A 72,089-nucleotide genomic window follows, 5' to 3' on the forward strand; every position below is an offset into this window, starting at 1 on the left:
AATCCACTCAATGAATTCAACCAAATATAATTTCTTAAATTAATAATGTTAACAATCATGTATCTATGTTATGCAATATATTAATTCCATAAAAAATTTAATCACTAGTTAATAGTCTGAAATCTAAAAATATCACAATACTAATTAGCCTACCAACCCGTAAGTAACGATACCTGCCTATTTCGGAACGTGGCCACTGCACAAACATTGTGCCCGCGATCTGCAAGTCACACGACAAAATATTCCACGGTCACCGATCTAACTTATCTGATATTCCACATTTCAGCCTTTACTTATTCAAATTTGCCTAAAATATCGGAGTGAAAGTCGTCAAATCATTCCGATATAGGGGGCGGCGCTGGTCCAATCGAAACAAATCAGTAACAGAGCGCAGAGGGCAAACTGCAGAGCCATGGCAGCTACAAAATTGCAAGCCTTATGGAATCACCCAGCTGGCCCCAAGACAAGTACTTTCTTATATCTTTCATCTCTTTTCTTAACATTTGATCTGCCAATCGTTGGTGCTATTATTTTCAGTTATCTGATCTTTGGGTTAAAACAAGTAAATTACTTTTACCTTCTTATGGTCCTGTTATGATTTTAGAACTCCTCAGAAAGCTTCTGCTTAAGTGGTAGATTCTGTAGTTTTCTGCATAAAATCCTTATATAAGAACTCTTCCGTACAGTTTTATGGAGTGAAATATACGAAGCGCAATTTGTTACATGACTCGGATCTGGATACCCTAACTTCAGAACATTTGGCTTAAAGTAGAGAGTTTCAATATTATGTTCTAAAAGCTACTTACAATGCTCAAATGTATATATCTTAGTAGATGGGGTAATAGTTCACAGATTTAATAGTTTCCAGAGATTTACTGTTGTTGGGTAAAGGTGCGTGGAGACGACTGTTCTAGTTTCATGTCCGTTTGGGCACTTAGAATTGGTCAGATTATTAGGTGTGTGTGGCTCTTCGGCTGTCATATCATTGGCCGATGGCCTGGCAGTTCCTAAATTGGATTTGAGCGTGGGCGTTCATCAAGGCAGTTGCTCTGTCTTAGCGGTCTCAAGATTGGTTAAGTGGCTGTCAAGCAAATAGTGTTTTACATGTTCACCGATCAGCGCAGAATGCTTCGCTTTTGAATTTTTCTGACCTCAGGGTCATTGTGTACAAACCTTGTATCCCCAGATAATTTATATTGATGCTTTGTTACATATTAAACTAAAAGAAATGCATTGGATCTCGGGTACTTTAAGTGAGCGTTCAAAAGTACAGGTTTTGGTTACAATTACGCTATATCATCATGGTAAAATTACATTGTCAGAATTGTATGTGAAACCGTAGGTTTCTGATTAAGCATGTTTTATTTGGAAGTGTATAGCACACTGACAAACGGACTGAATCTGATAAAAAGTTGAATCTTATCAGTGTTTTACTGGAAATATTTGAGAGGAATATCTCTAGGCATGGTATCTGTTGACAAAAAGTCTGCACCCTTGCTTGAGGTATGAACCTCAAGCGACCTTGTGTAACATGGAAACAACCTCCAAGTTTGGTACTTGTGCTCTGAGGTTGAGTCTCCGGAGAAGGCTGGCTTCCTTACTATCAGGGTGCACCTAAACTATAGCTTGAGAGGAAAAGGGAGAAGGAGAACAGAAATTAAAATGCAGAAAGGGAAAGGGGGGTGATGCACCGAGATAGAGCATGGTTACAACTATGTCCACAACTGCACAAAACATCAATGAAACACTCGAATACATAGCTCTTAACTCTAATCTACCTTCAAAGAACTCACATGTAGGTTTGGAATTGATTAAATGCTGAAAGGAAGGATATCTTCAGAATACAACCATTATCAGTAGATTAAACACAACATATAACTCCAAGAAGTAGGAAAAAAATGTTCAAAACAAGGCAAAATACATGCACAAATAATGAATGGTGAGAAGAGTTATGAAATAGAGCTATTTCATTAATGGAAGACAAAAGTTATAGAGCATAATGCTACTGCAAAATACAGGTAGAGAAGAACCCTTAAGAAATATTTACAACTTGCTTTTATAGAGTTCAGACATAACTCTGATGTTTACTTTGAGTTCAAACCCCAACCAAGTGGAGTTGAGTTGGAGAGGAGAGCAATAATTGAGAATCAGAAAGAAAATCTGATCATGAAGTGCAATTGCTGCTGGAAGTGATTGAGTGAGTGCACCCAGTCGCAAGAGATCAAATTACCGAAAATTTGATCATTTCATGCATTAAAGAGGCATGGAGGCAATGACATTGTGCAAACAAGGCCCAAGAAGTCGCTTAGCATTGAAGAATTGGCCCTGATGGCGTGCCATGGACAAATGGAACATAGGGAAGGATAACGCTACGTGTTATCCTCTTGCAAAATGCAAGGTTTATCATAGGGGGAATCTGATTTCCCCAAAAAAAAAAATGATGGCCGTTAATGAAGGTCTTCCTCTTGAAATAGATGGCCTAGATGCATCGTGAATCCTCCCAAATGAAGGATTAAGTTGCAACCGTTGATGTAGCCCTCGCCATGTGGTGCAATTTCGTACTTTAGAGCCTTGTGGAGATGCTGCAGAGTAAGGAAACACTGGAATGGTGATGCATGATAATATAATGCAATTTTGGGCTTCAGAGTGTTGAAGAAACAATACAGCGTGAGGAAGTGCCAGAATGGAGAGGTGTGGCAGCATCTTGCGCAATTTTTGGCTTCGGAGTCTTGTGGAGACACTGGTGTATGAAGAAATGCTAGAATGATGACGCGTGGTAGCATCTTGTATTTTCAAGAAGATGGGCAGATGTATCGCGAAAACATGAGAGCCACCAGATCTTGTAGCCAAAGTCGCTTGACCAAGAACAAACCGAGCTAACTCGGTGAGAGAAGAAATTGCAGCTCGAATAAACAAAAACTGAGTCAACTCGATCAATGAAAGGGCCGAGCTTACGCGAAATGTTAGCCGCCAACCTTAGCACGAAGATATCCCAAGACAAAGAATCCAATCCATTGAAGATCTCTTAGATTGAATATCAGTGATGGGCTGAATGAGGGGCAAAAATGGTCAGTAGTAACCAATACGCTTAGGTTGAACCAATGCATATATAATTGGGGAAACCCTTTTGGATAAAATACTCCACACTCCGAAACATTGAGTCAACATATTATTCAACAAGTTACAATACATTTTTAGGCTCTAGGCCTTTACATTTGGATTTGTATCTTGTTCTATCTCAGAGAAAAATCAGTAGCATAATTTTTGTGAAATGAACTCCTCAATTCTCCTCTCATAATTCAACTAAGATACTATAATTTATTTATAGAGCTCAACACAAAGAGGTAGGTGCCTATAGTTCTCAAGCCATGTTCAATGCCTAAGAGGTAAGTTGTGTCATAACGAACAACTTGCTCATTCCATGATACTTTTCTCGTAACAAGCTCCAAGGAAACAACACCTATCTCAAACATAATGGTTATCTTGCCAAGTACAATGTAAGTTGAACATAGAGATTACTATGTCTACAAATAGATACCTTCCTCACCTCACAACACTTGTCAAAATTGAACTCCACTGTAAATGTGAAATGCTAAAATACAACTCCTATACTAATAGACATTGTAATTGAAGACTCTATAGTGAACGTAGGAAATTGTCAAATCGATGACTATTTCTTCCCAAAACATAGCATCTTCCAAGTGGGTGCTGTTAATGTGAGTTTTGTTCTACTACAACATACATTACTGAATGCTTAGTATTTCAGATTGAAATACCAAATCTCCAACTCTTTTTTGAATAAGGATGCTCATATGCTAATCAATGTGTCTGAATTGTGTGAAGTTCCTTCTTAATTGTGGACTTTTACTCAATTCTAATGATGTGATGTGCTGGTTATCACAAAGGGACTTACGCTGTTTGATCAATGGATATCAACTTGACTTTGACTTTGCCCAATTACTTCCAGCCAAACAACTTCCAAAGAAAGGGTCTAGAAAGCTAATCTACTCCTACGAATGCAAGAAACTGTGGATGTCTTTGTGGCTCTACTAAACCTAGTTTAGTTATCAACATCAACAAAACTATGCAATCTCCTAAGGTAAATGTAAGATGTTCGAACTACCACCATTCCATTAACACCATCGGCCATTGCATATCAATGTGCATAAATAATCGAAGTTAAATTCATAAATTTCTCATTCAACCACACAAGAGAAACTTACAGTCATAAAGTAGCTAGTGGTTTGGTCTAAGCAAGCTCATCAAAGATGCATCCCAATATCTTCCATTCAACTAAACTCTACTTCTAATCAACGTGAAATAAAACTCTAATGGAAGATATGTAGAAATCAGGCAATTCTCCAAACCAACACAATTAATCCACCGTGAGGCCCAACAATGAATCAACAATTTGTTTGACAACATTATGGCAACAATTTCAACAAGTCTCCTACTCTACTCTAATACTAACCCCTTACAAAAGAGAAGGCCCTGATTTTTTATAGTTCAATTACAGTGAAGGGCCAAGTTCAATTCAAAATCAAGGGCCTAGATCTACCCATTACAAACTCTTGTTAGGGTTGCCACACTATCATCCAATCACATGAAGGCAACACCTTATGGGCCAATAAGAAAATTACAATGCATTTAAGAGCCAATGAGAAAATAGATAAGGTGGGGGTGCACTTGGCATAAGATGATTGAATATGTTGGACACATGTAACTGAAATTTCTGATTGGTTGAAGACAAGTGGGTGCCATCTCAGCATCCTTATCTCATAGACTTGATCGATTCTTTTCTAAGGAGAAAATATTCCTTGATACTCAACATTATTAAGCCTTAAGTTGTGATGGCATGTTTCCAAATTGCTTCATCTTCTTGAGTTTTCTTCATCCTTGCTCTTGGAAATCTTCTCATTGCCACAATCTTATTAAACTTGCTTGTACTCCGTGTAATTGATGTCTCTTTTGATGCTTTGATCTTCTTGAAGTGATGAAGTCTTCATGTAGTTGGATCTTTCAAAGTGAACTTCGATTTCCGGAGGAAATTCAAGTTAGTGATAATTTTCTTCCACTTGTAGATTTAGCTTTTTCCTTCATAACTTGTTCTTCTAATCCCATTTTGATAATCTGAACTTGAACCACCTTCTTATTTGAAGTTTTTGAGCCTGATCAGTGCAGCATCCACTTGTTTGCATTGTAATTTGAGGATTTGTGTACCATCCATGTTCTGATTTTCTAGGTTGCTCCAATGAGTTGCCTTGCAAGAAGAGAAAGTGCATTAGGCTTACAAATGATACGTATAATTAAAGAAAACCTGAAAGTTTACAGAATATATATGTCATGCAAAACTTTACCTTGTTGGGTGATGTCTGAAATCTGAATGCCTAGTATTGATTTCAAAGTGAGTTTTCTTCAAACTTTGACTTATACGGTCTGATTCTTCCTTGTTTTACCCAGCCTTGTTCTTTTCCCAGCATGTTTGAATTCTGATTTTTCCTCCCTTTTAAGCCCAGATTTCCTCTTAGCGATCTCCAAATTTTGTTTTTCCGAGTAAAATCAGAGATTTATCCTTTTGAAATCCTCTTCAAGATTGACTTTCCAATCATGTATTTGCGACCCCCCGCAATTGGGAAATCTCTGCCTTTATGATGAATTTGCTGCTCGTGGTGATTGAAATGGACTTTTCTTCTTTTATATAGGCACATGGGGTGAAAGGTTATGTCCCATAGTCTAGGCCGGGCTCCTTATTGTCAGGCCAATCAAAAAAAAAATAATTTTTTTTTTTTTTTTTTCAATGAAGCTGACTTACTTAACTAGTAAAATTCACATTCTAACTCATCATTTTATCCTTCAACATAAAATTGATTTGTATATTTTGCCTAGTAGTTTTGATTTCTCTTTTTACCCATGCAATCTGATTTCAAGCGATTATTGCTTGACCTCAATCCTTTTATCTTTTCTTGGGTGGAAATTTACTCCATGTTGATATTTTATCAGGACTATCTCTGAATTTAGCTTGAATTTCAAACTGCCCTTCTATCGTTTCATTATGTTTTTTTGGTAATGATTTGTATTTGTCGTTGACTAAAGCCCTTTCAATCCATTTCTTGCTCAAAATTTGATCTTTTCCAAATCTCATCAACCTCGCCTCCAAACTTCATTTTTCATCATTCTGATCTGATTAGAGGTTAAATTTTCCATTGACTATTCTTATACCTGGGCAGGATTTGAGAGTCGTCAAGGTTTGGTTAAGAAATCAAGGCGAAATTTCAAGGACTTGTGAGATTGTGAATCCTGAGAAGTGGTCCGATTCAAACCTCCTCTTGGGATTCTCTTTCATCCACTTAATCTTGTGAATCCCCAAGATTTGATTAATTTCACTTGGTCTTCTATCCTTAGCCCTCTGTTATGATAAACTTTTCCCATTTCCATCCAATTTCATTGAGTTTTGGCATGAATCTGCATTTGTAAAATCACCATTTCCACCTTGAATCATTCTATTACTTCTCATTTCAATATCCTTTCATCAATTTGCATCTGAATTTTGCCCCATTTGGCCATGTAGAATTCACCTAAACTGTGGCAGAGATTTAGGAGGGGTCAAGATTTAGAATCTTTATAGGAGGTTGGAATCTGACCTAGTGAAATATCCTTTTTTGGATATTTAACTAAAAACCCAGATATAAAAGTGCAGATTTAAATCCGAACAGTAAACCAATATTTGATACAAATTTCAGAACCTTAACCGACTTGTAACCTGCAGATTTGCATACAAGGAAACTCAGAAAACTGTGTTTTATTTCTCCAATATTCAGAAAGTACATATATAAACCAGGAGTTAACTTAGATAACCATCAAATGCGTTACTGTATTATACCACAGCAATACAATAACATGCAACTATCCAAATGATCCAATCTTATAAACAGTAAAAACAGTCAGATTGGCAATATAGATAAAACCTGTATGAAGGCTTGAATTGCGTCCAACCTCCAAAGCTTCTCCAAGGGTTTGCATCCTTGAAGAGATAACCAGTAACTGTTTCCAGCTTCCAGATTAATATTTGTTTTAAATATTATAATCTTCCTTCCATTCCATGTGGAGTCTGTTGTACCTTTATCACTTTTCCCAATGTGATGCACACTCTTTTAAGCAATGTGGGATAAAGCACCTTTTTTGTCCTTTAGTCACTTAAGTGAACATAGTACCTTTTAAAATAAAGTGACAAGTTAAATGAACTTTAATAGTGACTTAGTCAATAAACCATATAATCATTAGGCATTAAAATAGCTGACCAAATGAACTCAGATAATCACGTGCAATAGCTTGTTAGAAAGCTCTCAATGAGACGCTTCCAAACTAACACTGAGGTACCGAGAATACTGTCCTCTGTTTACTTACCAAAAATAGTAAGTATCTAGACAACCTGCCAAAATTGCTTTGATGGGTCTGAAATTGGAAATGTCTAGGTCAAACCTCGAATTGAACCTCATAAAGAACCTTTTCTCCTTCGACACCTAGGCGAAGTGAGTCGGCAACACAGAATTATGATGTCCCAGAAAAAGGGGACATTACACCTAGTGTCAGGATTGGGAATACTGGCAAGGGGTTGGATTCTTGCCTTGTGTCAGGATTATTTCCCACTTCACATGGTTCCATCTTCTCAATTCAAGTTTTTAATTCAAATTTCAAGGTTCACTCTTAGGGTTTTCAGTCTGATTTGCAGCTTCAATTTCATCAATATCTGATTTTCAATCCATCTCACTTTCAAATTTCAGTCCCTCATCTCCAAGACTTTGATTGATTTTCATCTCATGATTCCATCTTCTCAATTTAAGTTTTTAATATAAATTTTAAGGTTCACCCTTATGGTGCTCTGTCTGATTTGCAGCTTCAATTTCATCAATATCTTTACCCTATATCAGTGAGCCTTAAAATCCTAATTGAAACTCCTAGGATTAGGACACTTGGCACCCTAAACCAATCAAATTGCCTAGGGTGCATCACCCAACTACAATAACCCCATAATAGGGTTATTGTGAATTCATCTCACATTCAAATTTTGGTCCCTTACCTCCAAGGTTTCATTTGATTTCATCTTATATCTTCAATTTCCACCATTTTCATTAACATGGACTTGAAATCACTCATTGAAACCCTCTTAGGTCTAGGCGGAATTTGACCACTTGTAAGGATTTTATATGGAGAAAGGGGCAGAATTTTGGGGACCCTCGAGATTGAGAATCCGAAGAGGTGGTTGGGTTTTGACCTACTCTCAAGATTACTTGATTAATTCTCTCACTCATTTCCTTGGTCCTTTTCATGAGTTTGTACTTGACTCTTGCCTTTACGTTACTAGGAAATCATTTAAAGTTGGCGAGATTGGAAATCTTGACATGAGGTCAGATGCCAACCTCATGTCGAGATTTGGAGTCTTAAGCCATGGTTGGATTCTGATCCGCTCTCAGGATTCTTCATTTTGCAAGTTAACTCCAATCCTTTAATTCAATTTGTTGGGCACGAAGGGCAAAATGAATTATATAAAATATAACATTTAAGATATTATATAAATACAGCTAGGATGTTTGAGAGTGGTTTCAAGTTCATGGGAGTTATAATAAAGATTTTATATTTTGGGAGTTTAAAAAAAATCTAGACTCAGCCAAATTTCAGGAATCAACATGCCTTCATCATTGTTATCTCCCACGACCTTTCCTTACTTCCTAACATGGAATTGAAACTAGAACAATGATTTTCAAAAAGAGTCTGACTTGTTTCATCACAAATCCTTTGATTTCAACTTCATATCCTTGATTAACTTAGACCAACTCTCACTCATATCCCCGACTGACTTGACTACCTAGCGAGCTGAAGTTTCTTAAACTCGTCTTTTGGAGTTGGAGTCTTGAAAATTGCCACCAAAAGTACCTAAGACCACTTCTACTACTAAAGCAAAAAGAGGGGGTCCCCATTTGCAATGGGGCCTTTCGAAAACCAAGAGCTGAAGTTTCCTAAACTCGTCTTTTGGAGTTAGAGTCTTGAAAATTGCCACCAACTAAGAGTACCTAAGACCACTTCTACTACTAAAGCAAAAAGAGGGGATTCCCATTTGCAATGGGGCCATGTGAAAACCTCAGAACAGGTGCCAATTTCTGTAAAGAGCCCTGCTGGCTATAAGTCCAACCACACTCGAGGAAAATTTTAGTTTTTGTTTTGTGAAGTTTTGTAATTTTTTCGTGTTTTGGCAATATATGAGTTTTGGTTTTTGTAAATATAAACAATTGCAATGCTTTGAAATTCAAAACTATCTAGGCAAGCTTTGCACAACAACTCTTCTATTTGCAATTAATGATAGCGATATATTTACAATGACGAGCACATGCATATAAATACTAATTAATTTGTTAAAGTAAGAAACCTGGAACTGATCGCAGCAACCCAAAGTATAAGGCTAGATAAGCAGAGCTGCTGAAAACTCCAATTTGGTCACCTCCCAAGCAAAACGGTGCCACCAAAATGCAAACACAGGCCTTGGGAATGAGATCTCAGCCCAAGAAAATGCTGCCAGGTGATGTTGAAGCTGATGTTTAAGCTCTGCAACTATGATAGATATCAAACGCTGAAAATTCAGACTCAAACCCTGTACTGTTAACCGCAAATTCATCAACTGTGTATGGATGCTGTTCTTGCACAAATCACCAGCATCAAAACTCTGATTCACAGTGCTCTATTTCCTGGAAGAATTATCAATGCCTGCAGATCAATCACTTCAAACCCTTGCCACAAATTCACTTTCATCAACATAGAAGTTATGCAAACAATGATGATCCATTTTGACTTAGAGCTGCATTTTTATAGCAATTGGTCCAAAATGCTTCACGAATACACCAACTGCTAGTAGCTTGTAGATTACACTTTTCACTTAGAGATAACTATGCTTTTAGGTTGCACAATTGAATTTGAAATAATTAAAAGTAATCCTCGTAGGCGCCATAATGCACTCTATTATAATGTCTCTCAACTTAGGCTTATAATGTTATTTAATAAATAATATTAATTATAATCATAGCTCATAATAGCCCATAATTCATTGAGTAACCTACTCAAATGCAGAAGCAATGCCTGATCAGATATAGCGCCCAAGTGCCATGCCCAAGTAGTAAGTATATAACCAGAGACCCTCAAACCAAGTTGTTAGCTCACAAGGGTTGCAATGATGAGCTAACACTACCATGCCTTTGACACCTGCTAAAAAGGAGACATCATAACTTCTAGAAATTTAGAAATATGTCATCTCATCACCTACCATGTAAGACGCCACCTCACCAGGAAGTCCCATAAAGTGAATAACAACTTAGGAAGCTAATAAGTTGAAATAAATCAATTATGCAACAATTAATTTAACAACTCACCAAGTTACAAATCAGAGGTTGAGACACATTAATCCCAACATTTATCACTTGGTGGGAGGACACGTGGTAATATTATTGCATCAGCAGCTATTGATAAAGAGAACATCTGCAGACTGAATCCACAATAAACCCGTTAATTTCAACAAGGAGGCCATACAACAAAATATCATGGAACTCAATACAGCCACAGTCTTATAAATATATATTTTTTGATCACCCATCATGACTATTAGATAAACATACACACACACATGCACACACACACACAATGTTGATTATCATTGTTGATGACTAAATTGCCCATGATGTCAATTAGGTGAATATGTCCAATCTGTTACACGCACACGCGGACACACTCTATGTTGATTATCATCGTTGATGACAAAGATTGCCTATGATGTTGATAATGTGAATATGTCCAATTTGTTTGAATCCCATCTTGAAAGGAAATGCCTCAGGTGAAAGGCCTTGTTTGAGAGTAAAAACTGCAATTGTATCCTACACACAGATATCCTGTACATATAAGCTTTAAGTTGTCCATAAGCTGCCTTCATGAAGAGTTTTTATCAACATGACAAAAAAATCCTCTTTTTTAAGTTCTTGTACCTGCTATGAAGTTTTTTATAACATAGTTTTAATGGATTTTGCAGTTCACTTTTGGGCCCCCACTTTCAAATGGGGCATTACCGTGGCCAATATTGCTGATTTTGCAAAACCACCTGAAAAGCTTTCTTATCCTCAACAAATAGGTAGGTTTATATTATCGCTTTTATGCTCAGTCAGACTGGTTTCTTAATCAGATATACTCTGTTTTCTTTGCTACTACAGTTTTTGCAATCTTATGAGGTCTCATGAACAACTTAATTTTAAAATCTTACATGATTCATTTGCTGGCTATTGAACAGCTGTGACAGCCACTGGGCTTATCTGGTCACGCTACAGTTTGGTTGTTACACCGGTATCGTCCACACAATATTTTAGGCCCTACAGTTATGCTTTGAAAATGATTTTTGCTTTTGTTTATAACATGAAGGAGATTTAGGCTTATATAGTTTAGTTTATAATCTCCATTTCTTGTGTAAACAACTTTGCATTTGGAAGGATTTATTTTTCGTTCCTGTTCCTTTTCTAAAAGAATGGAATTCATGTTGCTGTAGGTTTACATAAGAGTTCATAAACAATGTCTGTTTTTGCTTTGCAGATTACATTTGCAATTGGTAATTGATCAAATAATAAGATAACATAACATGTTTATAATCATTTTAAAGACTCTCTGATGCTGTCATACTCTGAGAAATTTATTTTGCTATGAATATAAATGTAGTATTGCACCCCAAATGAAGAGATAATTTGTTTGCCTTCGAGTAATTTTGTCAAGCAGTTTGCTAATTGATCTGATTTATTTTTTCAATGTTTGCTTGCAAAGATTGATCTTTCTTATTGCAGGTTTGTATTCCAATTTATTGCAGTGCTATTTTTTACTAGAATATAATGAATATTCACATGCAATCAAGTTTTAAAATGCTCAATTATAACTATTGAAATCTGAATGCAATCTCTTTGAAATATTATTTCCTAATACAGAATTTCCAATACATGGTCTTGATTTTTGAACCAAACAACCATAGAGAAACTAAGATCCTTGCTGCTCCAGGTCTGGAACATCCCAAAATCATACAGCAAAGTTCATTGACTATCTTCAACAGGTCTGAAATTTTGTTTCAGTCACAACCAAACACTAACCAATGCATTCCATTCTTCTTTTAAACTGAAAATGACCCCTTAAAGTTCTGTACTATGTAAACTAGATACTAGAAATGTTCAGGATGATATGAAATTGTAAACTGAATACTTCTGTAGCTTTTCTATATGCTGATCAGCAACAGTAAGAAATACTATATACACGATCCCTCCCACTATAAATTAACCAAAAGCTGAAGATAATGCTCTACTCTCCAGTCTCAAACATCCAATATCAGAAATGCTCGACGCCTTTTAATGAACACTAACTTGACTATCACACAACCTTATTTTATGACATGGTGTCCAGATGTTACCTTGTCTGGCAACTCTTTAAATAAATTTAACAAGCACTGTAAACCTGCATATTATATATCAATCTCCATCTCCTCGCTATGGGAATTTATGCAAAGATACCCCGGGACCAGAACAATATAGGTGATGCCTTGAAGATATGGACAAAAATGAGGGTTTTGTCTTTGCCTTTAGACTACACAAATTTGCCTGTCAAATCCCTCAGAGGTTTCTAGTTAAAATATTAAACAATTTGATGATGAAATGTAATGGTGGATGCAAACCAAAGATGGATTTGGGTTTCCATTTAAAACCACCGGGAAACTTCAAGTGCTTTCGCTCTCAGATTTTTTGTAAATGAAAGCCAAAGCTCTTAAGCTTCTCAGAGAGAACATAAAGTAAACCATGTATATCTTGTTTGAACCTTGTTTTCAATTTAATTTGAACTTAGGGAAATAAATAAAATGACTTCATTAAATTTTCAAATAACATTTTAAGTCACTTTATTAAGTTAATAAAATAATATCACCCTTATGTTTTACTTTTGAGGGATAATATCAAATAATTGAATTAATTACTTCTATGACCTTTTTAAATATTTAAATTCCAAGGTCACATTAGAAGCAAACATTACAATAAATTATAAATTAATCAAGTAAAAATATAAAATAATTAAACACACGATTTTTTTGGTAATATATAAATATTTTAAAAAGTAAATTAATATTTTTTGATAGTTTAATTAATAATTTATAACTGTAAATAAATAAGTGAATGATAAATGTATATAATTTTAGAAATATATTATATAAACAAATTATCCAAGTTTCCAGTTCGGATTTCAGTATAGATGCGGGTTTGAAATTTGTTCAATTTTTTTTTTGGGTTGGGTTAGGATTCGTTTTGGGTTCGTCTATACTAGAATATATATATATATATACACACACACATACATATATATGTATGTATATGTGTATACACACATACATACATATATATATATATATACATACATATATATATATATATATATATATACATATACATATACATATATATATATATATATATATATATATATATATATATATATATATATATATATATATATATATATGTATATGCAGCAGCAACATAGCAAAATACACCATCACATATTGATATTTTGAATAAAGTTTAACAATGGAGGGAAGAAATTTTTCTTTTCATTTACAAATGCACAAATGACATAGAAAACAACCTTTTTGGTTTTTTAGTGCTCACTTTAAGGCTTTGCGAGTTAAACAGACCTAAGTTAGCCAAAAACTCTTTATGAAAAAGTCAATGAAAATGACTTTTTCAGTCAAATTTGCCCCAAAATTGTCTCAGATTTTTTCTGGATTACTTCTTCCGAGTCACAAGTCTTCCAAATTTGTTGAAAATTCTTACTGGGCCTTTCTGAGAGAATTTCGACTGAATTTACCTGGCTATGGCAGAATTTTGAGTGAATTTCATCTGAACAAGACTTTGCACTGTGCAGTGTACCGAACCTTGAATTCCAGCAGGGAGGAGTGCATGTGGTAACTTAGTAAAATATTGAAGACCTAGCAGCTTAGATAGAACACTGATGGTACATGTTTAGAAGTGGAGAGCAACAAAGTGTATGAATTTGTTAATGTTTCTCTTGCCCTATCCACACTCGGGTTACACCAGTTAAAATGGTTCCTTAAAATACTCCGTTCTTTTGGGCAACATATTCAATGCATTAATCTCACAACCCTCTCAAATTCGTTCAAAACACCATTCAACATGACCACAAGTGTCAAGGAGTGTACAATGAAGTTTACTTTAAGAGAAAAAGCATTTACAAAATAATGTCCTGTAGCTGGACCTCTGTCCTAAGCAGAAAAGTGTCGATTTAAGATGAGATTTGGCATTGTCAGCATGAACTTGAGCAATTCCTTATAGTCTTGGATACATGCTTCTTTATGAAAGTTCACATGTGTGAAATTTATGCTTCTGCTTCCAAAGGCTCTACCAACAGGTAACGAAGCTGCACCCTAATTGTAGTGGGTAGGTGAGCATTGTTCGAAAAATATCTCCACAAACCGCTTAGCATCTAAATTTTAAATACTAAGTGGAGATTCACATTAACCCAATGAGGAGAGATTAACAGATATCTGATCTGATTACTTTTTAGCAGCATTATTGCATAAAAGACAATACATGGATAAAAGAAGAATGAGTGAAGAAGAATAGAACAACTATAGAGAAAAGTGACACAGATACCTGGGGGAAATCCTTTCAGGAAACAAGCCTCCAAAGCATGCACACTAAATGTATAATTCAGTGAGAAAACTGTTAACAATACATTATCAGATTTTGGTGCTCAGTAAGGACCAAAAGGAGAGCAACAGTTGTCAACTATGGAGAAAATCTTGCAGCACAACCCTACATGACACAATGGTTCATTCCTTCATCGCAAGCTCTCAATTCATAGACTGTGGAGGCCTAATCACTAAAAGGCAATACTATAGTCCCAAATACGGTCTGAGAATACCATGGTAATAATTCTTATAATCCACTACCAAGAGAATAACCCCAAAACAGAATTTGACTCCCCACATGCGCATCTTTGTTTTGTATCCAAAAATTAGAAACAAAATGTATGTTTCAGATTGGCATGATTGCTGTAAAGGAGTAGCAGTCAGATCCATTTGTTTCATGACATTTGACATGCTTATTTAAAATGTTCTTTGAATGGACTGCTGTACCGGATCATTTCAGTTTTCTTACTATAGTACATTGTATGGGGAGAAATTCATTTCAGATCAATTATTAAAGTACAAAAACTCAGCTCTCCCAACTGTTTGAAAAAATGTCTACAAGTTTTTAAAGAAATTTTGATATGGACATTACAATGTATTGAGCATGCATGATTATTTGGGGTCTTTGCGAAAAACTAAAAAATATTTCATTTGTGATGTTCCATAATTTGAAAGGAAAAACCACTTCAGTATATTCAATATTGTGATGAACCGATATTTTGTCCTCCAACAACACATTTTGTCTCTTAGTAGCTCAAAAATAGAAGCCACCTCAATGGTTGAACAGATTACTAGTATCAATGCACATTTTTTGTATCCTAAAGCAGTTGGGGTTTGTCCAAATCTCACACTTAATCAAGGCGCTAAAATTCTTAGACTGCACTAGGGAGATTTCTCCATTCATGGTAGATTTGTATTTACACACTGCCTACAGTTCCATTTTTTGAGGCAAATGGAGTGCAACTTGAAGGGAAGAGAAATCCCATGGGTTCCTATTCAACTACCAATCTAGTTATGCACATGTTTAATACACAAGATTGAGATGAGGCGGGGGATGCCATTGGCAAACCCTCCTTTCCTAACGACATTCCATTTTGTGTTTGCACATTAAGGAAGCTATGGCTAAGGTAGCCAACATAGATATCGGCATACCTCTTGGGCACACAATTGAGAACCACCACTGTGGACAAACAATATTCCAAGGTGCATGTGTTGATGGAGTGATAACTCATTGTTGCATCATTTATCATGAGTGGACAGATAGATGGTAGACAACACCTTTATAGATTCATGGAAGTATAGGCATTACTTCCTTGGGGAAATTGACAGAGTGGGTGGTGGACCAAGTCAATAACAATTTTAAATTTACTTTAGCTCCAATCATGCGACTTCAATCAACAACAATGAAAAACACCGATGAACAAGAGGACACCAGGTTTACATGGAAAACACAAAGAGGGAAACGTCACAACAAGAATCTACTCCAAATATGTGAAAAGTATTACAAGAGGCTCACCGCCAAACTTGCTGCCAAGACACACTGTCTTAGACTCTTAGGGCAAAATACAAAGGACCCAACAAGAAGACTTGCTGTCTCAACATAGGATACATGAAAAGAATCATAATGAAATGGCCCTTCAGAAAATTGCTTGCAGCATTCTCCTTAGAATGTACTTAGACATGATGTCTCAAGTAACCAGTATCAATTCGATTCCATAAATTTGAACATACTTTTCTACTCCACCAAACTCGCATCTTCCATAATTTACACCCACTCTACACACTTAGCAACTGATTCAGTTGTCTATTTATAGCATCCGAACCAATGCTAATTGTTAATTAGGTTGGTCAGAATAAGGGACAAGGGGCAATCCCAAAAGGTTGGCCATGAAAACATAATTGTGGTGAAAGTGTCTTATCTAGAAGATAGAGAGAACCTAGAACACCATAACACAATATCCAATGTGATAGCAAACCTCACACACACTTGGTGCACATCATCCAAAGTTAGAAATAGGGTGATGTGTAGCGACAATTAGTTGGCCCCCAAAACACATCTTCAACAATGTCTGCAAGATAGGGTGAGACCCAAAACCAACTCAATACGTAATCCACTACACTCTAAAACATGTCATAGGAAGGAGAACAAATCTTGTTGGCTAGATACCCACAAAAAACTCTATAAACCAACTTCAGAAACACATTGCAGCACCAACGAACCAAAATACTGCAATGCAGATCATGTTGATATGTTCCTTGAACATCCAACATCATTCCCAAGAACCTATATCATATTTCCGTACTTATCAAGTTGCCACAATCATAAAATCCTTTATAATTGAAGGCTTGGAGAGCACAATCATGAAGCTCATCACAAAAGTGTACTTCTAGTACTCAATTCTATTTGAAATTGAACTGAGACACAGCATAGACATTATGAACATTACTTTCAAGTTGCAATAGTGCAAGCATCAATGTAGAGCATTTCTTGGTCCAATCTTGACAAACATCCAAATTGCCAACACACTGCCTACATCGGAAACATCAGCGGCAACCTAAGGGATGTGAAAAGGTAGGATCACAACATCTCAACTATATCTTGCTTTTAATCCTTATCTCAACAATCCCATGCTTATAATCTTCACATTCTTCTAATCCTCTTCTTAAGAATGTCATGCTTCTAATCCTCATCTTAACAATGCCATGCTTCTAATCCATATCTTAATTCTGACACTGATTATTAATATACATATTTATTCCTACTGCATCACCTCTGGACAGCAATACAACATCTCACTAACAATACAACATAGAGAGCACTCTCACAAACTTTTGCCATCTGCAACATATCAACACTAGGGTAGCAATGCATCTGGTATTCATCTTACATCACTCTACAATTATGTAAGTAGAGGGCTGAGACATCTCATCTCATAGTCTTACAAGTGCAATTATTACACATATCAACAAGCTCTCAACATCAATTAGTTAAAGAATTGACATGAAAGATCAATCTGGCAAGCTCTTTGTTCCATCACAAACACCAATGCTGCTATGACATCTCAAGAACTCACAATTGCAACAACAAACATAGGGGTTAACACCAATAACAACAGCAACTGCCAACAATCTCTCCCTTTGTCATTAATGGAAGCTCACATCATCATCTTAATCATTCCACATAACCATCGCATTCTCTCCCCCTTTCAATTAGGATCTCTTCCCCTTTGACATCAAGGTCACAGGGGCCATGGCCTTCAAATCTTCATTGACTTTTTGTTTGTTAATCAATCTTTGTAGATGGAAGATCTGATATAAAATTAGCTTTTGAGTCTGAAGATAATTTTCTTGGATATAAATGCTGATCAATATATATGAGTTGATCGTAGTCCTTTCATGTGCTCTTCTTGCTGTTTTCTTAGATAATCCTTGATGATTATATTTTCTGATACAGTGGACTGCTGAATGTATTTAATTGCTAGGATGATGTCTACTATTGCAGACCTGCATTCTTTATCTCACACTCTCTTGAGGAGCAGTGATCATTTGGAGGACACATGCTTCTTCAAATTAATTATCTGTTCGTTCCTTGTTGATCACACCTTTCAGATTTATTAGTAACTTAAATACTGTTTAGTATTGCTATTAGTATTTGGTCACTGATTTGCTTGGATTAACAGATTGCTGCCTTATTCTTCATTCATTATTTGCTAGTCCAGGACTTATTATCCTCTTTGTTGGCGATAAAGCCTACTCTTAATACGGGGGCATGACAGTCCATCCTTTTATGACTATAGAGTGCTGAGTGAGTGCTAATTATTTATCACCTTGATTCACTACACAATGTAGGCCTCTTCAATGTGAGATGAATCCTCCTTTATACTTTATTGGTGGAAGGGTCACCACCTTTTAAAATGTAATATCCCCATCCTAATTGCCCCTTGAATTTAGCCTAGAATTTGAATTGTAAGAAATTAGGACCATGTAAGATATCTTTTCAAATAGTGTGATCCTGGATCTGAGTCCTGCAATTATATCATATGAAACACACATATATTCATTATGAGGGTTATTCCATAACCCATGATATTCATATATAGCTTTAGCATCATTCAAACCATAGTACTAGGAGTCTACGAGTCTAGAGCCAATTTAGTTCTCTTGGGTCTAGTGTGCTCAGGACCCAAGATATCCGAGTCTAGTTGAGTTTGGCCAAACTTGTAAGACTTGCAAAGTAACCTAGATCCATGACTTTGTTGTAGCCAACTAGGGATAACTTTAAGAAACCCCTCCCGAGAAAAATATGTGAAACGCTGGCGAATTCAACATTAAATATGCAAGACAAATTTCTACACGAGGGCAATTTTTTTGTTCGAGGCAAGGGAGAAAATAATTTTCTATTGGCGAAATTTTCCTTTCCGTATCAAACTTTAATAAAAATTGTGATGAATTAAATTATATTTTTGGTATGCAAATAAATGTAGGCGATTTTTTTTGGTTGGTCATAAACATTTTCGTAATGTAAGAGGCGAATTAATTGTTTCATATAACACAACATATTAATATAGTTGGCTAATATGTTGGTTACCAAAGAGAGATTATTTAATTCTTTGGTGAATTTATAGTCACAAGTGGTCCATGGTCCACATGCCAAGTGTACATTGTACTGTGTACTTGTAGTATGCCAATCCATTAAGATTTAATTTATAATGTGTCCTTTTTTATTGCCAACTTGGTTGTCATTACTTTTCTTGTTATCATTTTTATAGTGAAAGGAATTAATTTGGACCGTTAATATAATATAGATGAATGGCTTCAGCTCTATTTCGGGCCTAATTTTAAACTATATAACATAAAGTCTAAATCTTCCCGAAATCAGGACACGTGTCCCAAAGCCCAAAACATAAGATAGTTGGCTAAATGAGAGTAGTTGGAGACACGTCAGTAAAATGGTAGGCCGTGCTCAACCCTAGGGAAAATATTATTTTATTCTAAGGGTGAAATAACATTGCCCAATAAGAAAACATTAGGTAAAGATTGACAAAATTTTTAAAATAACTATGTCCTAAATGTAGATTACATTGGCGATTGGACCGAGATTTCGGACCAATTATGTGTAAGCTAATGAGCGATTAGCCTGAGATTTGGACCCAAATTATTTGATATCTCGGCAATGTGGTTGACCATATATGTAGGTTTTACTTGCCAAAATGCGATATCCCAATGAGATTGAATCATCAATTGGCGAAGATTCGCCACTACAAAAATCACTGTACCCAACATAAGAGTAAAAGCCAACAAAATAAAATTAATTGTTTTTAATTGTCCAAAGGTGTTTTATTTGCCTCCCAACCCTAAGAGTTCAACTCTATTATGTGCAAACACAAGGAAAGAAAAATAATTATTTGAGTGAAAAATAGTGAGGTGTTGAAGAGTAGACCAGTAGATTGATTAAGAGGGGATAGTGATTCCTGATTGCTTGTGCAAGTTAGTAGTTTGGATTCTTGTGATCACACATTCACTCGTTTTTTGCACGTTAAATGCTTGTAGTCATGCATCTACGCATTTTGAACTTTCAATGCCATGGATTTCATTTTCCATGAATTTTGTAGACATTTGACACTGTTTATATTTCTAACGTGTTATCTAGATTTACTTATTTCCTTTGACTAAACCCTAAAATTTGCATTTATACTTATGTGATCATTGTAAACTTGTAGTACGAGTTCAAAGTAGCTTCTATTGGCAAGATTATTATGCCTTTAAGGCTTACTTATTGAAGGATGCATTTGAATTTGTTGAGTTTGGGAGTCGAGTTTGAGTCTGAGTCGAGTTCAAGTCTTGTAACACTGTTTCAAACATATTAAGGTGTGGGAGAAGAAGCAAGATAGGTCTGCTTGAAGCCTTCCCACACTAAGTCTAAGAGCGGAACATTGGCCCCCTTTGTTTTGATGACATGCAATATGGACATCCACCAAGGGTATCCTACCTAGGGGGTGCCTGTACTTGCTTTCCCTATCCATGCTTCATTTTCTAAGATTAATAGCTGGGATCATAATGGAGATTCCTGGATTGTCCTATCTAATCTCAAGTGTGGATCTTTGGCCCTCTTGGCCTTGACAGTAGGGAACATGGACATCCACTTGGGATATTCTACCTAGATGACAATCCTTATGATTCCCCCTTTCATGATACCTCCTTACCTCTTTACATGATGGGGGTTTATAAACAGATTCTTGACATATGGATTTTATATCTAACCAAAAATATTTATAAAAGATAATTTATTGACAAATAGTGTGTGATGGAGCTCTATTTTTTGGTAAAAATAGGGCGTCCATTTATAATGTTGAAGACTTGGGAAATCATTGATGCCAAAGATTGATAGAAATTCTAATAAGAGCATGAACCAACAGTTGTTGATGACCATTCGATCATGAAAGGAGAGGCAATTAGGATCTTTGTAGACATTACATAAAGGCATGATATTTGAAAATAAAACATGAATCCCTACTTATAAGGATCCAAGCTACAAGAGGTGTATAGCTTTGCCCATTATTTCCTCCAGGGGAAAGATCCATGGAGATGAAGCCTGTAGGTAATAATCCTTTTGAGTTAATCAAGGAAAGATCACATTTAGAGTTGTGCAGACATAAAAAAGGGTATGATACATAGAGCAGTGAGTCATATCATATATATATTTATAAGGTTTGTAGTTGAAGACAGCAATAGAGAAGTTTCACAACTTAATGTATTCAATATTATGATTTATCATTAAAAGTAACAGATGAAATATTGCTACAGAAAATTAGAATCCTCATCTCGGCAAGGTATGTCTCACAGGAAGGGATTCAGCATGATCATACAATTCATTAAATGGACAAAAGCAAAAAGTATCAAGTTTGAACAATGTATGGTTGGATATTGTAACTATGAAGTGATCACGATGGGGATGTTGTCCGCCAAGTCACCATGATTCAAACAATGAATGAATGGCATGCATACCCAGTGCTAGAGAAACTTGTATCCAGATTTTGGTGCCGTGTTGAAAACGTGAGAAGATCAAATTATTTCATCACATTTGACTTTTTCCTGTCTTTGTTTGCAAATGCTTGAGTGGAAGGTGAAGAGATGCAAATGGAAGATATAGAAATTTGAAACAAGTCATCATACGAATAGAGGGATATCAAATATGCATTGAGTGTTTGCATTGGCCCGTGATGAACAAAGGGAGTTGGATGCCAATATATGAGAAGCCAAACTGTTCATTCTGGTTTGATTAATGAAACACATACAGACGAGGAGATTTGACCCTGTAGATTATGGTTTATAAAATCCGATAAAATGAGTCAACATGTCGATGCATGGAGAAGTGCATAGAGAGGCCCATCTGGAATACCAAGAACACCGAACATGTTAACTATGGCTTTAAGTTGGCTATTGCAAATACTGGAGATGGCGTATTTTCCCATCGATGAAGGCTCGATGTATTGATACGTATATATTTGTTAATGAAGTCTACACCTTGTGGCAGAGTGAATATATTCATCGCAAGACTAAATAAAATAAAATATATAGAATGCTCACGAGCAAGCAAATCAACAGGACCTGCAAACAATTATGCATCAGAGATCACTGAACTACAAATGTGTAGAGGAGGATGCCTCCAAAGGATAATGGTTACATTGCTAGAAATGATTCTTCATCACATGGCCACAAGGATTACAGTTCTGAGAGGAAAGAAGACTTGCGAATGGAGTTATAATGCGGTACCATTCAAACCGAACGCAGGAAAATAAATTAAATGTTGATTAAATTGTTGTATGCTTTGCCCAAACTCCAAACATCATAAAAAAAGTAATTTGGCTTTATATTATCCTAATCCAGGTCAGTTGATTATGAAGAGCCGATGGTTTGAAGGGATTTTGAGGATTTAATTTAATAACATAAGATTAGTTTCTTTTATGAAGAGGTATGATGGTTGAGGTATGCGACTTCGTCTACTATAAATTTAAGATGTAAAAGCCAAAAAAAAAAAAAAAAAGATATACTTACAATACAATTCATATTACTCCCAAATTTTAGTGCGTATTGAATGCATTTGATATATTATATTCTTTCATTGGCAAAAGGAATGAATTTTTGAACAAAGCTCGTGGATTTGGATTGTTGAGTACGATTTTTCTATGCTATTTTGGAATCTAATTGTATTGGATGGATCATCTGTAAGGAGTGTCTTCGTTGCAATATTAAATTCTGACATAACCAGTAAGCGTATTTATTTTACTTATTTGCATAAAAGTTTTAGAGTTTAAATTATTATTAAGTTGTGTCCTCTATAAATATTTTTACTAATTTTTTATAAATATTTTAATATTTGGATAAGTGGATTGGATCATTATGTCATGCCCTAAATTTACGAGGCAAAACACAACCAATTTTTTTTTTTTGAAAAGTGTACTAGAAGTATTATGGATCGATCTTTACTTGTTTGAATGTTCTATTGAACTGTGAGGTATGACATGGTAGCTAGGTAATGTTCTCATATCAAAATTCACATCCTGTCCTCGAAGAGAGTCATTACTTATGTGATTGCGAAACCCAAATTCTGCATTGGTGTGGTTATAATGGTTCAGTAGTTGTTTAGGTGAAGATGTTTTACAACAAGGTACTTTAAAATGATCCTTAATTATTCATCCTCCATGTATATAATGATACCTTCTAACAACCCGTTTATCCAAAATTAATATTCCTATCTCATTTAACTACTATTATTTTGTCATTTTATTTTATTTTATAATTTTCATTAATTTATTTGCTTTTATTTTAATTAATCATTTATTTACTTATTATTATTATGATTATTCTTTCGATTTACTAATTGCACCCTACCATTCCATGTCTATTCACTACAATCTAATAATCTAGGTTATGCTTAAATACACCCAAATACCATTTAATTATTCATGCCAAAAATGTAGAATATTACACCCCCAAAACAATTCCATTATTCCTTTAATAAGAATTTTCCATAGATATCCTAATAATACCAATTAATAAAATACATTCCCAATCATCCTAATAATTCCATTTAACCACATATTATTAATCTAATTAACACCTAAACATAACTCTAATGACCTAAGTTAAATATCTAACCCACCCTTTGTACTAACATTTATTTCTAACATACATACCCCACCCCAACTTAAGAACATTATTGTATATGCATTTAAGTATTAAAATAACCCATATTCTCCCCTTACTAATATTCTTACCATCTATCCTAACTTCCATCTACATTTCCCATAAATCATCAAAGACATTACTTTTTCAAGACATTAATATTGACCCCTAATCATTAATAAAAATCCCATTTAATAAAAAAAAACACTTAACATGAAATTTCCATAAACAACTAAAAACCAATTTTTACTACCTACTACTATACTACCTACCCTCCCCATCCCATCCTAAACTCTACCCTTTTACTCCCTTTATTCCTAGGCGAATTCCAAGACTTGTGGTCATGTGCCCCCTTATCCCTCCTTCCAAGGTGATGTCACCTTGGTCTCATCACCTCCTTTTGCGCTTGAATGCAGGATTAAGACAGCAATGCAAAGGTAGAAGTTTAAGTTTGTTCTTTTCAAGGTGGGGAGGGGACCAATGTAAGAAGGAGCTGACATGTCAGTGGGACATCATGTCCCAAGTGCTTTTAAAGCTTTAAGAGGAGATGTTGACGCCAAGGGGTGGCGGGGACCCCTCGTCCTCCAAGCCCATTTTACTTTTTTCTTCACTTTATGCATTTTCTTTTGAAGATAGCCACCTAGGTAAGTGGGGAAGAGGTAGGGTCTAGGGCATGATTAGCCCCTTTTGTTTCTCCCTTGATTGGTTATAGTGTTTAGTTTGACTTCTTCATTTATTTTATTTTATTATTCTTCTTATTATTATTTTTTCTTTACTTTGGTGTGATGGTGACCTGGAAGCCACGTGACTCATATGAGTTGCCATTTGCAACTTATAGAATAGGTATTTGTTATGTTAAAGTATATCCCCTTAGGATATATGTTATTCTAATAATATTTGATGTGCTAGATTCTAGGGTATATTCTGATTATTATTTTATTGCTCTGCATTATGGGGGAGGATTTATTTCCTTACTCCATACATTTTCCAGAAAGGAAATGTGTACCTGCAACAAGTCTTCTCATAGATTTGGACTAGGTGTTTTCTTTTCTCAAGCTAATTTTTTTTGTTTATCCTACCATGGAATTTTAGTGATTATGTTGAAGATGTGATGGTGTTATCTTAGAACTTGAAAACAAAATGATTTAATTTTCATACACACAAAATGAATTATCAAAGTATGGTAACTTTCTTCCATTTCATAACATATGAATTTACAATGCAAACATCTATATATTGAATTGATCAACTATATCTATAATATTCTTCCACACAACATTTAAGAACTATTTCTACCAAATGATTTACAAATAACATAAGAAGAAGTATCTTATCACATAACTACATCATAATACATCAAATCTCATAATGAATGTATTCTTACAAGTAAAATATATACCATTTCTCATTCTTTCCTTTCACAATTTCAAACAATAAACAATGATAACAATTTTTTTTTACACCACTATGAAATCACAATGGGAGCTTGATATCGCAATACATTTGAGATGACATGACACATTTGTCTCTCTTTACACACTTGATTTTTCAACTTTGTCAAGGGTGAAACCCTAATATCTTCAAGGAATCCATCTTCACAAAACTAGTATATACACACAAACTAGGAACCATGGAGGCTCACCTCCTATCTTAGGCTTCTATGAAGTCACCCACCCAGCAGGGGAAACAAGATTCAAACAGGATACACACATACCACATTCGATAATGCATGAGAACATACAAGACAACACATAACACTCCCTTCCAAGGTTTACACATTGATTCACCATTGGAATCATTATCACATTGGGTGAAGGTGGACTCTTCAAAGAGGAGATGCCGTAACCAAACATAAACATCATATTGGAATTGCATTTTGCCTCTCAAGGCCATCATAAAAATCTCCTCCTTACACACAAAAGCCCTTGTATCTCCCAAAACAACAAAGGTATATGGCTTCAATGGAGCCCATACTCCATGAAAGAAAAAGAACAACTCCTCATCATGAGGTAAATTATCTCAACTACAACGTTCAGCCCAACTAATCCCTTCACCCAAGGCTTCTCTTCCCTCCCAAGTGTGAGTGAAAGCCTCCACACCCATGATCACATTCAACATCCAAATCACACAAGAAAATTCAAGAAAGAAAAGCAAGAAGTTTACAAGAACACAATACACATTCACAACATCACAACACAATGCCAAATCCTACAATACAAGATTCACAACATTGCATGAACCCATAACAAATTCTCCATACTTGCAGATTCATTATGCAATACTAAAAGAAAAGAAAATGAACATGGTTTGAATCACCAACCTTGGTCCAAGCTAAAGGCACTAATATTTGTTGTAGAGCTCCCTTAATCTCCCTCCAAAACCCTAATTGTCTCTAAACTTAGAGAGTAGGTGAACACTGCACTAGTTTGTCCAAGACTCTCTAATAAGGCCTTCCCACTAACTATTTTAGCAAAGACACCAAGCCACTTCCTCTTACAAACTTGTCTCCCTCTAAATTTGCTATATTTGACTTAGTGGAAACATGGGAGGAAACATATGTCACAACTCCAATTTCGAATTGATGGAAGAATGCATGGGTAAAGGCCCCCCCCTAGGCTGTCTAGGCACTCACATGGTCAAAATTAGGTCCCTAATGTGATATACTATCATATGGGTAACTTATTCTCACCTAAAAGACACTTTGGGACCACTTAATGACCCCTCAAAACCCTAGCCAAGTCTAAATTCGAATTTCCTTGATTGTAAACCATCTTACCCCTTGTAATGGGTTTACTTACTCATTAACAAGGTAATTAGTTTTAGGGTAAATTGCCAACATGATCAAAACCCTAAATGACATGTCAATTAAACACAAAGTTCACAAGTGTCAAGTGACACATAAAAACACATTCTACATCACCATGACATGTCTCTAATGCATCTTTATGATTAACATTTCCACATACACGCACACTTACGTTTATGAAGCAAAATACTTTCACAATGAGGCTTTTGAATCTTTCAAAGATTCGCTTTGGTTAAACTGTGTTCACATAGGTTTGGAACTTGTTCCCCCCAAGAATTTCCATGGTTCCACTTCCTGCACATTAAACTCGAGCATTAGTAGTCCAAGGGGGTCATATAAAATGTATATTATAATTGCATAATTTCAAATTTTACGAAATCCATATTAACATAATTCAAATTAAATTCCCTTTCCTAATCATTTCAATTAAATCATTCAAGATGTTAAAATCTCAAATCTACATATCATAAACCATCATAATAAATTTAACATCCATCTGCATATCATAAATCATCATAATCAATTTAACATTTATCTGCATATCATAAATCATCATAATCCAATTAACATTTGCATCGCATTATAATCTAGTACCATCATGTCATAAAACTGCATCCATATGTGTTCGATCATTTCATACACAATATTAGGTTCCTAGTGCATATCATAAATGTAAAACACTACTGAAGTATCAAATCAATAGATAAAACAATCCACTGTCCATCTAAGTCTCGAATAGCTGTCAAAATATCAAAGTCCGGAATATCAAAATGCAAATAAAATATCTATGCTATGACGGGTTGGGGTGAGGCCTCACACATTATTGCATTTTAAACTTGACAAACATAGATATTGTAAAATATTTAATTGTTTCCGTATTTATGTCTAGTTTGTCTCCATATCACATGAGTTAAAATGCATTTTAGACTAGTTCAAAATTGCGTTCGCATAATTGATTCGTCGCGTTTGTATTATCAATTTGTTTATAGTTGAAGTACATTGAACTTTATAAAGTTGTACGTTTCAACTTATAATATTGACTCTATTTGCCCATTTGATTAAGCACTGGTCTATATATTATTAGTTCCTGCTGTAGGCAGGAAGGCTGTTGGAACCGTTTGGTTCTCAAACTCATTATTTTAAACCAATAGAATTTTAGAATTAATCTATGACTAAAGTTTTATAGATAGTTTGTTATTTTGTTATTTTTTAAAATTTGAAAATAGTTATATATCTAAACTTCTATTGGCTCTTACCAATATAAGCAATGAGGAAAAATGAATCTTAAAGCCAAAATTAGAAAAAATTAACTGCAGCATTAAATGTGACAACTTGAAATTGCTTATTCACAATTCTCGAAGCATCCCGTAGAAATTTCTTTGTTCTCTTTGGAAGCCGATCTGTACTTCCCAACTCCGGAAGGTTCTGGAAGAATGTTTGAAGCATATTTGCGTTTGAGGTAGAAATTTCTTCCCAACTCTGGAAGGTTATGGAAGAATGTTCAAAGCATGTTTGAGTTCGAGGCTGGGAATGCCTCATGCAAATAGCTCAGAAAATGTAAGCCACGCCTAATGTGAAGCTCCTACTACCTTTCACTGTGAAGTTCATTCTTCCTCAGGGATCTGTTATTTGGGCAATTCATTTCAAATATATATATATATATATATATATATTTGTCCAAGTTAGTTTTTTCTTCTTCTGTAATTTGTTTCATAGCATTTTCTACATTATGCATGTAAGGTGACAATAATATTGTTTATTGTAACTCAAAGTTTTTTGGGATGTCAATGGAGGAATTCTTATTTCCATAGATTGTAATTCAAAGATTCTAATACAAATACCTAGAACCTTTGAAATAAAAACTTTGATGGGATGCCTGAGCTTACCAACTGTAAGATCCTGAATTACAGAGCAAACCCCTAAATAATTGTATTTGTATGAGCATGATTTATCATTTTTAGGCACCTATAATTGAAATGCATTAATTGAACTGCAAAACTATAGCATTTCAAATGTGTGAATTGGACTGGAAATCATAGATGTGTCAAATTAAATGGAGTCCCGAGAAGCACTATAAAAAGGAAATCCTACAAGTGTAAATGCTACAATCTACAGACAAGGAAGAAAATCAATTTTGAATTCATAAATTAGACAAAAATTCAATGACTGCAATTTCTTTAGATGATATCATAGTTTGTCATGCTTACCCTAGAAGCTTCTTATTCAGAACCAATTTCAACTCCGGCTCCTTCAGCACCAGATTCAGCTAAAGCTTCCGCCCACTTTTTTGTCTAAGCCACTCAGGCACTTTGTAGCTGAAAAGCCGCTGAATCGTCACAATCCCCCCATGGTCAAGGTCATGGTTTGACTCTTGCTCTGCCTGCACAATTTGACTGCACCTGTAACAATTTGGCCTCTTCTACGTCTGCTGAAACCTTGATATGACTGACAGCTACCATAAGGAGTCGACATGACTGTCAATGGCAATGAGGGCTTCAAGAACCATTGGCTTCCTCAAAATTCTAAGCCTTTAGAAGTTAACTGAGGCTATTATTAAGTTTGAGGAAGTGTTATGAGCCGGTTGAAACTTCTTTCTAAGCTGCATAACTTCATCGATATGGAGACTTTCATCAGAGCACTCATATAAGCCTATGTTTTAGGCTACTTTAAAGTACTATTGCTTAGCCTTGCTTGATTATCACTTTTTTTTTTTATGCTGTGTATTCTCTGCCTTCATCTATTTGTAGAATAATGAAATCAGTGAAGAATATGACAAAATGGTGAGAAAATTTGCAAAGCTTGTAGAGGACCATAAAATATTAGTTCAAAATATCAGATGATAATACTCAAGCAGAATTTTACAAAGGAAAAATTTCCATAGAAATGTTTGAATATAACAATCTTCTTTAGACTTTGTTTTATCTGCTATAAACTAATGAATCAAATGGAAGAACCATAGAAAAATATTCGCTGTAAAAGGGAAAAACTTAGAAATCCATAAGATTACAAAACTAATTGTATTGGCAAAAGTCTGAAATATCTCTCCCTTCTAGATGAGCTATTAATATAAAGTTATATACTGTAAAAATGAAATCAACTTTATATGAATCTTTAGTGAAACTAAAATATAATTTTCCAAAATCCACAGACCTGCTCTTTTCAAATGCATAAGTTTAAATATCTCCAAGTAACCAAAAAATGGAAGACTCGGATACAAGAAGGAAAAAAGAAGACCCAGATACAAAGAAATGCATCAAAAAATGTGTTAACTTGATTTAGTGTTCCCAAGGAATCCGAGCTGATGAAAATTAGGTTGATACCAAAATGCTTCAACTATTTCACAAGTGCTTCCTTCATTCTCCTTTTTCTCCCTACGAAGCCTTTCTCGTAAACTTTCACTGAGAGCATCAAGAAGCCCAGAGTATAGACTATTTTTTAGAGAATCTTTTGGGTCCTATACCTGTAGATTGTTCATTTTTTTAACTCAATTCTAGAAATTTGGCGTGTTTCATCTCTTTTACTTTACCTGAAAATTTTGGTGCACTCAAGGACCTAGTATATTTTATCCAAGGCCAAATCTTGAGCTGCCTCTCTCTATATCCAGAATGATAGTCTAGAGAAGCAATTCACAGAGCAGTTTATCTATGGCTGTGGCTGCCCTTTTCTGGGCAAGTCCATTTCTAATCAACTCTAAATTTCAATATTTCAATCATTCCCTTTAGCCCTGGAAAATGCTTGGCTACAAGTATTTAAATCTCTAGAGCTTTTAATGTTGATATTGTTTTTGAAGAGTTTTACCAGTACCTTGCAGATAAGATATTGCCAATTTTATTAAGGACATATGGGAGCTCCTGCCTGCGACAAAATGGGAGCTCTGTGAATTTGTTGCAGAAGGCAATGTGCAAAGTATCTGTTAATTTCCCCTAAATGCCAATGTTTTTTGTCAGATCAGGATGTCTGCTTCAAATAAAGTTGTTCAAGCAAAGGCAACACGTGTCTTGCATGCAAACTGTAAGCAGTTAGCAAGCCACGTATACAACTTCAAATAATAGGTGGCATGCTGTTCAAAATCTTGCGAATTGGACCAATATTGCTTTGAATATTAGCAAGGTTGCACGGGTACGGGAACGGGGACGGGTATGGGAACGGGTACAGGTACGCATATTTTTCAATATAGGGGACGGGGGTACGTGTGCATGCCTATTTTTTCTATATTATTAATATTTTATAGAAAATATAAAAATCAAAATATACGTCATGAGTCATGACATTGAGCGTTCAAAACAAGAAATTTGAAATATATATATATATATATATATATATGCTATTGCTGAATGTTTAATGTTTAAAGTAGTTTTCATAATAGGGGACGGAGGTACTTGGGTATGTCAAACTTATTTAAAAATTATACTTTTATACTTTTATATTTATACTTGGGTATGTCAAACTTATTTAAAAATTATACTTTTATATTTATAAAAAATCTGAAATTATGAGTCATGACAATGGTTTTTCAAAACAAGAACAGTGATAAAGTTTGCAAATGTAATGTATTGTTTTCAGTTTCAGATTTGCTATATGTTTGAAATAATAATACATGATAAATGCTTAGATGCATAACAAAGAAGGCAGACTTTAAACATGAACAAGAGGATCCTAAATCATATAACAATGACATATTGCAAATGATAAACTTATGACTTGAACAGTGATAAAGTTTATTGTTAATGAGTATCAAAGTTTCAAATTGATTTGGTATTGAATTAAGTTTGATAAACAATAAGCTAATACAAAAATAAAAAACCAAAATCAGAATCTTAATCAAGGTCCTTAGCTATGATGCTCTCCACCGAGTACCCGGTACGTGGGATATGTGTACCCGGTACTTGGGTACGTGGGTACTCGATGGGTACGAGTACCAGGGGTGTGGGTACGAGTACCCATGCAACCTTGGAATATAGTCTATTGGGCTGCGATTCAAACATCTAATGTTCACGTAGAATGTGGATAAAATTGATTTAAGTGATAAGTTATAAGCACATAATTTTATCAGTATTTTTAAAAGAAATTTTTTAAGTGTTAGAAAATTGTTTACAAAAATTGTATTGTTAGGAGCTAAAGTTTTATTGAGATAGGGAGGGTATTAAATAAAAAATACAAATTGTTACTAAAATCTGGCAAGGCTTTCTATTTATCATGACATTACGACAAAAGAAAGTTTTGAATTTTGATTCAATGTATTTATTAATTTCATTTAATTTATTTTCAAATGCTTTCGATACTGTTAAAATAAAATAAAATATGGAATGAGACAAAATTGGCATCAATTACTATTTTTGTCTCAATATTTATAAATAATATTAACTTAAATTAAATAAATTTTGCTTTAAAATTATAAATTCCTAATCAATATTTAACGAAGGGGAGACTTATCTTTTAAAAAAGTAGTTAGATTACTCTAACCACAATTTATATAGATGATAAAAACTATTTAATGGGAGAACATCACCTTCTTTTGTAATAGATATGTCGATCTTATTTGCAATTATAACATGATAAAATGTGGAATCAATATATATATTTTGAAATGTTCACCTATGAAATAATCGGACAAATGCAATTACACTTGAATGATTCAATGAAGGGAATTAATGACATTGCTACTACTCTTGATGGTAGTTTGCCAGCGTATTCTCTTCATACTTCCATCCTTAATTTCTCAAATATTCTTGCTCTCTCAAATCATGTCTTTAAAACCTTGTGTACAATTGTTCCTCCATCTCAACATATCTTTTACCACAAATGACCCAACAAAATAGGCAGGAACTTTGATGCTTGTGTCCCTTGTTCGTAATTCATGTTCCATATGTTGGCAATCGTTTTATATCTTTCCTTTGAAGAATTAATATATTCATTTTTTATTTTTTTTATCAATAAGAGGCCGAAGCCAAGATTAATTATTATTGTTTATTTATTGCATTAATCTGTACTTCTCATTAAAAAAAGTTCATATACTTATTTATTATTCTTAATTCATTATTTGGAAGCTTAAAGTTTTCTATAATCCTTGCCGTTTGGGAAACTTTCATTACATTCAAATTCTAACCGATCTGCTATAAGTATCTTGGACTTGAGTGATTTGTTCAGGATTAGGTATACCCGCCTTGGCCTTGCAGAGCCAAAAGTGCAAAAGACTCTAATCAAATTGATCGGTTTTGTCAAGTTGGCCATAACTGGTTGGATATGTCATGTCCCCTTTTCAAATAATTAAAAAATAATAATCTTTGCTAAGACAGGCAGGCCCAAGAAAGTGAAGTTTCGGAAAAAGAGAGTTAATCTTTGGAAACCGTTGGACTAATAAATGATAATTATTATTAAAATATGTTTCATTAACCTCTCTTGGACGTGAGTTACAGTTATTCCCTTTTTAAAGAGGTTTGGAGGCATTTTGGGGGGATTCCAGAACTTGATTTTGCTCATTCCTTGTTATTCTTCAGAGGCTGCCAAACCTGTGGAGAAGGAGACCCAAGAACGGGAGTTTGCAGGTTTCCAGGGAGACCCAAGAACGGGAGTTTGCAGGTTTCCAGGAAGGCTAAGGACGGGAGTTTGAAGCCATTCCATGTGCATGCTCATACAGAGTTTGCCTTTGTGCTGAACAGTGCAGATTTGTGAGTTTCCGGGTGTATTTTTGTGAGAGTTTGGTGTTTCCGGTTGAGTATTTCATATCAGTTTTGGTTGCTGCTGTATTTTATACTTTAAGCTGTTAAAATAGATCTGAATATATATATTGGGACGTGATTAAACTTCTGAGATAGATTATTAGTGTTCTTGTGGTGTTTCCGGGCATATTTTGTGCTATTTCGGGAGCCCGATGAGCATAGTTTTGGTCCTACATTTTCGAGCTGTTGTGTAAAGGCTATACGGGTCTGGAAATGTCAATTTGTAGGCTGTTATGCTGCTGAAAGTTCTGTAAAAATTTCCATTTTCAGATTTATTAATAATTGGTGAAGCTGTGAAGCTTTTGGCACAATTTCTGGCATACCCGATTTGGGGGTTTCTTGAGAAATTTGGAGGATCTTTGTGATATCAGTTGTTTGATTTTAAAAATCTGATTAGAGGTGTGAAATACCATATCAAATCAGAAAAGGGGACATTTCAGTGGTATCAGAGCCATGATCTTGCCAGCCTGAGGGTTTGTAGAAGTTGCAGGTCAGTTTTGACAACTACCCAGATCTTGCATTTCAGTTTTGAGAACTACCCAAATCTTGCATGTCATAATTTATGATTGCATGTTGCTTCTAATCAGTTGCATGTCAAAATTTATGGTTGCATGCTACTTCTAATCATTTTCATGTTAGTTCTTGGTGAATTTGGTGGTTGTAGAAGTTTGCATTTCAGTTTGACAAGTACCCAGATCTTGCATATCAGTTTTGACAACTACCCAGATCTTGCATGTCATAATTTGGTGGTTGCATGCTTCTAATCAGTTGCATGTCCAAATCTATAGTTTCATGCTACTTATAATCATTTGCATGTTAGTTCTTGGTGAATTTGGTGGTTGTAGAAGTTTGCATTTCAGTTTTGACAACTACCCAGATCTTGCATGTCATAATTTGGTGGTTGCATGTTGCTTCTAATCAGTTGCATGTCCAAATCTATGGTTGCATGCTACTTCTAATCATTTGCATGTTAGTTCTTGGTGTTTGAAGAAGTTATATCCTATTGGGGTTACACTCTACTTTATCCAGAATGGACAGGTATAGTACAGAGTCTCAGAGGGAACAATCTTGGACAATTGATAGCCAGAGTCAAAATAATAGAAAGGATGGTTATTTAGACATTCGAGATAAACTTATGAAAATAAGCCATGACATGTCTAAACAGTTGGTTGAGCACCACCGTATAAATGACATGTTATCTGACCCAGCTAAGGTGGATAAGTTGACTGGATTTCTATTTGGCAGATTTTCTCACAGGACAGATGACACAATTTCCAAGAACTTGCATGAGGAGTTTGAGAAACTAGCTGATAGCCAGGTAGAGGTCTCAGATTCTACTCTGCCACAGGAGGTGGTGGGAAAGGATATTACACAGATTGATAGTAACGGTCAACTTGATACTCAAATTGAGACAATTGTTTACAGGTTGTCAAAGGGTGATGCCACAGGTATTCAGGATGGTATAGTTACAACAGGCAGTGACAACAGTGTAGTGGGTTCAGATGATGATTATGAGGATGTTGTTGTGCAGGATGGTGAGATACCTGGTAGAGATGAGCAGACATTGAGCATTCATGACTTTGCTGAGAAAGAGTACCAGGCACAGTTAGATGCTTCATCACATGAGGTTGAGGCTGGTAGTACTTCACATGATTTGTCCAGCCAGCTGAAGGTGAACCAAGATAGTATTGTGACTTCATTATCTCATCATGACAGGTATGTGGAGTTAGTTGGTATTGGTCATATTACTCAGGTGAGGAGTTTGCTTGAGTTACCAGTTGATTCTAGTTTACGGATATGGACTCGAGATTGTTATATTGGCATTTGGGATTCAGTTGACTGGATATCTTTAACACTTTTTGGTAGCAGTGTTTGTTTGGGTGCTATCATGGATTTGATTAGCAGATTACATGGTGTTGTCTTTTCTTGTGCTAGTATCTTGTCTGATGTTGGTATTAGTTTTTATACACCAATGTTGGGCTTTGTTCATATATCCAGTCGGCCATACTTGCTGGAATGTGTTGATGATATTTCATATTTGGCAGTGTGTATAGATGAGTCCCAGGATCACATTGGCATTGATGACATCCAGAAGGATGCAATGGGCAGTTTTGAAGACTTAGTTTCCTTGGGTATAGAGGAGTTGGACAGCAATGCTAATGTTTTTGATACTCCGTATGTTGATATGAGCTTTAGATTTGATTCACAGGATATGGATGGTAATACTCTAGAGACTAGTAACTTTGAGGACACTCCTTCAGACAGTGCATCAGAGGAGGTTTGTAGGAGACAGTCAAGCCAGTGCCATCATTTGTCTAATCAGTTGAGAGTTAGTGACCAAGACATTTCTATCACTTGCCAACATTTTGATGCTGCTCGTCAGTTGTTAGCAGTTTATGGATGGGGTTCTCCTACTAGTGATGAGCAGGGAGGAAGTTATCTTTCCTTGACAGAGATCCACTCTTTATGGGAGGCTATTCGGATTTTGAAACAGAATTATATGCAGTTGGTAGCCGACAGAGATTATCTTATGGAGTGGGGCAGTACAGCATGTGATGCATTGTTGGCCAAGGAAGATGAGGTGAGTGATCTTACTGAGCAGCTTGAGGTGACTTCTGAGATTCTTGAGAGTACACAATTGGCTCTCAAGGAGTCACAGTTTCATTTGGCTAAGGTGACCATGGAGTTAGAGCGACTACAGTCTTCACCTGATTCTATACAGTCACAAGCTATGGTGTTTGGTGATCCGAGGATGTCCATGGCCGAGATTGTTAGAGACAGTGGAGATGGGGATGCATCCATCCTTGATACTAACATTGGCATATCAGGTTCATTCCCACTAGAGTCAGGTTCAATTGAGTTGGGTGCTGTAGCAGATTTTTGTGGTGTGCCTGACATGGTGGTGACCTCTAGTACTAATGGCACGAAGACTAGAGATGTTGTATCAAAGACCATGTGTGATGTTGGTCAGCTGATAGTTGGCATGGTTCCTACTAGTAATACTACTCCCTTCGCAATGTCTTCAGAGGTAGTAGTCAGTTCCAACTTGGTTAATGATCGATTACAGTTAGTTACATCTGGATTGCAGTCTAAGCCACTAACTGAGATTGGTGCATTCTATCGGCATTACACTGTGAGGTATGCTCATCTATCTACCTTTGATGACCATGTTGATGAGATGGTGGTACAGAGATGTACTTTGGTTCCTAGTGCTTATCATCAGTTATGGGATAGTTTGATGCCTCGGGATGAGATTTGTGATGGGCATGACATGGTGATAGGTCTTGCAATTGACAGGTTGATAATACATGACTTAGAGCAAGATTTTTGGAGTGATGCTTTAGCAGGTGTTGTTATTGATTCTACTCCTTTGGCTATGACATCTCTTGACTTAGCTGGTGATCAGTGGGTTGTATCACTTCTTCATGGTGAGCTGTTGACTGAGGTTGGTTTTTTTTATCAACATTATATTGCAGGGTATGTACATCAGTTAGCATTTGATCCCTGTGCTGAGGAGTTGATGGCAGACAAATTTGGTTTGGATTCCATTTCTTACTCGTTATCTTGTAATGTCTTTTCACCATCAGCAGTGTATGGGAGTTATGGTTATGAGATAGTGGCCGATGATTTGCAGAGTTGTGTTGACTGTAGGAGTTGTACAGTGTGTGGATTCTCCATACTTGGTATAGTTTCATTCGAGAGGGTTCACCATTGTTGCAGAGTTGGATTGTACATTCCATATAGGCCAGTGGGATGCGTTGATGGTATTTACTATGTTGGTAGTTTGATTTGTCCACTTTACTTGGGTTCTGATGTTCTAAGAGTTTATGCCTCATGGGTTTTTGATTGTGGTAATGGTGATTTTGGAGTTTGGTTGAGCTATAATTGCCAGTTTGATTATGGATTCCTCTTGGTCATATTGCAGAGGATCTTGCAGGAGTCTGTGTTAATTGGTAGTAGTATAGTTCATGACTACATTTGGGATCCAGGAGGATTGATTGGTTTATTGTTCAACCATTGCTTGAGGACAAGCAATGTTTGGGAGGGGAGGACTTGTCATGTCCCCTTTTCAAATAATTAAAAAATAATAATCTTTGCTAAGACAGGCAGGCCCAAGAAAGTGAAGTTTCGGAAAAAGAGAGTTAATCTTTGGAAACCGTTGGACTAATAAATGATAATTATTATTAAAATATGTTTCATTAACCTCTCTTGGACGTGAGTTACAGTTATTCCCTTTTTAAAGAGGTTTGGAGGCATTTTGGGGGGATTCCAGAACTTGATTTTGCTCATTCCTTGTTATTCTTCAGAGGTTGCCAAACCTGTGGAGAAGGAGACCCAAGAACGGGAGTTTGCAGGTTTCCAGGGAGACCCAAGAACGGGAGTTTGCAGGTTTCCAGGAAGGCTAAGGACGGGAGTTTGAAGCCATTCCATGTGCATGCTCATACAGAGTTTGCCTTTGTGCTGAACAGTGCAGATTTGTGAGTTTCCGGGTGTATTTTTGTGAGAGTTTGGTGTTTCCGGTTGAGTATTTCATATCAGTTTTGGTTGCTGCTGTATTTTATACTTTAAGCTGTTAAAATAGATCTGAATATATATATTGGGACGTGATTAAACTTCTGAGATAGATTATTAGTGTTCTTGTGGTGTTTCCGGGCATATTTTGTGCTATTTCGGGAGCCCGATGAGCATAGTTTTGGTCCTACATTTTCGAGCTGTTGTGTAAAGGCTATACGGGTCTGGAAATGTCAATTTGTAGGCTGTTATGCTGCTGAAAGTTCTGTAAAAATTTCCATTTTCAGATTTATTAATAATTGGTGAAGCTGTGAAGCTTTTGGCACAATTTCTGGCATACCCGATTTGGGGGTTTCTTGAGAAATTTGGAGGATCTTTGTGATATCAGTTGTTTGATTTTAAAAATCTGATTAGAGGTGTGAAATACCATATCAAATCAGAAAAGGGGACATTGATTTGATATGGTATTTCACACCTCTAATCAGATTTTTAAAATCAAACAACTGATATCACAAAGATCCTCCAAATTTCTCAAGAAACCCCCAAATCGGGTATGCCAGAAATTGTGCCAAAAGCTTCACAGCTTCACCAATTATTAATAAATCTGAAAATGGAAATTTTTACAGAACTTTCAGCAGCATAACAGCCTACAAATTGACATTTCCAGACCCGTATAGCCTTTACACAACAGCTCAAAAATGTAGGACCAAAACTATGCTCATCGGGCTCCCGAAATAGCACAAAATATGCCCGGAAACACCACAAGAACACTAATAATCTATCTCAGAAGTTTAATCACGTCCCAATATATATATTCAGATCTATTTTAACAGCTTAAAGTATAAAATACAGCAGCAACCAAAACTGATATGAAATACTCAACCGGAAACACCAAACTCTCACAAAAATACACCCGGAAACTCACAAATCTGCACTGTTCAGCACAAAGGCAAACTCTGTATGAGCATGCACATGGAATGGCTTCAAACTCCCGTCCTTAGCCTTCCTGGAAACCTGCAAACTCCCGTTCTTGGGTCTCCCTGGAAACCTGCAAACTCCCGTTCTTGGGTCTCCTTCTCCACAGGTTTGGCAGCCTCTGAAGAATAACAAGGAATGAGCAAAATCAAGTTCTGGAATCCCCCCAAAATGCCTCCAAACCTCTTTAAAAAGGGAATAACTGTAACTCACGTCCAAGAGAGGTTAATGAAACATATTTTAATAATAATTATCATTTATTAGTCCAACGGTTTCCAAAGATTAACTCTCTTTTTCCGAAACTTCACTTTCTTGGGCCTGCCTGTCTTAGCAAAGATTATTATTTTTTAATTATTTGAAAAGGGGACATGACAGGATATCCCAGCGTCAAGTTGGCATGACTCGTAGGATTCCAATTTGCGGTTTTGGGAACCAACAATGTGTGTGCTATATTAATACTCCAAGAGCAATTGTTAGATTACTAGATGTTGGTAATAACATTTTTGAAATACCTAGGGGTCTTTCTTTCCTATGCTCGATTGTGATGTTATCTTATTAATTAATTTGTATAATTGCTTCTAGCTTGATGATTGTAATTTGTAACATTCCTTGATTTGTGAGTCTACTTCCTATTGCTGATTGTTATGCCTGAATTTTCCTTGATAATTAAGATATATGCTATAATGATTCCCACAATGATTGTTGCTCTTGGTGTTGGAAAGTCACGATCTTTCCTATGTGTGGTACTGATTAGGAGATGGGTGCCTCTTCATGGTTCACTGCTACCTCTTAATAACCCATTCTTACTTGAGCTAACCAACGATATTTGCTCCTCATTAATAGCCAATGATAATCTTATTTCAATCGCTCTCGATTAGTTTTGATTAACTTTTGATGACAAAGAGTGTGACTGTTGTACCATGGAGAAGAAGATTGATCTCTTATACTAATGCTAACTATTGATTTCTTAGAGTGATGCTAATCTATGAGATAGGTGATGCTAATTTCAAATTCAGATCTGTTCAATTTATTTGTTAGATGTAGTTTCGGGGGCATGACACATAAGGATTGAGTCACCACTTTTCATTGTTGCCACTGAAAATAATACATAATTCCCCAAATTTATTTCCCTCGGATGTTCTCAAATGAAATCTTTTCCCCTTTATATCCTCCAATGCGAGGGAGAGTCACACCTCTTGTATTTTTGAGGATTGTTGGAGCCTATGCTCCACAAATTTTGGGGAGCAGGACGACAAGGGATGACAGGACGTGTTTCCAGTACTAGGGTTCTTTAGGGCCAATTTGAGGAGAGACTATATGGGATGACAAAAAAATAAAATGGGGGATTTTTATATATAGAGAGGAATTTCAAATAAGCATATATAACATTGATTATACACATTTTAGAAGCTTAATACATAGTATTAGCTTCAATTGAGATTTCGCATGAGAATTAATAAGCAAAGTAACAAAGTTCAAATGCTTTCATTACCAATATATGGCATACATATAGAAAAATGCCCAGAGGCTCCAAATTTCAACCATGAAATGACAAACTGTAAATACCAAACTACAATGATCAGCTATTGATAACAATCATAATGTTAAGATATAACTAAGAAAATATATGGCTGTACATAAACAACACATATTAAGTGTAAGAATCAAAATCAAAACCAGAATTTGATTCTGAGCTATTGCCAGATTGAGGAGCTTCCTCAACCAATGTAACCCCAACCAATCCTGTAGGCATGTCATTCTCCTCAATTTGCATAATATCTTTGGGATTCATATCCCAATGTAAGGATGGAGTATGGCGATACATTGGAGTCTGTTGTTCCTATAGTTGTAGTGCTTTGTCAACAATGACCAACTTCTCTAATTTTCTAGATGTAAGGTTGTTCTTCTTGATTGATTGGATGAAGCTATATGTGGACCAACTCTTGCAATAGAGGAACTGACAACTTGTGAAAGAAGATGAATGCCAAATACCCTCAGCTTTGGTGTATCCCTACCATGTCACGTCCACAATTTAATAGGGTCATGCCGAGCTAATGTAGCTCTAGCCATCCTTGCCTTTGGTCTGCTAAAGGTTGGACCATGAAGATTGGTAAATGCAAGCCATTGAATGTGAAGCTGAGTAGAGTCTTCTTTACTATACATTTTTGCAAGGGCCTTAAAGAAGCCGTCCTTCACCCCTTCATTACTGGATGGAGCAAGTCTCCCTAGTCTTGGTGCATTCTATTTGGAATTGAGAGTACAAGCTCCCATATGAAGCAAGGTGTTCATAATGTTCCAACGCTGTGTCACAATCGGCCTAAGATGCTTCTCATAAAATCCCAAAGTAGGGTCCTTGTTACAAGTAGCTTGCTTGATCTGCCCAAGCATGCTATCAAAGCTATCAAAAGTCTTATAAGTCTCTCCAAGATTAGGAGAGTCAGTATCAACATATCTCATTAATCACACAAAAGGCTGAATGGAGGAGCAAATGTATTTGTAAGTGTAAACGAGTTACAAGTTAGAAACAACTTAAATAATAATATTAACAAAATCAGTAATAAAATCAGCAACTCCAAATTTCTTTATGGACCCCCAATTATCCTCAAGGATTCTTTGCTTCACACTTCTCCCCTACAATGTGCTTGCTTCATGCCATCTACTGCATTCTGCATTAATCACCATAGCCTGTAGATGCTCCTGGACCTCAAGTATCCTCGCCAACAAAATAAAATCTGGCATATCCAGTTTCCACGAGCTTGGGGAATTTTTTAAAAAAAAACATTCTAAACAATGCAACAAAAGTGTGATGGTTGCAAATAAAGATTTGCACATCTCTAACCTTTGACACCTTTGCCTTCACCCAATCAATTTATCCAATGTCCTTCAGGCCCGGGCATTCTTCAATTTATGCATGCAACATGGGGTTCAAAGAATGTGCTTATAAGCACCCTCCATTATCAATCCTACTAACTTAACACCTAGGCTGAGTCAATGACTGCCTGCATAACATTAGAGGTTCCAACCTCTTCTACAACATCTCTCAAAATCTGAAATTGGAAGGCTGCATCCTTCCCTTTCCTTCACCAATCTATAGCTCCAAGAAAGTAAGAGCCTGCTGTGCTAGTGACAACAAGATTGATGAGTGATCAGTCCACCCATCCATGATTTTAGACCATACATCCCTCAATCATGTATGTCTCATATCCTCCATTCAAATACTCACTTTGGAGTACTCTTTATCAAGAAGGGTGGCGCACAACTTAGTTTCTCCCGTGGAAGAAATGAGGAATCAGCAGCATAGATATCATTCCACATTTTTTTATAATATGACAAACATGTGAAATGGAATGGTACAATATGATCATAAAGAAACTTAGTAATAGATGGTTCAGTAATGACAGCTTTTTGAGGTCCAAGAAAAGATCAGTACAAAACACAGACAATATAAAAGAGGGGTGGCAAGGTTCAAAAGGAAAGAGTACAGTCTTATCAAAACCTAATAAAAGATCGGTTTTTACAGAATAACTGCAGAACGATTACAGAACAAACACAGAACAATTACAGAAGAGCTCTCATGCATGCACATTATATAAATTCGCAACATCAGTTTCTCTTTTAGTCTTCTTCCCTTTACTAGAAGTGGGAGCAATGCCTTCTTCCCTATGAGAAGCATCATACATGGATCTAGTAGTCATTGACATATTGGCTTGCAAATTCTCTATTTAAGACTCTTTACTTAATGCCTCCCCCTAAAAATGCAATCCAGTTGCCTTAATTTTTTCATTTGTGCTATATTTTTGCAACCTTCCCCATCAACCACCTATCCACAAAAGATGACAATGGACTCTAGTATGGCTGCCACTATATTGTTTGTGACACAGATGGCACTCCCATAATCTACCAACCCTAGATTTTTTTGGGGTTGATGGGCCTTTTGCATTGTCTTTAAGGATTTTGGAAGGACACTCAAATGAGTTAGAGGTTGCTGCCTCTACTACATTCATATTGCTTGAAAACCCTCAAATGGCTTCCATATTTCAGGTCTATATCTATGAGATGTTTTTTCTCTCATTTGAACCTCCAAACTATCACTATCCCATCACTCCCAGTACTGTTCATCATTTTAATTTTATAAGAATGAAAAAAATAGAACTGCAAGTTAAAAATAAAGACAATACACAACGCCCTCCCTACATGTTGCAAAACTTGAAAAAATCTAAAATAAATAGGAAAAACAAATGAATAATGCAAAACAAAACCACTTATGAAGAAAATTTGATGCCAAAATCTCCTCTTGCATCTTCTGTTCACTCCCTCATAAGCTGCCCCTTGACAAGCTGCTCTTCTTCTCCTTAGCAAATGCATAAAATGAAGTCTTTTTAGTTATTTTATCCTCTAGATTAAGGTTTCCTATATTTTAATATCCTTTATTGACCATGTGCTGCTGACCAAAACAAACAAACAAATTAAAAGAGAAGTATTTTTTATTGTAATATGCGACCAAGTTATGGCTGGGCTGACGGGTACACCCAGCCTTGTTACAGTTGAGATACAACCAGGCCGTGCCCAGTACACTTGGGCGTACCCATGTGCTCAGAAAAATCTTATGGTCATTTCTGGTGAAAGCTATGGAGGGGGCATGGGAAGGGGGATGCGAGAATGCTGTCCCTGCATCCTCATAGAATACCCAGATGAGATCAGGTCAAAAAACCCAGGGGACATGTCCGTGGAGCATAAGTTGGAGCATAACCCTCTTTGGAATATCACAATTAACGAGGAAAGATTTGAGAAGACATGGCTCTTATAACAACACTGAAATGCAGTAAGAATTTTACTGGTAGAAATTATATAAGCAGCTTTAGTGGTCAACAGTGGACCAACATAACACCCAAATAATAAGGTCCCACATGCAATAACAATATCTGAAACAAAATTTCTCAATACATTTTCCCAAGATTCTTCCAATTGATGACGTCTTTTTGAGGCATTCAATCAAGCAGTTCACATGTCTTGTCTATGCTTATCCAGTTCACCTACTTGCCTACCAGAGAATTTCCAGCTATAATGTTTGCCAAAAATCATGCTTACATTATGCTTTGATGCTCTTTCAAAGCTCCCATTTTGGCATTGACAGGGAATGTGTGAACAAAGGTTGTTAAACTTGTCTTTACACTTTTCAACTGCATTTATTGGAAAGTTTTTAATGCATTTTCTCAAACATACAATGTACAACTCCTACAACTGACATTCATTAGGGTATCTGAAAGTACAACATGCTTCGATGATGATTGTAATTCCTTCCAACTCTTTCCACTTGTCTTTCATTGATTGCAAGACACATTAGCAAGGGAGAGCCCAGTAGCTCGGTGTGATGTTGATGCCAATGAGCTGACAAAAATTAATGACTAGGATGTGCAAACAGTTGGGATCTTCTAGCAAGGGCAATTCAATTTGAGTCCAACATTTGTAGTGATGGGTGGTTTCCAACATTTCTATTGGATATTGACTCAAATTCCTGAGCTTGCTGCTGATGCTACCAATGATTGACATTTACCATCCTATTTATGTTTATGAATATCTGTGGAGATGAATAAAATCTGAAACAGTTGAAGCTCCCTAAAAAAATCAATGATTTCTATTTCATTCATCAAGTCACTAAAATTATCATGTAAACGATTATAAATTATAGTTTATGATGGTTTAAAAATCGTCCAAGATAAATGAACCAATGCTTTCTTCGACATTGATTCTGACAGGAAACTTGGCAATTTATGTTTTGCAGAAAAATTGGAACTTGTTTAGTGTCAATGTGGCTATGGCAGGGACTGGCCTCTATCAGATGTCGCGGAAAATCAGGTTTGTTTTCTTCATTTTCAATAGACATCCAATTAAACTTGTCTGATACATAGAAATTGTAATGGTTTTTCTGGTGTATTTGTTGTCCTCCTTTGGAAAGGTTTGAAGCTTTAGAGAAGCTTAAACTTCCATTATAATTATCACTAGAATAATGCAATTCCATGATACTCTGCATTCATCTATTGTAGAATATATTCTATGAAATTGTGAGTAAAATTAAGTGGAGGGCAGTGGGCTTAAAAGCTTCTTTTCTTTACATACCATATCAGCAGATGAAAATTGATTAGAGCTGCATAGCTAAATTAGTACCATTATATGAAACTGGTCTGGAGACATTCTCTGAATCTATGCTTCCTTATCTTTGATCTCTCAATCTTTTACCGACTGATAAAATTTAAAAAGTTAGAAGCATCTATTCATCTTGTATAATGTCCGTGTGGAAGGATAACAATGATTAGGTCTGAATTGATGGCTTTTTTATCCTAGTATTTAGATTATTTAGAATTCAAGAATTCAATCAGCACAGAAAGAAAAAAGATCAACTGAGCTCAGTGTTTTTTCTCCTCTTCTAGTCATAGTTTTAGTATGTTGACATACAATTCTTGGCCAGCAAAAGCTGAATAATTTTTTATCTATCAATACCAACTAGTCTTGGGCTATTATAATCTGGAGTGTGGGCTCTGTACTTGGCCTATAATTGTATTGGTACAAATTGTTAATGTTTAAAGCCAGGAATCAAAATAAGCAGCAAAATATGACAGAATAAAGAACAATAAAGAAAGTAACTTTATCCTGGGAAAACCCTTCTACTCAAGGGAAAAACCCAGCCACACCAAGAAATTCAATCATTTATTGAGTGTTCAAGCTGAATAGAAAGCTTCACGAGCTTATTTTGATACCCAGCAAATCTAATGAACTTCACTGACTCTAAATAAAAGAAGTATCGGCACACAAAATGAAAACGCACAGAGTACTCAATGTCTAAACCACATACAAGATGAATGTCTGATACAGATACAAACCAAAGAGATTGCTGATCCAGATACAATATATTTAAGATCTTAAGTATCACACAGATACTAAGCACAGAGTGATAGATACACAAAATGATCATCTATAGATCACACATTCAATGTCTGAAATAGATAATAATAAAACAGAAGCTGAGATGCCTCCAGCAGGTAGGATAATGGCACTTCTCTACATGCCAATGTTACATCACATTTACTTGAATAATAACAATCCCAAGTCTTCGTCCCTACTAGACTAGAAATATTGTCTATCACGTGAGAAGACCGAGAGAGAAATCCTAACGCTTTTCGAAGATCCATCAGCCATTACTCCAATTTGTCACTTCGTATATCAAGAGTTACAAAAGCCATGCGGTCCTTTTATTCACCATCATCAATAATTGGGATCAAGGCATGGAAGGATTCATATTAAAGTCATCACAACCACAAACAAAGGTAACAATAAACAACACAAGAAAAAGGAAGATGGATGGGAGAAAGAGCACTATCACTGGCGGTGGTAAAGAACTGAAACAATCCATCTTTGCATTCCTGTGGCATGATAATAACATCTGATTATGATAGAGCTGCCATTACGTAAAGATATGAAAGAGGTGATCATCATAGATGATCTCAACAGAAACAGAGATGCAATATTGCAGTAGCTTGATAGATGTCAGACATAGCAAGAACACTGATCAAACTGATGTTGATTGTTACAGGTATGAAGGACCTCTCTTGCAGCTAACATAAACATCAACACAAATAACTCTAGATATGTGCAACTATTTGAGGATTGAAAGTTTGCAGAGATTATCATGTATCCCTCATAATTTGATGATACAGACAGACATTTATATGGATTAGGCATTCTCTTGAAAATACCATATTCTAAATGCATGCCACAGAGGCTATCTATAACATGGTTGCTAGCAGATATCGTTTTTGGAGCAGGATTATGTATTGCAGAAGAACATCTTGCATATCTCAAGATGGTTGTGCCTAGGCAATGATAAAGATAAATAACCTTTCATCTAGCTCTCCATTTTGTCACTGATCTAAATTTTGTCCACAAAGAGTTATGTGTAATTATCACATGAATTAATAGATTGAGGATCAGATTGTTGAATTCAGGGACATGTTTAAACATGGGAATATTTTAATACTTATGGGAAGCACTTATGGTAAGTTGGGAAAGATTTGCAATTTTCTGTATCTTAAAGCTTAAAATGGAGGAGATGATGTAAGTGAAATATCTTGGTTCGTAAATTATCAAATCATGGTCAATTCAAAAGTTCAGCTTTGTACTTTATGTCTAGCTCACAATACAGTCTGGTTCTTTGTTGAGAACTGACAGACACCTAGGTTTTCCAGGAAATATAAGCTGTTCATTGACATTTATGATGGAAAGCTTCAATAGATTAGCTCAGAGACTAATGCTTTTTCACCACTAATTTTTGATTGTTATGTAGTGCCTGTGACCTATCCACGGGGAAAAAGAAACAAGGTTGAAAGTTGATGGCAAAAATTAATTGTGTTTAGCACATTTGGTTGTGTCCCTTCAGTCAAACATTGATCTAACAAAACCAGAGGCAGAAGCAGGAAACATCTGTATATAATTGAAGTAGGAGAATTTAGCCACCAACATATCATCATTCAAGGTTCAGTCTACCAGTGAAGTTTCCTGTTCTCTTTGGGAGAATTCACAGAATGCCATGTCTACAGAAGTGTTTTGTTGGACATAAATAGATTTCTGTTTCCAATTTGTGTACCCAATGGCCGGAGCGTACTTTGAAACTTCGTTTGTAGGCATATATCTAGATGTAATTTTTAAGTACTATGATTGTACTGACTCACTGAGCTGTAGATTTTTGAATGCTTAGCTGAAGGGGTTGTTGGAGAGTCAGCTACATGTTAGCATTATTTTGTATTGGGATTATATTATGTGTCATTCAAGATTTATGGTAGCTCTGGGTGTGTACACACATACTCCAAAAAGGTCATTTATAAACAAAAAGCTTTCAAATTAATAGTACACTTCTGTCATTATGGCCACCAACCTTATTCTTATAGTAGAAAGAACCTTCATGGGCACAACTTGAAACTTAATGTAGTGTCTGTTGTATTTTCGGATATAATATTCTTTTTGTCCGATGTAATATAAGATGCCTGTCTGATGTAATATGTGAATTTAGCAAAAATATTGCTACGTTTGAAGTTGTGGAGCTGGCGAAGCAATTTTTTTGATTCACTTCAGTTGCACAGGCAAGTAATATAAAATTTCACAAAGTATCAATTATATGTCTTGGAGGTGTACAAAAATTAGGTAATTGGGCAAACTCAGCAGTTTGTCTAGATCCTAATATCTTGCATCAATTCGGAGGAAATATATAGTGTCATGCACAACAAATGATAATGAAGCTCAAACTTAGCTACCATGCAAATACTACAGAGTTCAGCCATTTTTCATGGATAATGCAAATGACAATGAATCAAAATGAGTAAGATATTTTAGCTAGCATGCAATTAAAATCAAGACGTGACTTCTCCAAAAACTCATAGTTGCAGGGAGATGCGACTCCAACTCACTGGGATTTGTTTTTCATACCAGGGACACCTTGGAATCCAGGAAATTATCAACACATGTGATTCTGTTTCCATTTCCTATTTTTCAAAAACAAATGTGCCAGTACCAGTCTCTCATACCAGTAATAGTCCTGGTCTCCTGGCAACCTTGGAAAAACTATATAGACTTAATTTTTTTATGTACTCTTTTTCGATAGATTTGTAAGCCTTCCCATTTCTGTTGGCTTAGGGAAATAACATTAGGGAAATAATTTTTCTCAATACCCCTATTCTTAGACAACATAAAATTGCCAAAATCCTTGGTTGTTCTATAGGGTCTTTCCCTTCTTCCTATCTGGGTCTTCCTTTAGGCTTGAAGGCTCCGGATTCCTTCTGGGAAGACCTTATTAACAAATTCAGCAAGAAGTTGGCTGGTTGCAAAGGGAACCTTTTAAGCCAGGCTGGTAAATTAATTCTTCTTAAAGCTTCACTACAAAGTAACCAACTTATGCTTTAAGTCTTTTTAAAATCCCCACTAAATTTGCTGAGGCTATTGACAAAATTCAAAGGAATTTTTTATGGACTGGTGCAGAGGAAAAAAAGAGAATGCCTTTAATTGCTTGGGACCAAGTTTGTAAACCGGTCAGGGAAGGTGGACTGGGCATCCGAAAAATCAGAAGCATGAATAAAGCTTCTTCTAGCTAAACAAGGATGGCGTGTCTTTCATGAAAACAAAGAGTGGAGTACCATTTGGAAACACAAGTACCTTCTTAATTCTGTTTCTCTTCCTGATTTCTTCTCTTCTTCTGATGTTGCTCATCCTTCCTCCATTTGGGGAGCTGTGCAGGGAACAAAGAAAATTCTTGGAGAAGGGTGCTCTTGGAAAATTGGTAATGGGATTAGGGTGAGATTTTGGGAAGATGTCTGGATTAAGGATCGCCCCCTAATTGAAGATGTTCAAGATATGACACAGGTTGACTTATGCAAGCAGAGATATGGCACTCTTGTTAGTCATTACTGGCAGAATGATTCTTGGGTGAACTTGAAGGACATTGATCAATGCTTCAATCACATCCAATTATCTCTCAATGGTGTTTCTCTCCATCCTTCTTTTGAGGATGAGATTATTTGGTATGCTGATCCTAGTGGGCAATTCAAAGTTTCTTCTTTCTTTGTTTCTAAGGAGAAGGAAAATCTTCCCTTTTGGTCGCAGGCTTGGACTAAGGGTCTCATTCCTAAAATTAACATCTTCTTTTGGGTCCTGCTTCAAAATAAAATTTTGACCCTTGATAACTTGCAGAAAAGAGGTATAAATTTGGTGAATAGGTGTATATTATGCAAGAATGGATTTGAAGATAGAGACCACTTGTTTCTGAACTACTCTTATACCCAGCAAGTTTGGACTGAGATCCTTATGTATTGGAATTTGACCTGGGTTCATCATATCAATGTGGAATCTTCTTTTAAAAGCTGGCAATGCCCTTCTAAGAATTCTGATGTTCAATTCCTATGGAAAATTACTCTTGCTCATCTCTGGTGGGGTATTTGGAAAGAAAGAAATAATATAATTTTTAGAAACAAAGAGGTTCCTGGATGGGTGCTTGGTCAGAATATTATTAGAGCTTTTAAGGAGAACTTCAGATCTCTGAAGAACCCTGATAAAACCTTTCCTGTTGATAATCCAATGCATTCCGAAAATCCTAAACTTCAAACTGATAACCCAAGATTGACCATCACTTGGAGTTCCCCCCCTTATGGTTGGATTAAAGGAAACTTTGATGGTTTTGCTAAGGGCAACCCGGGAGGTGCGGGTTGTGGAGGTGTGTTGAGAGATCATAAGGGAAATGTTAAAGATGCTATAGCAATCCCCATAGGTAGGACTAATAGTCACATTGCTGAAGCAACGACTGCTCTTTATACTATGAAAATTGCCGTGGATTTGGGATGTCCGAATTTATGGTTGGAAGGTGACTCTCTAAATATTGTGAATATCCTAAATAATAAAAGTTCTATCTCATGGTCGATAGAGGCCACAATCAAGGAGATCAAATACCTTATTCAAAAATTTGAAAAAGTTGTCATATCCCATACCTTTCGGGAGGCCAACGGTGTTGCTGATTGGATTGCCAACTATGCTGTCCTATCGGGGCAAAAGGTGAGGTGGACTGATGTATTAACTAACCAAGTTGATCTCAAAGCAATTATTCATTATGAAGCCATCCATGCGCAAGTGGGAAAGATTTGTAAAGATTAGAAAGTTAATGATTTCGTGGAGTGAGCATATTATTGCCAGATTTTCTTCCCCAAGGAAGTACACTCAAATGAATGTGATGTGGTTTTCGCACGTATCTCCGAAAAAGGGAGTCTCTTTTGATGGGACGAAAAATAGTTTTCATTTTAACTCTTTCACTCTTTGCGACTGGTTACTCTGGTTTGAGCGCGTTCTCAATTCTCTGCAGATGGGGGGCGAACCGTGCAAGCAGGAACCAAAAAACTGTAATGCCTGGAAGGCTCGTGAGGATGTATGGAAAATTTTGCAGAAAGGAAATGTGACCTGTTATCTGGAGCGACTCAATGGTTTTAAGCCACACATCACTACGGCTTTCTTTAAGAACTGGTCTAATGACAAAGTCACTCTCCATGGTGTTACTGTGAAACTTACGGAGGATTTCATTGCAGAGATCACGGGGCTCTCCACGGCGGGCATAAAATTCATCAAGCAAACCAGTATTTCAAATGCAGCCTACAAAAAGTTTCCGAAAACGGAAGACGAGGAGAAGCAACTGGAAAAGAGTGGTGATTTCTTTGATGTGCATCAGATAAAGGAGATCTGGAGGGATGTTCTTTGCTGTATTCGTGAGTATTTCATACTTGATGGAAGAAGTAAAAGAGTTCATAAATGCCACTTTGTTTTTTTAAATCACTTCAGACATAAAGATAGAATATCTTTCCCCTTCTTTTTGCGGTTTTCTTTACTTTATAGTTTAGAAGCTCATAAGGAGTCTAGACCCATTTTATATGAAGGGCTGATTCTTCTTATAGAGAGGTATTGTAAAAATAAACACATTGCCTCCACTCCCTCTAAGGACATGAAGGACTCCATTAAGAGTAAGAAGGGTGACGCTGTTAAGGGTAAAGATAAAGCCCTGAATTTGAAACCCTCGGCTTCTCAAAAACATGAGGATGACGAGTCTGAGACCGAGAAATCGGAAAGCCGTGAGAATATTAACCCTGAGGTTGAGGAAGATACTGACGCCGGGGATTTAAGCTCTAATTTGGACGGGTACCCGGAGACTGAAGTTAATAATGAAAAAGGGAAAGAGGAAGCCAATAGTGAAGGAAATTCTGAACAGAGTAAATCTGTTAATGAGGGTAACTAGGCTATATCTAGTGGGAGTGATAAAGAGGAAGATAATATTGTTGGGAACCCTATTGAGAAGAGTAAGGAGGACCATACGGCTAAGACTGCTTCTCCTGTCAAGGGGATAGAGGAAGAAAAAAAGAAAGACTCTGCTCACATAGAGGACTCTGCTGGGGTTCGAAAGGAGGATCAAATGGAAATGGAGGAAAACAATGACAATGTCCGTTCCGCCCCACATGGGACTGCTGAAAATGATAGCGACTAAATGCAGAGGGATACCATGCTCTCCTTCCTGCATTCTGCAAAGGATAAAGCTGACACCATGCTCAAAGTAGATTCTTGCATCTACAATGAAATGATGGGTTTGAAGAAAAAGGTGGAAATTCTCCAACATAACCTGGATACTATCAATGTCAAACTTAGCCAACTGGAAGGGCAGATGGGAGACATCCCTAATAAACTTAACAACTATGAGCAGAACCTCAGAATGCTAATCAAGGAGAGTGGCACTAAGATGGAACAGGTCACCTCGAGTATATGTGCGGCTGCTGCAAGCTTGGGCAAAAGGGCTAATGAAGATATCACTTCGGCTGATGGTCCGAGCAAAAGAACAAGGCAGAGCTCGAGGAAGAGTGCAATGAAAGTTGCTGCTGCTTTGGCTGCTGACACCATTCAAGAGACTGCTGCAATTGGTAAGGAAGCTGCTAAAATGATCTTGGAGTTGCAATAGTGGCTCTGGGTCGGGTTCCATGGTTTAGTTTCTGTCTGTTCTGGTTACTGGTTGGGGTCTCTGGTCCTGGTTTTTGGTTTTTATCGTTTTGACTGTTTGTGGTTCCAGGTCCCTGTAAAACCTGGTTAGTTTGTTCTTGGACTTTTCTAGTGGTTTCAGGTCCCTGTAAAACCTGATTTTGATACTGTTCTACAGTTTGTTGTAGGTTTCTTTTACCTGGTTGGGCTTTAATGCCTTATCTTTCTGCTTTTTGTTAAAGGGTTTCGGGGTCCCTTCAAAACCTGCTTTTACTGTAATCTAAAACATTAGGGAAATAATTATATAAATATTTTAAGTGAGAAATGTTTTAAGGGAAATAACTGATTACCTAAATTGTTGATATAAAATGCGTGACTAGAGGTCGGGGTATTTTGTAAATTAAAGTTATTCTTTTTAAATTCTTTGTAGTGTCTGGGAAAAGACACTTAAGGAATTTGAAAATTGTGTTTTGGAGGGAAAGGAGAGTATGCTTTTATTCTAAGTTACTGGTTCGTATTCTGGTTCAGATGCAAGTTCGACATTTGGGTTCAAAATTCAATCAAAAATTTTTGGGGCTGGGTTCGGGTTCATCCGTACAAGATCTTTTTTGTTTTTTTTTGTTTTATATATATCTAAAATTATGCTGCAGCAAATAAGTTTATACACCACTATATGAAGTGCAAGAGTGTTTTAAGGTTGGGTTGGTTGGATAATAAATCAGATTATATTTAAACCCAAAAAATGCCTTTTCAAAACAATAAAAACATTAAAAAGGTCAAACTTTTTTGGTTGCATACCCAAATTTGCTCCAAATTCCTCTTGGGTTCTGTCAGCTACAAAATTTATTGGACATTCGCCCAAATTTGTCTAGGGTCCGAAAAAAAGAATCCGCAAGGAATTCATCAGGCAAATGACAAATTTGACAAGAACCGGAACCGACTTTGAATTAGCTATGAATCGAATGTTGAATTTGCATGCTGAGGGGCGAATATGGTAACTTAGCGTTTATTAGACACCAATTCCTTTCAGATAGATTGAGCATCCTGTTTTCTTATTGTATTGAGAATGATAGACATTTGTTTGAGAGATTGGAGGACGTAACCCCCTTGATTTTCATCACTAGAATAGTGAGCGAAACCCTTGATTTGGACTTGGGGAAATCTCATGCAGAGAATGAATTGGAGCTTTATTTCGATAGGAAACTTGATTTTGTGGTGAAGTGTAATCATTCTGACTGAGTCTTCAAATTATGTATTTATATTTGATGTTCATGATACATCAAGCGGCATTGTTTAGCATCCTGTTGATTAAGTAGAATTCGTGATATTGTGGCTGCTACCACAGAGCCAAACTCATATGAATCTATATGCATTCAAAGAGCCAATTATGTGTGTGTGTGTGTGTAGTGGCTGATTGAATAGTCATGAGATTGTTTTAAAATGATTTCTAGTTGTGAAAAGTGCAACTTTGACTGTCCATTTTGTGGACAGATAATTTTTTGGTTGTGCAATTCAACTGTGTAAATGGATATTATAGGTGGCTGTTTCATGTTGTTTTGCTACCCAATTGGAGTTTGTTCTAGGATGGTACATTTGTTATGTTTTTTGACTACTTTTTTATGTGCCTGGTTTGACTTGAGTTGAAGGTTGATTTTGAGCATTACTATGGCAATTTTGATGTGTTGAGGGTGTTGGGACTTGTATCTATTAATGTCAAGAAGTTGCACTTCTGGGTAACCTAAATATTTAAGATATATCTATAATAGTGATAGTTCTGATATATTACAAGATTTCCTTCAGCATCTACAGGTCATGGCTTCAAATCATACATAGGTTGCCAATTTTTTATCATTGCAATGTTCTATACGCTGTCCTTCATGGTAAAATAATTGTTGAGAAATTTTAGCACAGTGCCCTTAGTGGGAAATTATTTTATATTATCATAAAGATGCTGATCTTCACATTGTGTTTATATGACTTAAATGTACATGCTAAGGATTGGTTGAGATTGGAATGATCATGGACAAATCACTGCAGAATCTTTTGTGACATATCTGTTTTCCAATCACTCATGTATAGTTTGATTGCATTGTTTCCCTTGGGTGGCCCCTCAAATTTATGTCTTCTAGAATTCAATGTTTCTAGCAGTCTTATATTTTAAGTACTGGCCTGAAGACTTCTTGAAAATTTAATATGAAGGCTGACTACTCAAATTTAACCTGCACTTATTTTTACTTAGTCAGTTTACGTTTACCTGGTTTTTTCCTTGGATTCTTGTTGTTTCCAAATCTTTATGAGATACCATTGTTTTTAAAATGCTTTATGGTTCCCAGTCCCACATCTGGCTGTTCAACCGCTAATTATATTGCACAAATGGGTCCAAGATTTGGCTATACTTTTATTGTTATCCATGTTTCCAGTCACGCTCCATAATTTTCTGTGGGAGTTTAATCACATAGATTGCATCTTGTACTGGTTACCAAAATAAGAGATTGCAAGGTTATTTACCACAAACAGGTCCTGCTACTGTACTTTTTGCATGGGGTTATTTGACATGATCATTGAAAAACACAATCAACAAATTACCACAGTTGTGGTATGACCTGAAGATTCCGTTGCTCACATATTTTTTTCCTTGTACCAAGCTTGACACTGTTTTTGTTTTCTAAAATGCAAGTCAAGTGTTATGATACAATTCTTCCTTTCCTAGCATGTTCTTGGTTTCAAATTTTGTCTTTTTATACTTCTCCATAATTTTGTATCCAGTTTCCCATCTCTTAATATTCTGTTCTTTATGAATGAACTTTGTTCTGTACTGCCCATGTGAGTTTCAACATTGATGAATCTGGACTAAGTCTATAGTCTACTTCATAGATGGAAAACTTGCTGAATAATCGCTGAGTTTTAAAACACTTTGTGAAGGTTTTGCAAATGGGGTTGCAAGCGGAGTGGGTTTAACCATGGAGGGAACTCCGTAGTTAATCGTGCTTGAGCTGGAGTAATACTGGATGGGTGATCTCCCGAGAAGTCCGATGCTTGACCTATATGAGCATCACCTAGATCCAATGAGTGCTCAGTGTTCCGTTTATTCTTATGAGAGATGGATTTGTGTGTCAGTACTCACGAAACATGAGTCAATGAGTTTAACTCAAAAACTACACAGTTAAATCCTGATAACAATATTATATTTTGACTCGCTGTGGAAAAATGCGTCCTTATCAATTTTAAAAACATAATTTTTGAAGCTCATTTCTTATTTGCAGGAGGATTTTGTCATTTTTTCAGCTTAGGGGGATTTATACAAATATAACATTCAAGTATATACTTCAAGTCATATTTGTATAAATACTGTTATGATGTTTGAGATAGGTTTCAGCTTCATAGAAGTTAAAATGCAGAATCTAGATTTTGGGGGTTTTCGAAAAATTCCAGGTTTAGCCAAATTTCAAGATTCAGCATGCCTTCAACAGTGTTATCTCCTGCAACCTGTCCTGACTGTTTGAGGTCAACTTGAAGCTGGAACAATGATTTTCTAATGACTCTAATCCATCTTCTCATAAATCACTCGGTTCCAATTCTATTTTCCTGCGTCAGACTTAGCTCAACCACTTGCTCACATCCAAGACAAGCATTACTTTCCAGCAGGCCAAAATTACTCAAACTCATTCTTGGACTATTTTGCTATGATGTATTTACTTGTAGTTTTATAGAAACTATTGACTATTTTGCTTCATGCCATCAGCATTCCGCGTGAGAACGTGATTTTGTATGCACTTTGCATTTATATAAATCTAAACTCCGCTCATTTCTTTTATGTTCTCATTAATTAACTCATTGCATGCATCTTCTCATTTAATTTTGCAAAAGAAATGTATTTTTAATGAAACTTAAGCTGTTTTTTAGGTTCCTGAGTTTTAGTTTCTTAAAAAACTGGCCGAATTTTTTGTGAGCGTTGTTTTGGGCTTGGTGAGTTTCTGTGGAGTGAGAGTTTTCCATCTATTGTCTACCGTAGAAAAAGGGGGCTTCAATAAATCTATAGCCAAATTTGTCAGTTCAAAAGTATGATTTTTTTCATATTTCGAGTTTTTAGCAAGTTTCATGTTCTCTCAATTTGATTTCCTTTGCCTGGCTTGGGTGTGAGCAATAAGCAACCGTATTTAGTTTATTGAACTTAGAAGCATAAAATAAACAATAATATGTAAGTAATTGTGATGAAATGGCACCTGGCAGTTGGGGGTTGCCCAGTCAAACTTGGCATGTCTTTGATCTTGTCAAACTCTGTCAAACCTCCAAAAATAAATAAATTGAAATGTCTATTATAGATGCTTAACACAATTTTGAAATATATAACTTCCCTTTAGAAGGCTTTTAAGTATTATCTAATCATTTATATACATCACTCCCAGATTTTTCTTGTGTCACCGTTTCACTATGTCTGCAGTCCAGGACTTTCAAGGGCATATATTATGGGCAGAGCATTGCAGATTCTTTTGGGTGTTTAGTTCTATTTATAATTTTCCTAAGAGGAATGTTCTATTTATAACTTTGCTTCAATTTCAGGAGGTAAATCACATAGCCTTAGCATGTCTCATAATCCTGAATGACAATCACATCTTTGAGCATCTCTGTTTTGCGAGTGTACAATAACATTTGATTTGGTAATTGCTTTAGCTCCAATATTTTGCAAGTAATTTGCAGATCTGGTACTTCTGTTTAAAGCCTTGATGGACCCTGGCAGATGTATATTTATTTTGATCCTTCATTGATTTTATTTATTATTATGTTTGATGTCTTGATCAATATTCTGTTGAGACTTATGTGGGAGAACTCACACCTTGTTTGTCTTGAATGGACAGGCATGATTATGGTTCTGTGACCGAAGAAGTTTCTGAAGAATTATAAAAAAAGGACATTAATCCAATTGCTGTAAACAAGCTTTTGCATCTGCCTGCAGTATAACTGGCCGTGCTTCTAGAGACTCTGCACACTTTTTCCCAGTACAAGTCAAATATTTTCCCATCCCCACATAAATGAAACCAGGAAGATTTGCAATTTGCTTTTATTCTAGGATTAATTTCTTGTACTTCCATGACTATGTTTGTTTATTCATTTGTTAAAGTTGTTGATACTTGTGGGGTAATGTTGATGTTTGGATCATATTGTTATGCTGATTCTTGCTTAGCATTTTTCCTAGGGATTTTGAGGGGGTTGACTACGCCGAAATTATGGACTGATTGAGTCAAATGTTCTAATGTGTCAATGATGAAGTTTGATTTCATATTCCTTAAAGGGACGAATGGGTTGCATGGCATGTAGACGCACGTGGGATTCACACATCCATTTCTATCTGAAGGGCTGTAATGCCTAGTCAGAGCTAGATAACGCAACTGCATCATTTGGGAACCAATTTGTTATTTTTTTAAAAAGGATTGATGAAACCTAGAACATTGTCTTCCAAAGAAACTTACTGTTATAAAATAGAATTGTGTGAAGGAGTTCTGGTTCATGATGTTTATATGGTTTGAAGATATTTTAGTCTTTCTGTATGTACAGATTGATTGGGCCGAATTTTCATCTTTTTGTGTTTCGATGAATGGCTTGAGAGGAATTGCAATTTTTTTTTTCCCCTGTACGTATGGTATTGATAAAATCTACGTAAGATGCAACTTGCTTGAAAATTTAAAAAGTGATCAAGGAAAAGGGTTTTAGATTCATCCAATTTTTAGAAAAATAGAAAAATTTCCGGAGTTGCTTGAATAAGGCAGATCCCAATGTGAAGTCTATGTTTTCAAGCAATTAGATGCGAACGGATATATTTGGAAGCGTAGATCTGCCATTCTGAAATGTCGCGAAGTTAGTTTTATGGGCAGTAATTGCTTATTGTTTCCATGATTCATGAAGGTCGGATGATTCGAGAAGGAATGCAATTATAAAAAAAATTTACAAACATTGAGTAGGATTTGTATTTGTATTTGTATCTCGTTGAATGTGGAGGCAAGGTAGCATTTAAATGGTCATTTTCATTGGACAAATTTTATCTCGGATCCCTATGATCAGCATGGGAAGTTAATTATATCTGTGAGGGTTTGACAAACCTTTTGTATCCAAGGCTTGTTCTGGTACTATCCAAAACAAAAGAAATTAGAGGAGAAGGGAATATCGATTTCTCTAATAAACTGACTTTTATCAAGAAAACATTTAAAATCATTTTACAAGCAACTCTGTGCCTTCTATAAGGAGGCACCTACAAACGTGATTATTGTTTAATGGAACCAATGCTTACCATGATGGGGAAGGACATGTATTTTAAGAGATAAAACAAATATACCAGTAAGTTATAAATCTATATTTTATGGTCTTAACTATGTATTACGCATGATCCTTGAAGTAACAGATAGAGATTGAAAAATGTAACTATTTTCAAAATAAAAAATGTAGTATAGTATAGAAGATATTATATTACGAGATTCCATTTTATGAACTTGTAAATTAGTTTTTAGGATTTATGTTCCAAAAATTAATAGAATAACTATTTTCAAAATAAAAAATGTAGTATACTATAGAAGATATTATATTATGAGATTCCATTTTATGAACTTGTAAATTAGTTTTTAGGATTTATGTTTCAAAAATGAATAGAATATTATAAATATTGTTGTTTTCAATGAGTTTATACCATAAGTAATATTTTGAATGTAAATTCAAATGTAATATGCTAGTAGGTAAGTGTACTCCAAACCAAAAATATATTAGAGTTTTACAACTTATCAAATAGTGTATTTATGGAGTGGAAGCTACTATGATCACACTCTTAAGGATAATGGTTTTTTCTCTTTGGCAAAAAGTGGTTTAGAAAGAATGAATAAATAATGTAGATTCTATGTGAAAATGTATTATTTGCGTTTTTTCTATTTATATAAGTTTATTTACAATTATAAACTAATTAATATTTCAATACATGTTATATGTTCATAATACCACTTAACATTTTACTATCATGGTATACACCATTTTTTTAATATATGAAAGTACAATATGTATGTAAACAAAAAAAATCTAATTCAAGACAATTTTGGAGAACTTAAATATAGTAGAAAAAAATGTGGATTAGAAAAAAAATAAAAATAAAAGTGACATGTAGCCCTAACCCAAGACCTTAGAAGATGGCCAACAAAGTTGAAAAAAGAAGAAGAAGCCATGCATTGAAAATATAATTATCAAACCTAATAATAAGGAAAACCACAATCTAATATCCTTTAGGGTTGACCATTAGTTAGATTATGTCCTTGTCAATGTTTGTGGCACTTGTAGAAGCAAAAAAACTACTCGTATGGTGTACCAGTTGGATTGGCTTGACTTGCTTATCAGATCTAACTACAACACCATGATTTACAAGACCAATACAAAGCCCCTACAACGTATGTTTATGCAAAGCCTCAACTAGATCTCAAGCAATACTAATTTCTTGTTTTCCTTAGATTTCTACTACATAATTGTGAAAACAATACCAAATTGTAATCATTCATGAAGAACCCTATCTCATTTGGATTGAATTCTTGCAAATGAGATAGGTTCTCACACAAAATCTCTTAGCATAAATTGGGAGATGGTTGAGCTAATAAATAATATCATATGAACCCTTTATGCATACTCAATGATGAACCCTTGGCATAAGGACTTTTAATCATAGTCTTATAATGACTATTCAATTCTTCCAACACTTTTATTGCTTTGTTCTTTGGATTATCTTTGATGATATGAATATTCATTAAACTTTCTATCTTCCCTGTCATCTTTTCTAGAATCTCTTGTGTTCCTTTGATTCTTTTGCTCTGCTGATCGCTAAAGTTGATTTTTACTAAGCATTTCCATTTCACGATCCTCTGTTGGTGTGGTGTAGAGCTCAATCAATAATTCTAGTGGAGACTTAAAAGAACTTGATATTTCTCTTCTTATATCCTTACCTTGAGTGACTAATTGCGTCTCTGCACCATTCTAACTGTCATCAAGTAATTGCTGCACTTAATATGCTTGCTAATTCAAAATTGTTTCTACTATTGTCTATGTGTTCTTTAGGTAGGGTACATATAAGGATGTTTCATGAGTAATTACTTTCCGTCTATCTTGGAACTTTTGATCAACTTACTTGAGTTCATCTGCTAAAGTATCTAGATCTTCATCCATTTTCTCTTCTTCTCATTTTCTTTCAATTTCTCTTCCTTTTTCTTCTTTTTCTTTCTCATCCTCAGAGCTGGTGTATTTGACTAAATTGTCAACAATGACACCATAATCCTTAAAATAATCTTTTGATGTATCCAAAGTGCTATTAGTGTTGCCAATATTCATAACATATGTACTAATTACAATTTGTGGTGTTTTTGATGTGGTATTCTCTGAATCTTTCATCACAACATCTTCCTTTGCCTTCGTTGAAGTGATAGGGGCTGAAGACTCAATTGCTTCCCCTACCAATGTGGTTCTCTTCCTTTGTTATGGATTTAGGAATTTTTGCCTCTGTTGTCTTTGAGGGTTATGTAATTTCATTTTCAACCTCTTCTATGTAGGATTTGCAAATAGGATCATTCAGAATATGATCCATAAGCATCTCCATATCTCTAATGATTTTATCTTTTACTCCTATAATCCTTATTACCCTCATTTTATCTCGCACATGTGGATTTAGCAAATGCATTATCCTTTCCATTTGTGCATTGTTCTTCACATTGAAACATCTTCTTATTACTTCTCTTAGGGTTTCTTCATCTTTCTTCAACCTTAACATTTCTTCTTTTAGTTTGTCATATTGTTCTTTAGGTAGTTCACCATAAATTGTAAGAAATGGTTTATTGAACTTTATCATATATTGTATTAGAGTTACATCTAAGTTTCTTTGCTTATGAATTAGATACATGTCATAGTATTGCTTCAACTTTTAAAGGTTTCCTTCATTTAGTATCAAATCATTAAGATTTTCAACTCTAGATTTCCAAGAAGTTTTCTTTTTGGTGCTTTTGTTTTCTTTTGGTTTTTGCCATGTAGCTTCAGGGGTGGCAACTTGTCCCCTCATCTTTCTTCCTTCATAAGTGGCCATGACTTTTTATTTCTTTCCTAGGCCAGTAGTTATTTCCTTAACTCTTTTAGGTGTAGGTGCTTCTACTGGTTCTTGTTTTACTTCCACTCACCTCGCAAATCTTCTTAAGCCTTTAAATGGAGATGATTGAAGTTTTATTATACTTACATCTTCTTCTTCTCTAGGCTGAATAGGTGGAGGTGGGACAAACTATGGTTGCATTTGTGCAGCTACTGGGTATGGGGTAGAAGATGCTTTAGTTGATAGATTTGCAATTGTGACTCTTGCAACGTATGGTGTTGATTCTAATGATATAGAGCTAGGGCCTACTGCTGCCAATGTTGGAACGAATAAGATATTCTCCCGCCCAATTTGCTTCATTCTAGATATAGTTTTCTTAACTAATGTAAACTCTTGTGGGGTCATATCAATATCTTTCATGATCTTCTTTATTGTACTATCAACTTTTCTCTTTACAGATTTCTCAATTACTTCTTTACATATTTCTCATTAAGTGGAATCAAACCTTAATAATTCAAACCGATGACTTCATGAATTAGGTTAGCTAAAATCTCAACTACATTGTCACCTATCCAAAAATTTTCATCATGAGTTTTTCTTAGGATAATCTTAGTCTAGTCTTGTCGAATATATTTCACTAAATCATTTTGACCTAAATGTTCAAATCCATCCTTGAATGACATATCTCATTTTAAATTTTTTTCAAATTCACCATAAATGTTTCCTTCACCTATTATCTCAAATTTGTATCATGTATAACTTCCAATATCCTCCAAATACAACACTCCTTCACGGGTTTGCGAAAATGTGGTTGTAGGGTCATCCTCTAAGGGCGGAATAGGGTTTTGCAGTAAGCCAGATCCGAGAAGTAGAAACATGCATTAATCAAAATGATATAATATGGTAAGTGGTGACAATGGTTTTAACCCAACATTTTAAATCTTTCACGCTATGGCAATGGCAACAAGTAGCAATGTGAATAATCAGAAATAAAATTCAGAAATCACCATATACTCCAAAAGGCATTCAAGTACATATTCGATTTTCCCCATGCTTTTAATCCCATAGTGGGCTTGTGATAACAAATACTTGGAAATGTCATACATTCAATTTCAGAGTCTGAACACTAGTCTTAATGTTTTACCTAAACAAAATGCAAGTAAAATAAACAATGGAACCTAGTACTACCGTGAATGAGCTAACTGTTCACGCGACCCTAGCTTGGGTGGGATCTGTGTCACTGGATTCTTGTTTACTCACAGCGATCAGACAACTGAAGTGTTCACTGGGTCTGTTCTTCAGTGGATACAACTTTGATAACCCGTGACTGAGACCCACCATGCCCCCGCTGCTGCTACTGGTGCTTATCACACCCACACTCCCGGTAAGGTACCCGCAGTATATCAGGGTTATTCCCATGTGACTAACGAACGCCTTATCTCTATCCGTGCGAGGGAATGGACTATCCAACAGCTCTGACTTCCAAGTCGCTGGCAGGTGCTTTTGATTCTGATGCCACACTAACATTGTAACCTTCTTAGCTACGTTGTTATCGCTGTGACTTACTTGCCACACACTGCACATTTATCATTCGAATTCTAGCTAGTATCAGAAAACTCACCACTGTGCCTATTCCTAACCGTTAGGCAAACTTACTCCTGGACGCGGATCCAACTGTAACAATGTATCACCAAGCAAACTCCACGTCTGAATACAAATAAAGTCACCAGTGAGATGTTGGGGCTACGTCTAACTTCTTAACTGTCTTAAGGGGTTTCGTCCTCAAGAGCAATCAGTCACATTTAAGCAATCTCTGTCATTTTTGAATAATATTATATTTCATGGTACAAATTTCAATAAGGCCTATTACTTTTATAACCTTAATATAAGGGAGAACAAAGATAACTAAGCAATGTGAAATAAAAAACATTTTCATCTTTTAACCACTTAAATTACTTTGTTATAAAATGACTTATTAAAGTCATAAAGCAATTTTATAAAACCATTTTATAGAATAAAGTGACTTAACTATAAAAAAGCTCCTTAGACTTTAATATTTCCCCAACAAACCAAATAAATTCCTGTGATTGGTTGACATTCTCTAGATTAATGCCGTTAGCTTATCTGGATGGAAAGATAGACCAACAAGGCACTGGAAAGGTCTAGCTCGGAGGAGACATTATAGTCCTCCCTTTCCTTGATTGTTTGTCCTCAAGCAATCTCAGTGCCAAATTTTGTAGGATTGATTCATCTTCCGAGGTGGCATCCTCATAAGGCATATTCTTCCAACGAACTAAATACTCCCTGATAGATCTGTTACACAACTTCCTCTCTTTGATCTTAATCAGCTCGGCTGGAACCAGAACTAATTTGCTTTCCACACCAAGTGGGGGCAATCCAACCAAAGGGAGTACATGCTTACCAATTGCCTTCTTAAGACAAGACATGTGAAAAACATTATGGATCCTACTGTCAACTAAAAATTTTAGCTCAGAAGCAACTTTACTGACCCACTTGGTAATGCGATAAGGACCATAAAATCTAGGCTGAAGCTTTTTGGATCTACTCTTCTTCAAGGAGATATGCTTGTAAAGATGGAGGCAAAGATAAACCATGTCACTTAACTCGAAACTACACTCTGTCCAATGGTGATCGATGTACATCTTCTATTGATTTTGAGCCCGTCGGATGTTCTCCCTAAGAGATGCTCTATCCAATCTCCAACTAGGGATGCTCTTATGTCTTGTAAGGCTAGATAGAGAGATCAAAATGGTGCCATCCAAATGGACATATGATAGGAAGAGTTGCAGCAATACTCCCCTAAATACAACCATTTAACCTAGGCTCTCTGTTGCCTCGCTACATAGTTCCAGAGATAACCCTCCACCCATTTATTTACTATTTATTTACTATCTCAGTTTGCCTGTCTGTTTGTGGGTGGTAACTCATGTTGGGTGTCAATTCCATACCCATTAGTCTGAATAATTCCTACCAAAAAGTGTTGAGAAATTTTCTATCCCTGTTGCTCACAATGGTCTGAGGTGGGCCATGTAACAAAAAAACTCTCAAAAAAAAACTCGGCTACTTGAGAGGTCGACCAATCTGTCACTATAGCATAGAAATGAGAAAACTTAGTCAATCTGTCCACAACCACAAAAATGAAATTTCTGCCCTAAACTCTCAAAAGTCCTATAATAAAGTCCCTAGAGATACCTTCCCCTTTCTATGTTGGAATAGGAAGAGACTGTAATAATCTAACTGGAAACTCATGCCCTGACTTGTTCTGTTGACAAGTCTTGCATTCTTTGACATGCTGAAAGACATAGTCCTTGAGGCCCTTTCATGAAAACCTTTGTTTAATATGCTTAAAGATTTTGAAAAATCCTGGGTGTCCAGTCAATGGCGCATCATGAAGGGCACTCATATCTTTTATCTTGAGCTTAGACTCTAGCACAAGGTAGATCTTATCCTTACAAAAAATCATATCATTGATTACCTTGTACCTATTATCCTGGAGTTTCCCATCCATGATCTGACAAGTTGGAGTATTCTTAGAATACTCAACCAGTAATTGAGACTTCCAATCTACTGATATTTTTGAAACGTCACAACATTCTACTACTAGAGGTCTTTTGGAAAGTGCATCAACAACTATATTGTTCTTACCCTTGACATACTCGATATCAAAATCATAGACCTGAATCTTGTTGACTGTAATGTCCCCTTTTTGGGACATTAGAAAATTTAAAGACATATTCTTATAATATTAAAATTGACTATGAGAGTGTGAATTAAAATTAAAAGGGTCAATTTAATATTATAAGGTGGTCTAAAGGTGACAAGGAGGGATAAGACGAAAACATAGGAAGGGAGTTGAAGAGTCACATCTTTGGGGACTAAAAAGGAGATAAACTCATTCATTCACATGCTTGGTTTATGATTCAGACTTCAATTTCTCTCTTGCAAGAGTTATTCATAAAGCTTCAGCTTTCATCCAGTAGGACAAAACCCCTCATGTCAGGAGACAATGGATGCAAACCCATTGTCCGTGGAGATACCACTTCATGTGTCTTGCATGTGCTTATAGGTTCTTTCCTTAGTATTCCAATCCAATTGTAAAACTATGCTTAAAGATTGGACTTTTGAATAATAGTTGTTGTATAATGCAAGAACATGTTTTAAGATAATTTATGAGAATTGGTCAGTTTTATATCATTGGCTTATAATGAAACTTCGTATGTTTAAATTCTAAATATTATTTTGAGTTAGAAATTGGGTAAATATCTATTAGGGATTATATAGTGGTATCAGAGCTTGTGTATTCTACTAGCTCACAGGGTTATCAAGTGCAAATTTTTTTTGAACATTTGCAGTCGTGAGATAAATTCTCTTTTGTGGAGAAATTCATGTTCTAGGTAGTATGTGTATGGTGTTTTAAATGCTGGGGGTATTGATAATTTTGTGCAAAAGATTCTTTTGAAGGTGATATATATGCTTAGAACTTCATTTGATATTGTTCCACTGGAAGTATATTTTTTGGGCATTGTATTTGAAATTTTGAAAGGAGTTGACTAGTTTCTATGTAGTTTCCATCCACAAATTTTTTTAGGGAAGTTGGATGGTGTATAAACATAATTTGGAAATGGAACCGATGAATTGTAGAATACACAAATTGGTGAAGGACAAATAACAAAGAACACCGTGAGACTCTACTATTGTTAAAGTTCGACAGGAATGCTATTTTTGCACCAGTTGAAAGACATCAATTATTGTTTATCAACACAACAATAAAAAGGGGAAGTCATTAATGGGAGGAGTTAAAATAATTCTAAATTGCAATTGTTTCCAAGGATTGGATAACCATGGAAAGAACAAGAGTTTGGAAAATAATATTTGAATACAAGTTGTATATTTGTTAGGTTCCATAAGGGAGCATCCACTAAATCTGGGCATACAGTGAATGTTAACATAAAATAAGGAAGAAGGAAATGATTGTAGTTTGAGTCAATCGAATAGTGCACCTCTATTATCTTGAAGCATTGGAATAGTGACAAACTTGAATGATTGCCAAGAATCTGTTCATGAATTCAATGAAGAATAGGAAATGACAAGAGTTGTTGGGGGTATTTGGCCGTGAAGGAAATGTGGGCATATGTTAAGAGAAAACGAGAAATAGAGAGAACAAAAAGAAAAAGAAAAAGGAGAAGATTGTGACTCAGAGAAAGAGCTACGGGGTCTATTGCTTTGAAAATCTTCGTATAAGCTCACCATTGCAAGAAATTCCTTAGTCACTTTAAGCTTGAATTTAGTAATTAGATATTGATTAAGTTCATTTTTCATAGAGTATTGAATTGATTTGACACCCAAAAGTGTCATAATATGGTCTTCGACAAAAAAAAGTACCCATTGGAGATGACATGTGTGTGGGAGGATAGAGAAACTATGGCAAGTTGGAGTGTTGTAACGACAAGGGTGTTTGTTGAAGTTTTCTCCTATTTCATTATATTGGAAGTTTTGGAGCAAAAGTAACTACCATGTAGAATTTGAAACACTAGCTATTATTGGATAATCAAGCAAAGAAACAAGTGTCCACAATTCAATAATTGTTTACAGGTGGAAGAGTTTTGTCACAAAGTAGGAAATTCTTAGTGACTATTGATGATAGAGGGATGTGTGAGATATTTTGGCATTAACAATTGTGATGATCTTATTACACATGCTTACTTTGATAGATTAATCCTATTGGTCCGAAAAGAAATGTTGTGTCATGATTTTTAGATTGGAAGACCAAGAATTTGTTTTTATCAAGCATCATTGGGAATATTCTAAGAGGCATGGATTAAGTTTGAAAGGAGGAAAGAAAATGGGTATACAATGATATCAACAGAATTCATCTTTGTGCTAACATTAAAGATATATGAAGAAAAACTTTGCAAAGAAAAATAAAAGAGAATTGTTTATGTTCCTGAGACAAAGTGAGGGAGACAATCCTCTCTAACTCAACACACTGGACAAGACCTTAGTTGCTGCAAAATTTTGTCAAAGGAGTGCTAGTTGGGTAATATTGAGGCTGAAGATTATATGCTTAGAGGTTCTATTATACATCTCTCCTAAGATAATGATTTTCGATTAGCTATTCACGTCCTAGAGATATCATGAGGAGTTTTGCAAAGTTGTATTAGCTTGTGTAAGGACATAGTTCTTTAGAGTAGAAGATTTATGATAGGGGCATTCATAGGAGAATTTGTAGAATAAAAATTGTTGGATCACAATAGATTCCCAAGCGGAGTTCGACATCAACAAACTGAAACAAATGTGTAGTAAAGTTCATGGAACAAGAATACAATCTAGAAGGAATTGACACAATACATAGTTTATGGGGATGCATGTGAAATGAGGAAATGAAATCTTTGTGAGGTTGAAGACGTTGGGATAGAACAAATTTTGTTGTGCTCTTGACAAAAATATACTATGCACACGAGGGGTTCAATAGGCTAGCATAACTAGTCTATAGAGTGCTCACTTTTCAACAATCTTTGCTAATAATTCACACCGAAGCACTTCTTTACGTGACTGGTCCATTGGGGTGAAAAATACATTAGGAATTGTTCACTATAGGACTTCATAGTTGTGATGGGATTTTGTGAAGGATTGAACTACTAGATAAAAGACTCTTTATTGGCCTCTAAGTATAATAAAAGTTGACACTTGATCCTAGAAGAATCAAAAGTACTTTTATGTTTTACATTTTGACTTTACTAGTTTGATATAATTGCTCCAACTATTTGTGAAAGTTAATTCAAAACAGTTTGACTCAAATTTTTGCATTGGTCAACATTATTTTAAGGCAGAAAGTAAGCTTATTTTAGATAGGTTATTTCAATAGCGCTCTATAGAGGAACTATGTATCAGATTGGCGTAGTTTTGGTCCTATGAAAATAAAACAATGGAAGATTTGAAAAACATCTTTTCAGAAGAATTCAACATTACATTCAATGACCCTTAACTAAGAGACTTGTAAAAAGAGAAAGATTTTGGTTGGCTATACGTACTTGGGCTGCAATTAGAACAAATAGAATCTTTAAATGATGTTCTCTCCAAATTAGAAGAGATAAAAACTTATTTGACCAATGTAGAGTAGATAGACTATAGACTCTTAAATTGTGCTTTACAACCTTCAATGGTGACCTTGGTCTAACCTAGGTTTATGGAGCATCTAGATAAACGGGTTAACCTTTGGTTGCTTCTTGTTTTAATGATATTATACAAATAACATCTCCTAGAACAGCCTACAATGATGTGGTATTGAAGAAAGTTTTGCAACTGATAGTGAAGAACTTGAAGGGTTTACAAGTTAAATGAATCCTTATGGGATAGGAACATATTTGCTTGACATATGAGGACACTAGTGCATTTGATCCAATTTATGGAAATCGTAATGACAAAGAGGATGCTAAATAAATTTAGACCACCACAAGGGAAAATGTATATAAGATAAATTCAAATGTGGATAAGGAACATACAAGTTTCTAAGTTGGTGATTTGGAGGTTACTATTGAAAAACATGTTGATGAGGTTAGCTGTACTCAAAGTAAGAGCATGTTGGAGTCTTTGTTTAATGAACCATATGTTTCTCATACACATGATATAAATTTGGAGGAACAATCCAAGATGACACTGAAAGATGATGATCCGCTTCAACATGACAATAATGAGATGCATGCCTTAAAGAACTGGCTGAAGGTTAGTGAAGACATGGTTCTAGCATCTTTGGTACATCATGACAACACTCATAGGATGGTTGAAGATATCTATAGAAATTCTCAAAAGGGAGTGGAAGGAGATTGGCTTGTTTTCGATTTGCAAGTAGTCAAAACAACCCTTGAATCTATGAAATAAGATTATTTATGTTTTCTTTCCGATAGGGATTATATTCTTAAGGTTGCTGAAATATATGTTGATCAGTTGAATAAAGGAAAGAATGAGATTATGGAGCTCAATAGAGAGTTTAAGTATGCTTATGAGGCATTGGATGATACTCAAATTTCTCTTTTGGAAGTAAAAAATCAGGTTAAGATCTCAAGTCATTTTTAGAAGCATGAGGGTTGTAATCACCTAAAAATGGTCACCTAGACTATTAGCCCCCTTTTCAACATTTTGGCTAAATTAATTTAATCATTTACCTAGACCAAATTGCTAATAATTAATTAATTTGATTATAACCTATAGTTTGACTATGCTATCCTAAGTTCATTATTTGATTAAAAGAACATGTCCCCTTTTAATTAAATAAAAGACCCCATTCTTCTAACCCACTTAAAGTGCACACATAAAGTCCTTTTTCTATTTTACAATTAAAAGAAAAGGCTTGTGAGAATTTTTTCTTATATGACAAGTTAACTTATATTCTATTGGTTGACTTGTGTGTGCACATGGATCACTCCTCTTTTCAAATTCCATCGTTGATCATCCACCATCTTCATCTTGATCTCTACCGTTTGTACAACTTTAAAAGGGAGAGAGCTTTCCCCCTCAAATCAATCCATCATTTGAATATTGTTATGCTGCAAGTTTTCTAACAGGTTTCTTTGGAGCTTTGTGGATAACTTCTCTTTCTTGTCTACATTCTCTCATCCGTGGCATTCTAGCTTAGCTTAGCTTTCATTTTTACATGTAGCTTAATCTCACATAGCTTAATAATGGTATTGTAACACTCTCATACATGTTTTAGCATAGCTCCACTTTGCATCTCATTCTAGCTTAATTTTCATTTGCATTGCATTCTTGAGGAACTCCTTGGGACATTTGCATTCTTGCATCTTGTCTTTGGAACCTCCCATTGCATGGTTTACTAGCAAGAAGAGTATCTCTAAGGCTCATCTGAGAGACCTTGAACTTGAAATACACTCTCTTGCACTTTGTGGATAGGGAGCTCTAAGACGGCATCCAAGCATTTCAAACTCATGGAATCATTTGGATAGAAGAGTTTAGAGTGGGACATTTTCGAGTGTACATTTTTAGCGCCCATCGTGGGGCATGAATCAAGTTTCTAGCTCCATTTGCTTTTATTTCTTATCTTTTATTTTTTTATAGCATCATATTGGATCTAATCAAGTGCTTTTGTAGAATTATCACTTTGGTTTTAAGGCCAACCCATAAGTAGATTAGTTTGAAGGCCAAAAATCTAGTTGGTTTAAAGATTTGATCATATCTTTTAAACCACCTAGAGTTTGGTTCTGAAATTTTTTTGTAGGTTAAGTATGTGTTCAAAATGTCTCAGTCCAATTTTTAGAGAATTTTGATGTGATTTTCGGGAGTTATGATTTTTTCTTTGTTTTTCATAAAAAGCTATTTTTGATCAAAAATCAACGCTTTTTTCAGAAAAACTTGCATTTTAAGAAAGATTTTTGAATTATAATGGGGGTTATTTCTTTGTGTTTTGACTTTTGAGGTCGTATTAGGGATCAAAAACTCAATTTGATAAATCTGACCTGTTTTGACAAAATTGATCTCTAGGGAGCAAATGAAAAGATTTTTTTGAATTTCTTACATTTTTGGAAAGCTCTCTGATTTTTAGTAGGGATGTATTCTTTTCATTTCTATTTTTGGATCCGAAATCATAGCAAACAAGTCCAATCTTGTTGACTAGGTCAAAATCAAAGAGTAAAAATGAGAGCATTTGTGATTAACTTGCACTTTCTTTGCATGCACTTGGTTGGAAGATAAATTGAATTTTTGAGGCAACTAACCACTTTTTATTGCATATTTTTATGTTATTTCACACTAACTTTTGGTACTAAAAATTTGTGATTATAGGTTTCCATCCTTATAAAAAAAAATTGAAACATTGCATAAAAAGAACGCATGTCAAAGCTTCAAATGCACAAGGGCTACTAACGATTGTTCACAGGGCTTCCCAATGCATAAAAACCTAATTTTTCTTGTTCTTTACTTTTACATGTGTGGCATATACTAGTTATTTATTTTTAGGCACATTAAAACTTATAATTGGGATCTTTTGGTGATAGGAGAGTATGCTCTTCACCCTTGTGGTGAATCAAAAATCTTGACTTACCATTTGATTTCAAGAGTAAGGGGTAACTGAATCTTCCTGGCATGTTTGGGAGAAAATGATTGGAATAGGAGAGTATGCTCTTCACCCTTGTGGTGAATCAGAAATCTTGACTTCCAAAAGTTGATCCACTCTTTGTGTAGTTTAGAATCCTTTAGAGGGCCTGCTCTTGGACAACCTAAGAGGAACGAATCAAGTGGGGACAAGCCGATTACCTGGCTCTTCCAACCCACTATAAACTCAAGGCTACCAAGGACACAAAACTTTGGTAGACGTAGTGTTTGTCTTTTCCTAGTGTGATCGCTTATGGGATTTCGACCATAGGGAGATCACTAGGCAAGAATGCTTAAGGTACTCTTGTGATCGCGAGATCGATTACTCATCGCAAGGTGAGGTGTCCCGTAATTGGGAGCAAGAGGAACACTATGAACAAA

General features: G+C 35.7%; 1 protein-coding gene across 1 annotated transcript; it reads left to right on the top strand.

Annotated features, from left to right (window-relative positions):
• The first annotated feature begins 320 nt into the window (after nucleotides 1-320).
• On the top strand, nucleotides 321-57,998 carry LOC149548002 (mitochondrial pyruvate carrier 4-like). Its single transcript, XM_089792029.1, has 5 exons — nucleotides 321-467; nucleotides 11,066-11,164; nucleotides 11,321-11,373; nucleotides 44,736-44,809; nucleotides 57,349-57,998. Exons 1-5 carry the CDS (start codon nucleotides 413-415, stop codon nucleotides 57,392-57,394), a joined length of 327 nt encoding a protein of 108 aa, XP_089648155.1. The 5' UTR covers nucleotides 321-412; the 3' UTR covers nucleotides 57,395-57,998.
• Nucleotides 57,999-72,089: the final 14,091 nt, after the last annotated feature.

This window comes from Cupressus sempervirens, chromosome 7 (assembly GCF_028749045.1).
Source record: "Cupressus sempervirens isolate cs-2001-9-10 chromosome 7, ASM2874904v1, whole genome shotgun sequence".
NCBI lineage: Eukaryota > Viridiplantae > Streptophyta > Pinopsida > Cupressales > Cupressaceae > Cupressus > Cupressus sempervirens.

Excerpts from the sequence above, each read along its gene's own strand:
- LOC149548002 (XM_089792029.1), top strand. The coding sequence starts at position 413 with ATGGCAGCTACAAAATTGCAAGCCTTATGGAATCACCCAGCTGGCCCC. Across the intron at positions 468-11,065 it reads CCCAGCTGGCCCCAAGACAA|TTCACTTTTGGGCCCCCACT; the intron begins GTACTTTCTTAT and ends TGGATTTTGCAG. Across the intron at positions 44,810-57,348 it reads CAGATGTCGCGGAAAATCAG|GCATGATTATGGTTCTGTGA; the intron begins GTTTGTTTTCTT and ends TTGAATGGACAG.